Genomic DNA, 71,822 nt, shown 5'->3' on the forward strand with positions numbered 1-71,822 from the left:
TGGCTGGCTCCACTCCACGGCCAAGCTGTGGAGCCGCCAGCCAGCTCCGGCCGCCTGCAGCCGGACATCCAGCTGCTAGGCAGCCCTGCAGGGACGCAAATGGCGGCTGTCGTAGCCACCATTTGCATCCCTGTAGTGAGCCGTGATAGGCTACGTAAATATTTACATAGCCTATCACAGCAGGGGGAAAACCCCAGCATACACAAAGCGGTAGCTGCCGCCATTTGCGTAGGCTGGGTTTTTTTCCCCCTTGCCCTGATAGGCTACATAAATACTTACGTAGTCTATCACGGCAGGGGGGAAAAAAACCCAGTGTACGCAAATGGCGGTAGCTGCCGCCATTTGCATACGCTGGGGTTCCCCCCCCCCTGCCGTGATAGGCTACGTAAATTCTTATGTAGCCTATCACGGCTGAAGAGGAAGAAGCGAATGGCGGCTGCAGGACGGCCGCCATTCGCACAGCAGCATGGACGGGAGCAGGTACGTGCTCCGTTTCACACGCCTTTCATGGGGTGGGGGCAGTGGGCACTTCATCCCGTGCACCTTTCATGGGTTGGGGGGGCGGGGGCTTCGTTCTGCGACACTTTTCGGGGGGCCGAATGCACTGGCATTTGGCCTCACCGAGATCCGTTGCGGAATTCTCTGACACACCTATGAGAAAGCAATCTCAATCACAGGATAAAAGCCCCTTGTGAAGAACCCCAGAGTCTTTTCAGTGGTGGCAATCTGGTTGTGGATTGCCCACCCCAGAAAGGCTTGCCTGGAGGCCACAATGTGATCTTTTCAGCATCAGGTTAAGACCTTTTTTTTTCATTTTCCCAAGCTTTTTATCACTTTAATTCTGAAAAATCATGTTCATGCATTTTTAGATGTTTGCACTGCTACTGGCTATAAACTTGGTTCCTGCTTTGTTTTTGTTTTCCTGTTTTAAATTTCTAGTTTTAAACGTCTGAAGCACCAGATTCAGGGTGGGGGAGGGAAATGGGCTAGGGATAGGTCATCCCCTCCCTGCCCATTAGCACACCTCATTTTATCCCTATACGAGCTCACATTTGCGAGGTCAAAGCAGCAGCCAGTATAGTTCCCTCCGCTCTGACTATGAGAGAGCAGGGGAAGGGGCAGGGGAGCAGGCGTGGTGTGTCCTGTCTTGCCTCTGAGGTTGGAGCCCTGTTTCTGACATTGGAGCCAGGAAACTGAACAATCCTATGTCCCCCAGATGCTGTCTAGGGGCCATTGGATTACTTTCTAAATAGATGTAGCAATATACAAACACTTTATCTTAAAACTTCAATTCATAGTCCTAAAACAAATTTTTCATAATCCAATTTTTAATCCCCCATCCCCACATTTCAGGAAAAACAACAACAAAAGACCTGGGGGAAGGGGAGTGGGAGAGAGATTCATTTTTTTCTTTCAAATCTGTCTGTTTTTTGCTTGTTTATTTCTTTCAGATCTTCACATCTCCAGCCTGACCTCTGCCCAATTTCCTTGTTATGCTGTTGCAGATATGCATTGTCAGCATTTAAAATACTATTATAAGAATCAGATGTCATCTTTAGATTTTGTTGTTAGATGTTCCTTCGTATTCAGATCAGGTCTCAGTACAATGATGTAGCACTTGGGAAGAAAGATGCAGACCAACAGCCCAGCACTGGAGGCCAAGATTGAGAAGACCTGCACAGCCACCATGTATTTCCCCTTGGTGCTCAGGTAGGTGGGCACAAAGGACAGCCAAACACTGCAGAAGACCAGCATGCTGAAAGTGATCAGTTTGGCTTCATTGAAGGCCCCAGGCAGCTTCCTTGCTAGGAAAGCCACTGTGAAGCAGATGGCAGCCAGGAAGCCCATGTAGCCAAGGGCACTATAGAACATAGTGACAGACCCTTCATTGCATTGCAGTATGATCTGTCCAGGCTGAGAATTCATGTCAGAGACTGGGAACGGGGGAGAGTTCCCCAGCCAAAGGGTGCAAATGAGAACTTGGATGCTGGAACAAGAAATGACAATGGAGTTGGCTAAACTCTTCCCCAGCCATCTCCGCACCCTGTTCCCTGGCTTTGTGGCCAGGAAGGCCAGCACTACAGTGATTGTTTTTGCCAACACAGAAGAGACAGCAACGGAAAAGATGATACTGAAGGCCATTTGTCGGAGAAGGCAGGTTGCTTTCCGTGGCTGCCCAATGAACAAGAAGGAGGACAAGAAGGAAAGCAGGAGTGAGATGAGGAGAATGTAGGAGAGGTCTCGGTTATTGGCTTTGACTATTGGGGTTTCTAGGAATTTAATGAAGACTCCTAATACAAACCCTGTGATTATGGACAGGAATAGGGCAAAGAAAGCAAGGATGATCCCCAAATATTCTCCATAGAAGAGGAAAGTTATATCCTTGGGGATGCATTGATCTCGGTCCTTGTTTGGATGCTGACTTTCTGGACATCTGGTGCAATGGTCTGCATCTGAGGAGGAGGAGGAGGAGGAGAAGGAGAAGGAGAAGGAGAAGGAGAAGGAGAAGGAGAAGGAGAAGCAGAAGGAGAAGCAGAAGCAGAAGGAGAAGCAGAAGGAGAAGGAGAAGCAGAAGGAGAAGGAGAAGAAGAAGAAGCAGCTGCATCAGCAGCAGAAGCAGAAGCAGAAGAGTAAATTGATATCAACAATATCTATCTGTTTTTGTCTATGTTCTAGTTTGAAATGAAATTAAATAAATTATATTTAAAAATGCCTTTAAATAAGACCCTAAGTGAAAAGGTTGCCATGAACCTTTGCCTTGTTCCCCAAAGGCTTCCTTTTCCTCTGGAGCCCCTTACCTTCCTCAGTGGAGATTGTCCCTTCTGCACATGGAGCACAAGCATAACAGCAACTTGGCTTTCCTTCCTGAACCACCTTGACAAATCCAGGCAAACAGTTTTGGGTGCACCTTGAACGAGGCAGATTCTATCCAGAAAGACAAGGAACATTGAAGAAAAAGTGTTAGTGGGATATTTGGAAGCTCCAGCAGCACTTACAACCTAAAGCAATTGAAGGGCTCCAAAGGAGGCTTTTCCAGGAAGCATTCCTTAACTAACCAGCCACAGTTTTGTTGGCATTCTGTTCTTAAAGAACAATTTTAATAATGGTGCTTTAATTCTTTTTATCTTTTTATTTTTTTACTTCTCATGTTCACTGCTCCAGAATCTGTTGTAGGTGTGGAGTGGTATACAAATGCTATAACAAATGAACAAACAAACAAACAAATAAATAAACAAACCAGTCCACACTTATCCACAAATGCAGTTCAATGTATGCTTGTATAAAGTGATATATTCTGGAGCCCAAAACTTCCAACTTCAGGTATATGCTGATGGGAGATAAGCTAGCAGTGACTGACCAAGATGTTGTAGGTGTGGTGGACAGTTCAATGAAAATGTTGACTGAATGTGCAGTTGCTTTTAAAAAAGGCAAATTCCATATTAGGCATAATTAGGAAAGGAATCAATAACTGAACCACCAAGACCATAGTCCCCTTATACAAATTTATAGTGCAACCACACTTGGAATACTGTGTAAAGTTCTGGTCACCACCCCTAAAAAAGGATATTGTAGACCTGGAAAATGTACAGAAAAGGGCAACTAAAATGATCAAGGGGTTGGAACATCTTCCCTACGAGAGAAGGTTATAACAGCTGGGATTGTTTAGCTTGGAAAAAGGGGAAGGTAAGGGGAGACATGATAGAGGTCTACAAAATTATGCATGGTGTGGAGAATGTGGATAGGGAGACATTCCCCCACCCCCTCAAAATACTAGAACCTGGGGTTATCCTTCAAAGTTGTTTGGTGGGAGATTCAGGACAAATAAAAGGAAGGACTTCATCACACAGCACATAGTCAAACTATGGAAGTTGCTACCACAGGATGTAGTGATGGCCACCAATTTGGATGGCTTTAAAGGGGGGTTGGACAAATTCCTGGAGGAAAAGGCTATCAATGGCTACTAGTCTTGATGGCTATATGCTACCTCCAGTACCAGAGGCAGTGAGCCTATGTACACCAGTTGCTGGGGAATATGGGCAGGAGGGTGAAGTTGGAAAAAGTATAGAGAAGGACAACTAAAATTATCAAGGGGAAATGGGAGAAATGCGCAAAATCTGGGTAACCACCAAAGACTTGGCAGTTGTGGGAAATGGGTTGTGGTCAGGGGATGGAAGCACTGCCATCTGGGGAACCACAGCTGGCTGGATTTGGACCCCAGGTGGGGCAGCTTTTCCTTATGGGCCTGAGGTACAACAACCCTGGTTACACAGTTCTAGAAAGTACTGGCCTAAACTGATTATTGGATGAATTCAGCAGAAGCCAGCTTTCCCTATCTAATGATCTGCTGAGTTGTCACAATACAGCTCCCAACATCCCCCTCCAGCAAGCCCATTAGAATTCAAAAGATCCCTACCCTATTTGGATGTAGAATTTGAGAAAGTGCTGTGTGTACCACCACAAAATGGCTTCCACAGAAGATGTATCTAGTCATATCATGGCTGCCATGGGGGCCTGGCTGTAGCAGCCATATCGGGGGTCAGACTAAGTAGCCTCATGCAGTCTCATGCTTCATGTTCTTGCTGAGCTCTTGCTCTCTGAAATATATGTTTGTAAGCTGACGAGACACAGGAATTTCTTATCTTGTCAACAAAGGCTAAGGTCATAGAATTGTATATCTTGTTCTCTGCTGTTCTCTTCTGTTCTCTGCTTATCATGGCTACCCTATAACCCATTTCTTGTATTATAAACAATGGTGCTAGGAGAAGAAATGTTGAGGACTGCAACCCCACACGGGAGGGAGAGGAGGAGCCGTTTCCTATGTGTCACAATGTCTATAAAAAAAATTTGCTGATGTAAATCGGAGCTTTTGGCTCTTTGGAAATGATTCCAGCCTTAAGCCCGCGCGTTAAATAAAGAAACTCTTTTTCCTTCACTCCGTGGTCTCTCTGACTCTGAGTTCTGCAACATAAATGGTGCCGTGACTCGGATGTGGCAGGCTCTGAGACAGAGATGTGGCAGTTGCCTGCTCTTAATCGCCGCACCAGGAGGGAGGGCTCGGCGCATGCCTCCCTTTCTTGGCACCACGGACCTTTTTGTCAGGTGAACGGGAGAAAGTCTGCGCCGGGATCACCCAAACGGCAGTGAGCAGCAAGAGAACCTTGGGAAGTGGAGGAAGGAACTTGAGCCCTGCCTGTATCGCAGCTGCAATTGAGCTGAAACCCACATTGGAAGCCTTTGGGAGAAAGGCAAGTATAAGGAGTAAAAAGAGGGCCCCGCCTTTGGGAGAAAGGCCACTGGGCAGAAAAAAAGAGGGCCCCACCTTATGAAGAAGGTCAGTGTTAGTATATGTATACAAAAGGTGACCCACCCGATTGGGGGTGGAGGGGGGACTTGATCACTCCCCCGAGCAGGCACTAATACTCAGCAAGGCGCTGAGGAAACTGCTTTGCTCTAGTGGAAAAGTGGGAAAGTGGGTGGCAGGGACATATGAATGAAGTGGTGAAATTGATGATTGTGTGAGTGGCTACTGCGGTTTCTGTTGCATACCGTCGACCGTCCGGGTGCCCAGGCCAGTAGCAAAGTGCGTGGTGTGAAATTCCTTTTGTGTCGGCCAGTGAGACCCCTTACTCGCTGACCAATCCCCTTTCCCTCCTTGTGTCTGTCTTCATCTTAGGAGGGAGGCTATGGGAGGTGGGGGAAGCAAGACTTGCACCCCCTTGAGATGTATGTTAAAAAAAAGAAGGAAAAAGATTTTTTTTTTTTAAAGGATTCAGAATAGAGAAAGGAAACAGCAAAAAGCTCAAGGTCGAGCTGAGAGAAAAAAACGAACAAGATCTGAGGCTGTTAATTAGAAAAATGTTGCAAGACAGCCTGGCTTTTAACGAAGCGTGGGAGTGTGAGGCCGAAGAAGTAGCTGTTAGCCTAGCGCACCGAGAGGGGGGGCAGGAAAATTGCCCACAACGTTCTGAGTTGTGCAACATCATCACCTCGCCTGATTGAAATGAAATCCCTAAGAAATAGAAACTGAAAATGAAGACCCAGAAGATGAAGGCGCAAAATGGGGAATAAAAGTGAAGAATCAGCCCCCAGGGTACAGGCTAGACCCCTTTTCGAGTGGAAAGTGTGCCATAAGACTGTCCCAAGGCAGAATGAAGCAGAAAGACCACGATGAAGATCTCTGTCAAGGTAGCCATGTTTAGCTTTGAACTGTCCTAGAATTTCATAGAGCCTGTAGACCATCAGCTATATGATTTCTGAAGAGCGTAACCATTAAGCTTTTGTCGTGGGATTCCCTGCAATGAAGAAATCTCACTAATTTGAGTGTCCAGTGTTAGACTGCCTGAGTGTGTGTGCTGAAGAGACCGAGAAACCAGACAGCATGTTCCTGGCCAAGCCAAAATCATGCTACTACCATGCTCCTGGAAGCTGCAATAAACTGTGTAAGCTGAGAGACCCAACCTGATTGAGAAGAAAACAAGATATTGGAGTAACTGTCTTTAAAAAAACAGTGAAATCTGTGTAGCTGGCTAGCTGACGCTGTCAGTGATGTTACAACTTTAAATTAAGGCTGTTTTCCTGTTTGAGACCCCAGTGAAGAAAGCTGACCTGAGTTATTTGTTGCCCGTGCCAAAGCAAAAATTTAGCTGCCCTGTACCTCATCGTGTCCTGTTTTAGGCTTGGGATTTACAAATACAAACAAACTGAGAAGCTTGCCTTTGAAGTCCTGCAAATCACCCCACCGCCTCCCCGAAGAAGATTAATGGCTGCCTGAAAAATGCAAGTATAAGGCGATGCCCATCACCCCCCAGCATCCTGAGTTTCGGCACTTTGCTTTCGTGTACCAAGTTGAAGGGGAAGAGAAGAAAAGAGGTTGTGTGTGTGTGTGTGTAATACTGTAAATCCCTGGCTAGCTTGTCTAGTGATAGATAGCCCCAAGAGCTTCCCCCCCCCCCCATTGCTGGATCTGCTCCATCATGCCTTACCATGCAAAAAGTGTTTTCCATTCATTGTGTTAAATTGCAGAAACAGTTTGTTGTGTATATTTTATGATTTCTTAGATATCATAAAATATATGTGATATTTGCAGATTAGTGTTAGTTGCAACTCCAAATGATACTGAGTGTGGTTCCCAATGAATGACAAGAGAAAAGACAAAAACAAGTAGAGAAAGACAGAGACAAGTAGAAAAAGACAGAGAAATAGAGAAAGTGGCAGACAGATAGAGAAGGGGGGGGAAGAAGAAAGAGAAGGCAGGAGGCAAAGAGAAAGAACATTTGTAGAGAAGAAGCATGGCCATAGTTGCCCCCAGGGTGAATTAGAAGCAGCTGATTATGCCTGGAGCTTATTACCTGGGGTAAAGTAGCCACAATAATGTAATAGTTCTTTAAGATGAAGAAAATGTAACTAGAAGGAGAAGAAGAGCCTATCCCAAATGTGCATCATTGGGACTAGTGTAAGGCAGAAAGGTTTAAGTAAGTGAGTTTAACTTGAAAAAAGACAAATAAAGAGACAAGGCTGGTGCATAGAGAGGAAAGTTTTATATAAAAAGTTTGAAACATGATCTGCAATACAGGCAGATCAGCAAGAAAAAGAAAGCAAAAGAAAGAGAGAGAAATTTCTCTTCCCATACTAATGAATGAAAGTGTTATCAAGCACTTTGCTTGGGAAGTGAAGTTTGTTTACAGAAAGCTGTGCCTGAGAACCAAACACTTCTAGCCTATGCTAAAAATGCTTGCTAGTGTTGTGCTGCCTCATGGGTAACATGTATGGTATAAAACCCATTTAGCCCAATAGCTCGTGGTTCAGAGAAGCTGTCTGATCCAACCATTAGGTATGCCTGTGTGCTATAAGTTACCCAATAAAGTCTCCTTGTAAGTAACCCCCCCCCCCCGCTGGAATCCCAAAACACAAGCGGGGCTAGAGCGCCTCACCCAGTATCAAACCCTGCTGTTAGAAGCCATGAGCGCAGGTATGAAGAAGTCAGCTAATATGACCAAAGTGTCTAAAGTGCTGCAAGGTGCCACCGAGGCCCCAGAGTGTACTTAGAGCATCTTTTAGATGCCTATCACCAGTATACCCCCCCCCTCGACCCAGAGGCCCAAGAAGACATGGACAAAAAAATAGAAGACCCAGCAGAGGCAGAGGATTCTTAAGAAAGAACCAGTGTGCCCAGTGTGGACAAGATAGACATTGGTGGCATGAATGCCCAAATAAAATGAATCAAATACACAAAGGAGAAAACCAAAGGAGCCAGAATGGGCGAGAGAGAAGACAGCTTGAGAGGGGCCGTGACATTGAGTGTGAGGGGCCGTGACATTGACTTCATGACTGACACTGGAGCGGCATCAAGAGCAAGCAAACGTTAGCCTTAAACAAGAAGTCCAAACACTGGGCAAAGTTCTTCAAGCCCAGCGTCGCTTTGTCTTAGAAAATTAGCCCCCAATTCCCTACCCCAAAGAACAGTGGCTACCCCAAAGAACAATGATTCACCCAAGAAACAGGAGAAGTAGAGGAAGGTCAATCCTTATATTTGAGCCAAAAAATACCCATTTAATGTTGCAATCTTATGCATGCTTACATGGAACTCAGTCAGAATTACTTCTGGGTAAGTCTACAAAGATTGCTCTGCTCATCCTAAAGGGTTGAGGGAGAGAAATAGCAAGGCTAGAGGCTGGGAATGGAGTGAGAGAGAGCAGGAAAGGGGAAAGGTCTGTGTCAGTGGAAGAAGATCAAGCGGGGCCTGGAAGTCAGTCTTTCCTTCTTCTCCCACCTGCCAAACAGCTGATCAGCAACAGGTTCGGGAGCAAGAAGGAGAACCTAGCACCCTAACCATCTTCATTAAAAATGTAGGAAGAGGGCAAGGAGTGAAGGTGTTCATGGAAGCCACTGAACTTCCATGTTGGAGGCCCTTGTCTTGAAGGTTTTGAAATGGAAGAAGTGGGTTTTCTCACATGGTTATGCCACACAGTGGGATCATCATCAAGATGGAACCAATGGTCCATAGATGCCCATCTCTCCAGACTCCCAATTTTCACTGTAACAACAGAGGCATTGGACAGCACCATCCAGTTCAACAAAATATTGAAGTTGGCTGTCACTTCCCCATCTCCATCCAGATACATTCCATCCATTGAAGTATTGGAAAACCCAAAGTTTCTCAGAAAAGGATGAAGCTGGAAAGACAGAGAAAAGCAGAAACTAGGTTATCTCAGCACTGTCCACTTGAGATCTAGTGTCTGTTGATTCCAGACTGGAGCGCATGCCTCCTAAAGCTTTAATGTCTGTATAATAATATATATATATAATTTTGGTTCAAATACAGAAAAACTAACAAACACACAACAACAAAACTGAACTCCATTCCTGAGTCCCTTATTTATTTATTTATGTATTTATTTCATTTCTATACTGCCCATTAGCCGAAGCTCTCTGGGTGGTTCACAAAAATTAAAACCAAACAACACACAATAAAACAATTTAAAATATATAGAACATTAAAACGACAATATAACAATACAACCACAATAAAAGCTAGCAGCAGTGCGGGAGTTTAAAATACAGATTTAAAACACCACAGCTAAAAATTTAGAAAGCTAAAATGCTAAAATGCCTGAGAAAATTAAGAGGTCTTCACCTGGCGCTGAAAGGAATACAATGTAGATGCCAGGCAAACCTCTCTAGGGAGCTCATTCCAGAGCCGGGGTGCCACAGCAGAAAAAGCTGTCCTCCTAGTAGCCACCTGCCTCACTTCCTTTGGCAGGGGCTCACGGAGAAGGGCTGCTGACGATGATCTTAAGGTCTGGGCAGGCACATATGGGAGGAGGCGATCCTTCAGGTAACCCGGCCTCAAGCCGTTAAGGGCTTTGAATGTTGACACCAGCATTTGGAATCGGGCCCGGAAATGGACTGGCAGCCAGTGCAGCTGGAAAAGTACTGGCGTAATATAAGCTTCCAGGCCAGCCCCTCTTAACAAACTTGCTGCCCTGTTTTGGACCAGCTGAAGTTTCCAGACCATTTTCAAAGGCAGCCCCACGTTTAACGCATTGCAGTAATCCAGATGAGAAGTTATCAGAGCATGGATAACTGTAGCTAGGCTATCTCTGTCCAGATAAGGGCGTAGCTGGTATACCAGCCTAAGCTGATAAAAAGTGTTCCATGCCACTGAGTTCACCTGTGCCTCAAATGACAGTTCTGGATACAAGAGCACCCCCAACCTATGAACCTGATCCTTTAGGGGGAGTGCCCAGAATGTAACGGGCCGTGAACCACTCAGAAAATCTCCGCTGGATGACACTGAGAAGATGCAATGCTGGTTGAAAAGAACTGTCTCTTTTCCACCCTCACCACCACAGAGTAGGCTTGATAGTGGGCTCTTACCTGTGTTCGGTCAGACTCAGCATGAGTTTTCCTCCACCTGCATTCTAGCCATCTCCCCTCTTGCTCCCCCCTTCCCCTTCATGGATCACTGCCTTGTTGTGGCAAAGCGGCTTGCGTAACTCAGTGAAGCCATAAGCTATGCCGTGCAGGGCCACCCAAGATGGACAGGTCATGGCAGAGAGTTCTGACAAAATGTGGTCCACTGGAGAAGGAAATGGCAACCCACTCCAGTATTCTTGCCAAGAAAACCCCATGGAATGTACCACAAGGCTAAAAGATATGACGCCGGAAGATGAGCCCCTCAGGTCGGAAGGTGTCCAATATACTACTGGGGAAGAGTAGAGGGTATTTCCAAGTAGCGCCAGAAAGAGTGAAGCGGCTGGGCCAAAGCCGAAAGGACACTCAGCTGTGGATATGTCTGATGGTGAAAAGAAAATCCGATGCTGTAAAGAACAATATTGTTTAGGAACCTGGAATGTCAGATCAATGAATCAAGGTAAGCTGGAGGTGGTCAAACATGAGATGGCAAGATTGAACATCGACATCTTGGGAATCAGCGAATTAAAATGGACAGACATGGGCGAATTTAATTCAGGTGACCATCATATCTACTACTGTGGGCAAGAATCCCTTAGAAGAAATGGAGTAGCACTCAGAGTCAACAAAAGGATGGGAAAAACAGTACTGGGGTACAATCTCAAAAACAATAGATTGATCTCAGTACGAATCCAAGGCAAACCATTCAACAGCACAGTAATTCAAGTCTATGCCCAACCACTGATGCCGAAGAAGCTAAGGCTGACCGGTTCTATGAAGACCTACAACACCTTCTCGAACTAACACCAAAAAAAGATGTCCTCTTCATCATAGGGGATTGGAATGCTAAAGTAGGAAGTCAAGAAATCACTGGGATAACAGGCAGGCATGCCCTGGCTGTACAAAATGAAGCAGGACAAAAGCTAATAGAGTTTTGCCAAGAGAACACGCTGATCATACCAAACACTCTTTTCCAACAGCACAAGAGACGACTCTACACATGGACATCACCAGATGGTCAATATCAAAATCAGATTGATTATGTCCATTGCAGCCAAAGAGGGAGAAGCTCTATACAGTCAGTAAAAACAAGACCTGGAGCTGACTGTGGCTCAGATCATGAGCTGCTTCTTGCAAAATTTCAGCTGAAATTGAAGAACGTAGGGAAAACCACTAAAACATTCAGGTTTGACCTAAATCATATCCCTTATGAATATACAGTGGAGGTGAGGAATAGATTTCAGGGATTAGACCTGATAGACAGAGTGCCTGAGGAACTATGGACGGAGGTCCGTAACATTGTTCAGGGCAGCAACTCAATCCATCCCAAAGAAAAACAAATGCAAGAAAGCCAAGTGGCTGTCTGATGAGGCTTTACAAGTAGCTGAGGAAAGAAGGGAAGCGAAAAGCAAGGGAGAAAGGGGAAGATATATCCAACTGAATGCAGAGTTCCAGAGAATAGCAAGGAGAAACAAGAAGGCCTTCTTAAATGAACAATGCAAAGAACTTGAGAAAAACAACAGAATGGGAAAGACAAGAGATCTCTTCAATAAAATTGGAGATCTCAAGGGAACGTTTTGTGCAAAGATGGGCATGATAAAGGACAAAGAAGGCAGGGACCTTAAAGAAGCAGATGAGATGAAGAAGAGGTGGCAAGAATACACAGAAGAACTATACAGGAAAGATCTGAATGTCCCTGATAGCCATGATAGTCACTGAACTTGAGCCAGACATCCTCGAGAGTGAAGTCAAGTGGGCCTTAGGAAGCATTCCTAACAACAAACCTAGCGGAGATGACAGTATTCCAGCTGAGCTATTCAAAATCCTAAAGGATGATGCTGTTAAAGTGCTGCACGCAATATGCCAACAAATTTGGAACACTCAACAGTGGACACAAGACTGGAAAAGTTCAGTTTACATTCCAATTCCAAAGAAGGGCAACAACAAAGAGTGTTCAAACTACCATACAATTGCGCTCATTTCACATGCCAGCAAGGTTGTGCTCAAAAGCCTACAAGCTAGGCTTCAGCAGTATGCGAACCGAGAACTACCGGAAGTACAAGCTTGGTTTCAAAGAGGCAGAGGAACTAGAGATCAAATTGCCAACTTTTGCTGGATCATGGAGAAAGCAAGAGAATTCCAGAAAAATGTCTGTTTCTGCTTCATTGACTACGCTAAAGCCTTTGATTGTGTGGATCACAACAAACTGTGGCAAATTCTGAAAGAGATGGGAGTACCAGACCACCTTACCTGTCTCCTGAGAAACCTGTACGAGGGTCAAGAAGCAACAGTAAGAACCGGACATGGAACAACTGATTGGTTCCAAATTGGGAAAGGAGTACGACAAGGCTGCATATTGTCACCCTGCTTATTTAACTAATATGCAGAGTACATCATGAGAAATGCCAGGTTGGATGAATCAGAGGTCGGAATTAAGATTGCCGGGAGAATTATCAACAACCTCCGATATGCAGACAATACCACCCTAATGGCAGAAAGCAAAGAGGATCTACAGAACCTCTTGTTGAGGATGAAAGAGGAGAGTGCAATAGCTGGTTTGAAACTCAACATTAAAAAAACACAGATCCTTGCATCTGGTCCCATCACTTCCTGGCATATAGAAGGGGAAGAAATGGAAGCTGTGACAGATTTTATTTTCTTGGGCTCCAAGATCACCGCAGACGGTGACTGTAGCCATGAAATTAAATGTTTCATGCTCCTTGGGAGGAAAGCTTTGGCAAACCTAGACAGCATAGTAAGAAGCAGAGACATCACCTTGCCGACAAAGGTCCGTCTAATCAAAGCTATGTTTTTTCCAGTAGTAATGTATGGCTGTGAGAGCTGAACTATAAGGAAGGCTGAGTACCGAAGAATTGATGCTTTCGAACTGTGGTGCTGGAGAAGACGCTTACGAGTCCTCTGGACTGCAAGGAGGCCAAATCAGTCAATCCTAAAGGAAATCAACCCTGAGTGCTCATTGGAAGGACAGATTCTGAAGCTGAAGCTCAAATATTTTGGCCACCTAATGTGAAGAGAAAACTCTCTAGAAAAGACCCTGATGCTGGGAAAGACTGAAGGCAAAAGGAGAAGGGGGCGGCAGAGGATGAGATGGCTAGATAGCATCACCGATGCAATGAATATGAATTTGAGCACGCTCCAGGTGAGAGTGCAGGACAGGAAGGCCTGGTGTGCTATGGTCCATGGGGTCACGAAGAGTCGGACACGACTGAAAGACTGAACAACAACAACCTGTGTTCAGTCAGACTCAGCACGAGTTTTCTTCCACCTGCATTCTAGCCTTCTCCCCTCTTGCTTCATTGCCCTCAGCTCAGGTCTATACCAAGGAGCTGGCCGGGCTCTGCTCAGAGGGAGAGGGCGCTTGGGCGCGATTGTGTCAACTGCCCGAGTCATCTCTGCATTCCACAGAGCGACCTGGGCTTCAACAGGATCACCAGCCATACCAGCAGGAAAATCCCCCAGAGCCCTCTGGAATCCATCGGAATCCATTAGCCTCCGGGGGCAGACCATTTTAATAGGTCCCCCACCCTTGCAGAGGGGGAAGGCTGCCAGGAGTCTAAACCTCAGCAGGAAGTGATCTGTCCATGACAAAGGGACAGATGTTAATTCCCCCACTTTCAGATCACCATCCTCCTGCCCAGTCGAGAAAACCAGATCAAGAGTGTGTCCTTTTATAGGCGTTGGACCGATGACATGTTGGGACAGCCCCATGGTTGTCATGGCGGCCATGAAGTCCTGAGCCACCCCAGATACAGTGGCCTTGGCATGCTTTCTGTTTTGGCATTTTGGGACAGGCTAACATTGAAGCCATTCGATAATCTGGGGAGAAGTTAACAGGCTCCCCCAGTCCACCTCCCTTTTGCAGACAGTGATTTCAGGGGACTCAGTCACCCTTTGCAGGACAGGGTGCCATTGCAATACTGCTCCCTGGAGCAGCTCCTCAAGGCTGCTATCTGGTGAGCAAATCTGCCCCAGGAACTCCATCATGTAGTGGTGGTGGTCACACAATGGAGGCTCCTCCTCTTACCCCATCCCTGCTGACAAAAAGGGAGTGCTGTTCCATCTGGCCAAGGGAGCCTGCACGCCTGTGGCATCCCCTTTCAAAAGAATCCTATCTTTTGAACAGCAGCCATCTAAAGCAATGTGATGCTGCCTTTGGGAGACACAGCCAATGAGTGGACAGGAGCAACATAAAAACTGCCTCTTCACCATTCCTATGCAGGGAAAAGGGAGTACCTGCCATGGCTGTAGACTTGGAAGTTCCAACCTTTCTCTGCCTACCATCATCCTATGCTTAGGTCTGGAAGAGGAGGCCACATGTAAGGCTTGTGCCACCATCCGGACACTGTTGTAAGCATTGTAGTTGTCTTGGGACAGACTTTGTTCAAGCACATCTAGGGGTAACTCCTCTCTTTGTTCACATCTACTCCTCCCTTTCACGGACAATCCATATTTTGAATAGAAACAATGAAATGCTTTTTCCAAGTAAAGACGGATGTGATCAAGATTGGCATGTTTTGGCCTGTTCTTTGTCTGGACCGAGAAGGAAAAGTACCAATGCCTGTGCTGAAAACGTAACCACCTGTCAGACACTGTCGAGGTGAGGTCCCACAAAGCTGTTGTGATCCAGACTCTCCCTTCTGTGGGTTTCACCAATGTTTCAAGCATTCGCTTTAGAAAGAACAGTCCATCATAGAAAGAGCGAGTCTCTGCATAGAAAACAAATACCTTGACTTGTCTCCATATGAGGGCAGAACCAATGATAATGTCCATTTGATATTGAATTAGTTCTGGAATTCTTTGTGAGATGGCAACACAGATGCCATGCCTGGTGAGCAAAGGTGTCAGCACCTGCATGAACCTTTCTCCGTTGTCATTGTCTGGAGCAAAGAGACCGATCCAATCCCATCTGAAATGTAGGAGCAATTTGACCATCCCCAGGTACAGGTCTCTGTCCTTGGGGACAAACCGGTAGAAAAAAGGGAACTGGATTTTATCTTTAAGGTCATGGGAAGCAAAACCATAGCTGACCTGGTAAGGAATAAAAGTGATTACTGTTGTTGTCATTATTGCTGTTGTTTGGTGGGAGTCAAAGCTCACCTATTAGAAAGGAACATAATATAGGTCCTGCAATCCTCTGCAAAGGAGCTACCATTCATTGGAGGTCCACAAGACTGCCTAGTCCAGCTTCTTGTTTCCCAGGAAGTCCACAAGTAGGCCATGAGGCAACTGCATCCTTCTGCTCCTGCTCTCCAGCAACATGTATTCAGAGGCATACTGCCTCTTCTTTTGAAGGTAGGGTTTACTGATGACTAGTTGTGATGGATGATCATCTCCTCCACCTTCAGTGTGGATGGAGCTGAGACCAGAGAGCATTTCATCCTTCTCCAATCAACCCCTTGGACTGGCCATGCCTTCCTTCATGGTGCTCCAGAAGATCTCTTTTGGCAGCTGCTTTCCTCACCATCATCAGGTGGAGAGCTTTGCTCCCTGCTGTTTGCCATCAGGGCCAGAGGGAGTTTCCTCCTGTACCTGCCATCACCTGGGATTAGGGATATCAGAGAATTTTGCCATGAATCTCGGGGAGGCCGAATGCCAGTGCATTTGGCCCCCCAAAATCGGTGGCGAAACAGTCTGCCCCCCCGCCCCCCCTGGGACGGGACTTACCTTGGGCAAATCTTCCTGGCGGCGGTAGCTCTGGCGGCGGTTTGGCGGCGGTGTGGTGGCGGCAGCTGCGGCAGCCGGTCTTCCGACTGGCTGCCGCCGCTGCCATTTCCAATAATAAAAAAAAAAAACGTGATAGGCTACGTAAAGATTTATGTAGCCTATCACGGCTAGATTTTTAAAAAATACCATGATAGGCTTCGAAAATCTTCTCTTTTAAAGAAAGAAATTCTCTTTCTTTAAAAGAGAAAGAAAAAAACACATGTACGCAAATGGCGGCGCCCATGGGTGCCACCATTTGCGTTCCTTATTTTGACATGTCTTAGTCTACGTAAACATTTACGTAGACTAAGATGGCGAAAATAAGGAGAACGCAAATACCGTAGCAGCTACGCTATTTGCATTCCCCTTATTTTTGCCGTCTTAGTCTACGTAAATGTTTACGTAGACTAAAAAAAAAGGTAAAGGTCTCCCCAACCAGTCGTGTCCGACTCTAGGGTGCGGTGCTCATCCCCGTTTCTAAGCCGAAGAGCCAGCGCTGTCCAAAGACGCTTCCGTGGTCATGTGGCCGGCATGACTGAACACCGAGGTGCACAGAACGCTGTTACCTTTCCTGCTGAAGCGGTACCTATTTATCTACTTGCAATTTCTTGCTTTCAAACTGCTAGGTTGGCAGGAGCTGGGAGTGAAGATGGGAGCTGACTCCATCATGCAGCACTTGGGTCTCGAACTGCTGTCCTGCCGACCTTCCAGTCTGCAGTTCAGCGTCTTAACCACTAAGCCACCGTGGCCCTAAGACGTGTCAAAATAAGGAACCCAAATGGCGGCACCCATGGGCGCCGCCATTTGCGTACATGCATTTTTTTCCTTAAAAATCAGCCATGATAGACTACATAAACATTTACGTAGCCTATCACGGCTGACTGCAGGGACACAAACGGCGTTGGCTACGGCCGCCGCCATTTGCGGACCCAGCCGGCCAGGATTCGGGGGGGGAGGGACGGAGTGCCTCCCCCCCCAGCCAGAATTTCAGGGGGAGGGACGGAGCGCCTCCCCCCCACCGCGAATCAATTTCGTTAAAAGGTAAGTGACTTTCCTACTGCCCTACCTGGGATTGACAGCTGGCCCTGTTTCCTTCAGAATTTCTTTAAAAGGCCATACTCCACTGTCGTATGCTGACTAGGGATGGACGAAAGTCACTTACCTGTCCTCGAAGCTTGTTCGTGGTGGGGGGGAGGTGCTTCGCTGCTCCCCCCGCGAAGTTCAGGCCGGGGGGGGGAGGCTTCCCGCCTCGCCCGGCCGAAATTCAGGCCGGGGAGGAGGCACCTCGCCTCGCCCGGCCGCGAACTCAAAAGTTTTTTTTTTAAATGCCCCCGTGATAGGCTACGTGACAATTAACGTAGCCTATCACGGCTAGATCTGCAAAGTCAGCCATGATAGGCTACGTTAATCGTCACGTAGCCTATCACGGGTGACTTTAAAAAAAAAAAGGGCATACACAAATTCCGGTCCCCATAGGGAGCCGCCATTCGGGTTCCTTATTTAGTCGCTGTAGTCTACGTAAATCTTTACGTAGACTACGGCGAAAATAAGGGCAACGCCAATAGCGTTGCCCTTATTTTCGCCGTAGTCTACGTAAAGATTTTCGTAGACTACAGCGACCAAATAAGGAACGGGAATGGCGGCTCCCTATGGGGGCCGCCATTATCCGTACGCGCTTTTTTTTTTTTTAAAGTCACCCGTGATAGGCTACGTGACAATTTACGTAGCCTATCATGGCTGACTTTGCAAATCTAGCCATGATAGGCTACGTTAATCATCACGTAGCCTATCACGGGGGCATTTTTTTTTTCCTTTGATTGGAATGGTGGCGGCGGCAGCTGGTTGAAAGACCGGCTGCCGCTCCTGCCCCGGACGAACACCCGCCGAACCGCCGGCCAGACCCGTCGCCGGGAGGGACAATCGGCGAAGGTAAGTCCCGTCCCGGGGGGGGTGCGGGGGGTGGGGGGGTGCGGAGAATTTCTCCCTGAAACTTGTTTGGGGGGCTGAACACGTTGGCGCTCGGCCCCCCGAAGTTTCGGGGAGAAATTCTCCGCCATCCCTGATGCTGACCTTTCAGGGTCACAGGGCATTTTACTCCCCTGTCGTGAGCTTAACTAGCAAGGTCACAGGGTGTTTTACATTGGTGTTGGGTTGTCATAGTGAATTATTTGTTTTTATATGGATGTTTTTATTACGTACATGCTATGAAATAGTACTTTTCTTTAATGTGTATGTGTATGGTTTTTGTTCTTTTTCATAATGCTTGTTGTTGTGAACCACTTTGAGCAGACTGAGTGGGAAAGTGCTATATAAATAAATTTGTTGATGGATTGATTGATATTTGTCTTATGTTTTTTGAGAGCCATCTATACTGCTGGCTGCAAAATCCACAACCTAATGACATACTGTGCAAAGAAATACTTCTTGTTATATTGTGTTGCCCTCAGGAGCATAACCAAGTCATTTGTAGTGTTAGAGGAAGGGATGTATGAAAGTCACTTATCTTTTCGAAGGGTGACATTCGTGGTGGGGGGGGGAGGCGCTCCATCCCTCCCCCCCAATTCTCTCTGGCTGGCTTCACTCCATGGAGATTCCACGGAGCTGCCAGCCAGGGCCATCCGTAGCTGGACATCTGGCCGCTGGGCAGCCTGCAGGGACGCAAATGGCAGCTGCCATAGCCACCGCCATTTGCATCCCTGTATTTTGCCATGATAGGCTATATAAATATTTACGTAGCCTATCACGGCAAAAAAACCCCAAAAAACAGCGAACGCAAATGGTGGTGGCTACGGTGGCCACCATTTGCGTTCCCCCCCCTTTTTTTTTTTGGCTGTTTTAGCCTATGTAAGTATTTATGTAGCCTATCACGGCTATATGGATGAAGTGAATGGCGGCCGCAGATGCGGCCGCCATTTGCAAGTCAGCGTGGACGGCAGCAGGTAGGTGCTCCATTCCAGGCTCATTTTGCCGGGGGGGGGCGGGGGGCTTCATTCCACCATGGATTTCGGGGGGCCGAATGCACTGGCATTCAGCCTCACCGAGATCTGTGGCAGAAGTCTCTGACATCCCTAGTTAGAGGGGCCTAGAGATCCATAATGCTTGCTTAAGTTCATTATTGGTGCAAATCCTTTGCTAGTAAGCCTCTGAGCATGTTCAGATGAGCCAAAGGCTGATACATTCCACACGAATGAGCCAGACGGCCTTATCAAGATGTGCCTGAGAAGCAAAGTTTGTTTAGGCTGTGTTGAGAACTGAGCCCTGCTAGTCTATGCTGGAAATGAACACTAGGGGGCGCTTGCTGCTATTATGCTGCCTCAATGCTAGCATGTATGCTATAAAATCCATTGTACCTCATGGCTCTGGGTTCACAGAAGCTGTCTGATCCAACCATTGGTTATACCTGTGTGCTGTAAGTTACTCAATAAAGTACCCCTTGTAAGTAAACCTGGGTCTGATTTATCACTATCTTGGCACTTCTAAATTAAGAGGTCGAAGCCCATGGCCGGGGCAATACATACATGGCCTGAATATCCCAGTATTCAGTTTCATTGAATGACACCATTGCATTCAAGTATTATGACAGAGGGAGAAAAACTCCTCTCTGTCGGCATTCTGCACATCATCCATGATTTTATAAACTGCCTTGTGAGAAAAGATGTCAGTATCTGCATGAGCCTCTCTCCAGTGTCATTAATGACTTGGCCTTTTTCTAAACTAAAATGCCTCCAAACATTCTCATCTTTCCGCATTCAATGGATGGCATACAGAATTATATATTTGCCAAAATTCAATGATTTCTGTTCTCCCCTCTACCTGCTCCAATAAACAGTATTAAGTTCCTGGGTATGTATGAGAGTACAGCCTGACAGACAGACAGACAGACAGACAGACAGACAGACAGACAGCTATGATCACACCTTCTCAATTGCAAAGGAATTTTGGTGATAAATCAAAAGAGGTGTGTTAATTTAGCATCACCAGTTTACATATTGAAGCCATGGATACAATATACAGCCCCCAGACATCTTACATGGGCAAGACAGTGGCCATCTTCTTTCCACCCTGGTTCCCAGGGGACGTAAATATAAAAGGTAATGTATAAGCTGATAATAATCATCATAATAATGCTTATTATTATTATTATTATTATTATTACTGGAAATATGCTCAAAGGTCATATAAAGCTAGAGACAAAGCATAGCTTCCTCCCCCACCTCCTGAAGCAGCAGAAGTTGCTTTAAAGCAAAGCATAGCTAGGAAACATTCCCTCTATTCCTACCTGTGGGATTTTGTAGATGCCCAACATGGCTGAAATGTGGATGGAAATTTCAGGGTCAGCGCCTTCCACTGCAGCCAACAGATTATTCCTTCTTCCGCAGCTGTAGTTTGGAATGTTCTTCTGCCCAGGAGACAGCAGGTCTAGCATGGCGTCATACGTGATTCTTGCATTGTAATAGTTCTCATAGATGTTGTAGCCCAGGGTGGTGTTGGGTAAGAGGTTGGGATTCTGGTTGATCTCATGGACGGCAAACAAGAAGGCCAGGTCATGGAAATAAATTATGTCTGCTATTCTGTAGCAAAATATATGTATCACATTGTCACCTTCTGTTTAATAAAACATGGCAGATTCCTCATTATGTACCTTCCTTGAAAGGCATATTCAGGCAATATTACGTCATATTATGTTGCGTTCTGTGACACGGGCTAGAGCTGTATTTTCAGCCTATCATGTGGCGGTAAGGGCAGCAAAAAAGGAATATTATGCTGCCTCTATTGCGTCTGCAGAGTGCTGTCCCAGGAGGCTGTTCCAAGTGGTCCGGAGCCCGGTTGGTCCTGTGGCTCCGGAACCACTGGAGCATTCTAAGGCCTCCTGTGAGGCCTTGGCAAGGCACTTTGCAGATAAAATTGATCAGATTAGGAGTGTTACTCCGCATGCTGTGGATACAGTTAGTGAGCAAGACGCAGCCTGTGGCACACCGGTTTTGTGGGATCGGTTCCATCTTCTTCCTCCTGATGAAGTGGACAAGGTGCTTTCATCTGTACGGCCGACCACCTGCTTACTTGATCCTTGCCCATCTTGGCTCATTATGGGCTGCAGAGAGAGACTGGGTGAGGGGATCAGGGCGGTGGTGAATGCCTCCCTCGAGGAGGGAGTGATGCCATCAGCCCTCAAGGAGGCAGTGATAAGACCGCTCTTAAAGAAGCTCTCCTTGGATTCTCAAGTTCTGAGCAACTTTCGCCCAGTCTCAAATCTGCCATATTGGGGCAAGGTGATTGAGCAGGTGGTGGCGGTGCAGTTGAAGGCACACTTGGAAGAAACTGATTATCTAGACCCATTTCAGTCGGTCTTCAGGCTTGGGCATGGGACAGAAACAGCCTTGGTCGCCTTTGTAGATGATATGAGGAGGGCTCTGGATAGGGGTGAATGCTCCTTCCTTGTTCTCCTCGACCTCTCAGCGGCTTTTGATACCGTTGACCATGGTATCCTCCTGGACCGCCTGGAAGGGTTGGGCATTGGAGACACCGTATTGCGGTGGTTCCGGTCCTTCCTCTCTGGCAGGTACCAGAGGGTAGCACTGGGAGAGGAGGTTTCGGACCCGTGGCCACTTACTTGTGGGGTGCCACAGGGTTCTATCCTTTCCCTGATGCTATTTAACATCTATGTGAAGCTGCTGGGGACTATCATCAGGAGGTTGGGGGTGCAGTGTCATCAACATGCGGATGACACGCAGCTCTACCTCTCATTCAAATCTTCACCAAGGTTGGCCATAGAATCCCTGTCCAAATGTCTGGAGACGGTGAGTGGCTGGATGGGGAGGAATAAGCTGAAGCTGAACCCTGACAAGACCGAGGTACTTTTGGTGGGGATGTTGACCTGGTGTTGACCTGGTGTTGAATGGGGTACGGCTACCCTTGAAAGACCAGGTCCACAGCCTGGGGGTCATTTTGGACTCCCAGCTGTCCATGGAGGCTCAGGTGTCAGCTGTGAGTCAGACAGTGCTGTATCAACTCCATCTGATACGGTGGCTGCGCCCCTTCCTTCCCGACCATCTGCTCCCATCGGTAGTACATGCCCTGGTCTCCTCTCATTTAGACTACTGTAATGTGCTCTATGTGGGGTTACCCTTGAAGATGGTTCAGAAACTGCAGCTGGTACAGAACGCGGCGGCTCGCCTGATTAAAGGCAGCCACCGGCGAGATCACATCACTCCAGTGCTGAAGGAGTTGCACTGGTTACCAGTTGTTTTCCGGGCCAAATTCAAGGTGTTGGTTTTGACCTTTAAAACCCTATATGGTTCCGGCCCAGCCTATCTTAAGGAGCGCCTCCAGCAACACCAGACAGGCCGCTTAACAAGATCAGCCTCGGATGGCCTTGTCTCTGTCCCATCAGCCAGGACAGCTAGACTGGTGGGGACAAGGGAGAGGGCCTTTTCTGTGGTGGCCCCCACTCTGTGGAACTCCCTCCCTAGGGAACTCCATCATGCCCCCTCTTTAATGAGCTTCCATTGTGCATTAAAAACGTGGTTGTTCAGGCAGGCATTTGGGGTGGGTTAGGGTATTTTAGAAAATGTTTTTATTGTAGAATTTTATTGTTTTAAACTGTTTTTATTGTATGTTGTACATGGCCCAGAGTGGCTGGGTGACCAGCCAGATGGGCGATTAATAAATTTAATAATAAATTTAATAATAATAAACCACATTGTTGCATTGTATGACTTCCCTGATTGCTGGTGCCTCCCTAATCTCTGCGGAAGCATCTGGAAAAGGCCTTCCAACTCTGACCTTTAGTTAAGATCACCAAGGCTTGAGCCCTCGGTGATCAGAAGTCCCCAAACTCAGAGGCATCCAATCATCCAATGCAGTGCAGGAGGACTAGTCTAGCAAGGGTGCTTTGGAGCGGGAGGAAAGAGGTTGGAGCAGACTCAGGAAAACTCACACCCTGGCCTCTCCTGTCTCCTCCCCTCCCCTCCCCACCCACCAGAATACCCCCTTTCCTCCTCCTCTAAGGTCGCTTTTCTGACCCTGGAGGGCAGCCAGTGTGGATCTTTCTGTGCCAGCTGCAAGGGAGGTGGGATGGATCTCTGTCTCCATAGGATTGCTGTTTCGATACACAGGCAGGTCCATGCAGGAGAAGGCAGCCCTTGAGATACCCGAGTCCCAAATGCATGGTCCCCCCCCCCTGCCCAGGACACGATAGGCCACCATGGTTAGCAAAAAAAAGCGCCTAACCATCATAGCTTACTGTTACATGTGAACAGGGCCACTGACAAAGCACAACCATTACAACTCTGAAAATGTGAGGTCTGTATAAAATGGAAGAGAAAGGGAGTATTATTAACATGTTCCAATAAAGAGAGGGTGCATATTTAAAGAGACGTCTGCCATAAACCAACCATAAATATGTGAACACTTTCCTTGCCTCTCTCTCTGTCAATTTCAGCCTCTAGCCTCCCTGCTGACTTAGTCAAAAGCACTACAAAAGAAGAGTAGCTTTTCGAAATCTGATCCAGGAAGGGGCTTCCTATCTGGATGCCCAAACAGGTTTCTGGAAACAGCAGAAACCTATTTATGCCTGGGATCAGAAACCGCAAGCTCATGCTGAAGAGATAGGGGTGTACGAAACCCCACTTACCTGGCTCCGCTGGGGTCCACAGGTGGGGGGAGGTGATCCGTTCCTCCCCTCGGAATCCTCAATGGGGGGGGAGGCGATCCATTCCTCCCCCCCCCCCGGAATCTTGCCCGGCCAGCTCCGCTCCTCAGCCAGTCTGCAGAGCCGCCAGCCTGGCCAACCCACAGTGGGGCCTCCACCCGCAGGCTGCTGCAGCCGCAAATGGCGTCCTGCATAGGGGATTCCATTTGCATCCCTAAGCTAGCCCATAATAGGCTACATAAATATTTATGTAGCCTATCAAGGCTAAAGGGGGAACGCAAATGGCAAAAGGGACACCATTCGCGTCCCTGCTTTAGCTGTGATAGGCTACGTAAATATATACATAGCCTATCACGGGCTAGTGTAGGGATGCAAATGGCGGCCACTATGACGGCCGCCATTTGCGGCCGCAGCAGCCTGGCAGCAACCGGAGCCGCCGCCGCCACCGCTGCCTCCACCGCCGCTTCATCCGCCACCGGAGCCACTGCTGCCGCATCCACCACCAGGTAGGGCCGTCCTGGGGGGATTCTGTGGGGTGCGGGGGAGGCCGTTCCACCATGGACTCCGGGGGGGGGCAGATTCTAAAGAATCTGGCCTCACTGGAGTCCGTGGCGGAATTCCTCGTCATCCCTATGAAGAGATGGGCCCAAGATCAAAAGTCAAAGCCCTTTGAATTGGCCAGATACATCCTAAAGAGGACATGGATGTGTATAGATGGCTCAGGTGAAATATTTTGTGATGGGAGGAACAGCTTTTCCCTTAGCTAAACAGTCCCAGAGGTTGTAACCTTCCTTCATAGGGGAGTTGCTCTATCTCCTGGATCATTTTAGTTGCCCTTTTCTGCACCTTTCCCAACTCTGCAATATCCTTTTTAGGTGTGATGACCAGAATTATATACAGTATTCCCAGTGTGCTCACACCATAGGTTTGTGTAAGGGAAGTATGATCTTGCACTTCTATTTTCAATTCCTTTTTGAATTATGCCTAACACTGAATTAGACTTTTTCACAACACCCACACTCTGGGTCAACATTTTCATCACTAGAGACCCAAGATCTATTCCTTAGTCTGACACTGCTAGCTGATATCCCATCAGTGTACATGTGAAGTTAGAATTTTTTGCCCCAACATGCATAACTTTACACAATGAACCACTTTGACCATTGTGATTCTCCTTCTCCCATTTTGGAGAGTTCCTTTTGGAGCACTTTGCAATCTCTTCCTCTTCCTCTTCTACTTCTTCTTCTCCACCCAAAATAATTTGGTGTCACCAGCAAACTTGCCCACTTCATGTCTCACTCTCAATTCCAGATAATTTTTGAATAAGTGGAAAAGCCTTGGTCCCAATACAGATCCCTGTGGGACCCTACTGTTTACATCCCTCCACTGAGAGAATTTAGCATTAATTCCTACTTTCTGCTTTCTGTTCCTTAACCAGTTACTCATCCATGAGAGGAACTCTCATCTTATTCCATGACTGCTATGTTTGGTCAAGAGTTTGCTCAGAGACTTCATCAAAGGTCTTAAGGATGTCCAAGTCAATAATGTCAACAAGATCACTGCTGTCCACATATTTAGTGACACTCTCAAAGAACTCTAAATGATTAGGCAGACATGACTTACCTTTGTGGAAGCCAGGTTGATGTTTTTTCTATGTGTTTACTAATCATATCTTTAATCATGCTTTCCACCAATTTACCAAAACAAATCTTAAGCTTTGTGTTCAGTAATTTCCTGGAATCCTCCTGGATCCCTTTTGTAAAAATGGTGTTGCATTGGCCATTCTCCAGTCCAGTCCAGTTGCTGATCTTAAGGACATGTTACATATTTGTGTTGGAAGCTCAGCAATTTCACATTTGAGTTTTTTAAGAACTCTAGGATGGATACCATCTGTGCCCAGTGGTTTCTTAGCTTTCAATTTGTCAGTAAGGTTGAGAACTTCACCTTTTTGTGTCAGTTCCTTGGACTCTACCCTACGAACATCAGTTCAGGCACAGGTATCTATCCTACATCTTTTACAGTTAAGACAGATGAAAAGAATTCATTTGTCCTCTGAATTGCCCTTATCCTCCTTTAGTGCTCTTTTAAGTAAGTTGTCCTCTAAAAGTCCAACTGCATCCCAGCTGTTATCTGCTTCTGATGTTCTTTGTTGTTGGCCTTGAAGTTGTTAGCAATCTACTCCTCAAAATGCCTTTTTGCATCACTTATGGTCTGCTTGCATTTCCTTTGTGTGAATTCATGTTCATGTTTGTTTTCTTGGTTTGGACAATATTTCCATTTTTTGAAGGAAGCCTTCTTTCTCTCACAGCTTCCTTGACACTGCATGCTACCCATGCTTGTGACCTCACATCTCACTCTGGGTCCTGGATAGTGCCACTTAGGAATCAATCCAGGGTCAGTCACCTCCCCTTCGGTCACTTCCATGTTCTAGGGCACAGTTGTTTAGGACACCAATAAATTTAACCCCTTCATCATGACTGCAACATGCATTTATCCAGTCAACATGTCTGAGTGTCTTTCCAGCACATTGAAAGATGGGGAACATATGGGAATCTGCCTTTGTTTCCACATAGCGCTATGTTATGTCTAAATAACTCCTACGCCACATCGATGGCCAACTTCATTACTTTAAAAACTCTTCTGCCTTTGTTTCTGCATTTGCACCATGTTATGTCTTAAACTCCTATGCTCCATGGATAGCCAACTTTGATGCCTTAAAAGCTCCTCTGCCTTTGTTGCCCTGGCATAAAGTTTACCCCTTGGCTCTGCATTGGGTGACCTCTTGGCTCTGCCTGTGTTGACCATGTGGTTCCATCTCTGCTCACCCAACATCCACCCCACCAGCCATACTGGATACCAGCTGCCACTGAGTGTTTGTATGTGTTGAGGTGGATGAGGGGTAACATTGCTACAAATCAAGTAACCGTTTGCCTCTGAAAAACAAAAGTAAGGCAGATGTGTGTACTCCCATGCTGGAGAAGTGTACAACCTTCAAAGGATTCAATCAGACTCAAACTATTGTTTGTGAAACAGAGAAGGCATTGCTGCAAGGGGACCTGGGGAAGCTTTCTTTACTGTATCTTTTTATTTATTGTTATTACATTTCTATACTGACCCATAGCTGAAGCTCTCTTGTTGTCTGATACTTTTAAGATACCTTCTCAGTAAGGTGTGGAAGGAAGGGAACCCTCCCTGCAGAGCTTCTGACATGTAATGAGCTAGTGCATGCCACATTATTTTGTACAACATTTATATTAACCTGCCTGCCTGCCTGCCTGCCCCCCCCTCTCTCTTTCTCTCTCTGTCATCTATGAATGATAGAAAGACTAACAGCAGAGTATTAAAGACAATATTTTGAGCTAAAGCTTTGACTTCTGCCTTCATCAGTAGCTGTGTTGTTAAAAAGGTATCAGGAGTGGCAGTTTGGAATGCGTGGAGATGAATGTTCCTTAGGATAAAAAAATAAAACAAAACAAAATAGAGGTATGAGTGGTATAATGCCTACGAATTGTCCTCTAGATTAAGGCCATTGGGTTTAAGAGTTCTGAGTTTGTAGATCCAAAAATGTTCCCTTTTTTCAAGCATGTTAGGATCTTCTGTCTGTTCTATTGGAACCAAGTGTAAATCCAAGAGACTATGTGCAGGAGAGTGGAAATGTCTTGCAACAGGCTGCCCCTGTGTTTTGGTAGGAATCACAGATTTGTGGTTATGGAATAGCATTCTAAGGTCCATTGTAGTTTTCCCTATATATTGCATAAAGTGAGAACCTAGAAAAATGTAGGGAAAACTATGATGGACCTAAGAACATGATTCATAAACACAGCTGCTATAAACTATAATCCTCATAGTCTGAAGGCACATGAGGCAGCCACCTCGCTGAAGCTAAGCAGGTCTGGGTCTGGTCAGTGCTTGGAAGGGAGACCACCTGGGAACCACACGTAGCCACCTTGAGTTCCACCATGTAAGAAAGGTGGGATAGAAATGTAAGAAAGAAATAAAATAAATGGGTATGGTGGAGCCACCTCCCATCACAGGTTTTCTTAGCTGTATGTTGGATTTTGTTTCATGGGACTTGTTGTTGTTGTTGTTGTTGTTCAGTCGTTCAGTCGTGTCCGACTCTTCGTGACCCCATGGACCATAGCACGCCAGGCCTTCCTGTCCTGCGCTCTCTCCCGGAGCGTGCTCAAGTTCATATTCATTGCATCCGTGATGCCATCTAGCCATCTCATCCTCTGCCGTCCCCTTCTCCTTTTGCCTTCAGTCTTTCCCAGCATCAGGGTCTTTTCCAGGGAGTTTTCTCTTCGCATTAGGTGGCCAAAATATTGGAGCTTCAGCTTCATTATCTGTCCTTCCAATGAGCACTCAGGGTTGATTTCCTTTAGGATGGACTGATTTGACCTCCTTGCAGTCCAGGGGACTCGTAAGAGTCTTCTCCAGCACCACAGTTCGAAAGCATCAATTCTTCGGCGCTCAGCCTTCCTTATAGTCCAGCTCTCACAGCCATACATTACTACTGGGAAAACCATAGCTTTGATTAGACGGACCTTTGTCGGCAAGGTGATGTCTCTGCTTCTTACTATGCTGTCTAGGTTGACCATAGCTTTCCTCCCAAGGAGCAAGCGTCTTTTAATTTCATGGCTACAGTCACCGTCTGCGGTGATCTTGGAACCCAAGAAAGTAAAATCTGTCACTGCTTCCATTTCTTCCCCTTCCATATGCCAGGAAGTGATGGGGCCAGATGCCATGATCTTCGTTTTTTTAATGTTGAGTTTCAAACCAGCTTTTGCACTCTCTTCTTTCACCCTCAACAAGAGGCTCTTTAGATCCTCTTCGCTTTCTGCCATTAGGGTGGTATCGTCTGCATATCGGAGGTTGTTGATAATTCTCCCGGCAATCTTAATTCCGACCTCTGATTCATCCAACCCGGCATTTCTCATGATGTACTCTGCATATAAGTTAAATAAGCAGGGTGACAATATGCAGCCTTGTCGTACTCCTTTCCCAATTTTGAACCAATCGGTTGTTCCATCTCTGGTTCTTACTGTTGCTTCTTGACCCTCGTACAGGTTTCTCAGGAGACAGGTAAGGTGGTCTGGTACTCCCATCACTTTAAGAATTTGCCACAGTTTGTTGTGATCCACACAATCAAAGGCTTTAGCGTAGTCAATGAAGCAGAAATAGATGTTTTTCTGGAATTCTCTTGCTTTCTCCATGATCCAGAAAAGTTGGCGATTTGATCTCTAGTTCCTCTGCCTCTTCGAAACCCAGCTTGTACTTCCGGTAATTCTCGGTTCGCATACTGCTGAAGCCTAGCTTGTAGGATTTTGAGCATCACCTTGCTGGCATGTGAAATGAGCGCAATTGTGCGGTAGTTTGAACACTCTTTGGCGTTGCCCTTCTTTGGAATTGGAATGTAAACTGACCTTTTCCAGTCTTGTGGCCACTGTTGAGTGTTCCAGATTTGTTGGCATATTGAATGCAGCACTTTAACAGCATCATCTTTTAGGATTTTAAATAGCTCGGCTGGAATACTGTCATCTCCGCTAGCTTTGTTGTTACTAATGCTTCCTAAGGCCCACTTGACTTCACTCTCTAGGATGTCCGGCTCAAGTTCAATGACCGCACTATCATGGCTATCAGGGACATTCAGCTCTTTCCTGTATAGTTCTTCTGTGTATTCTTGCCACCTCTTCTTAATCTCATCTGCTTCTGTTAGGTCCCTGCCTTCTTTGCCCTTTATCATGCCCGTCTTTGCACAAAACGTTCCCTTGAGATCTCCAATTTTCTTGAAGAGATCTCTAGTCTTTCCCATTCTGTTGTTTTCCTCGATTTCTTTGCATTGTTCATTTAAGAAGGCCTTCTTGTCTCTCCTTGCTATTCTCTGGAACTCTGCATTCAGTTGGGTATATCTTCCCCTTTCTCCCTTGCTTTTCGCTTCCCTTCTTTCGTGAGCTACTTGTAAAGCCTCATCAGACAGCCACTTTGCTTTCTTGCATTTCTTTTTCTTTGGGATGGATTTCGTTGCTGCCTCCTGAACAATGTTACGGACCTCCGTCCATAGTTCCTCAGGCACTCTGTCTATCAGGTCTAATCCCTGAAATCTATTCCTCACCTCCACTGTATATTCATCAGGGATATGATTTAGGTCATACCTGAACGGTTTAGTGGTTTTCCCGACGTTCTTCAATTTAAGCCGAAATTTTGCAAGAAGCAGCTCATGATCTGAGCCACAGTCAGCTCCAGGTCTTGTTTTTACTGACTGTATGGAGCTTCTCCATCTTTGGCTGCAAAGGACATAATCATGGGACTTACTGTCCAATTAATGGAGAATTTCAGCCTTCATTTGGAAGCCACACACTTCATTATAAATTTGCAAAGGGGGTTGCAAACAGCTCTAGACCCTCCTTTTGTATTAGAGCTCAGCAAAAAGAAGCATTCTGGGTATCTCAAAAGCTGACTCCCTATACTGTGACTTTCGGTTACTCCTAATAGAAGAATCACCCTACCATTATACTTGCATTCTGTTCTAATTAGCAAACAGGGTCACCTACATTTCATGTTTGTTTGAAGTCGAATATGCCAAGTCTTCAGAGTCAGTGTTCCTTACACACTGTTCATTCTGGGGAGTACAGAGACTGCCCAGACATTGTGGGACGGTGAGAAGTCCAGTCTGTTCACACTGAAAAGTCTTGATGGGTGACCAGCGGTAACAGAGCCAACACACCCTTTACCACAGATCCTTACAGGCACAAACACTTGTACGATACTGATGCAATAGCATTGTGGGAATTTTTATGAGGTTGTTTTAAACATTTGAACAGCTATAGACCTCATTGGTTTGATTATGGATGCCAAGTTTCATGCTATTAGCTAAACAGGTGTCATTATTATAAGCAGTAGAATTAGGAAACTTATACTTAGGGAAACTTTTTTTTGTTTGTTTTCTAATTCACTATAACTGAAATGTGTGTTTTTTTCTAACTCACCATAACTTTGATTTCAAGTTAACGTTTAAGTGATGGATCCCATGTAGTTATTTGGAGTATAACATACCAGTAGCTTCATAACACATATGTTGCATGTTATAAGGAGCTGAAACTTCCTTTGAAACCAACGATTTGACATGCACTACAGCTGTCTTTGTTTTCCAAAATACAAGTTAAGTTAAGAGATGTGAAATTAACTTGTTTGATATTCAAGACTCTGTTTCAACTGTATTAGAAACATCTATTCCAGAAGTTGTCAAGAAAAATTTCATGAGCTGGAAGGACTTTTGAGTCAACACTTCTTTTTTAAAATGTTGTTAGTTGTTGAAAGACCCAACACAATCTGTGATACAAGAAGTTGTGAGTATTTAATATAATATTTGGAGTGTGTATTTATTTTGGTCATGGTAATCTTCTTTACTTAATAAATATGTTTTTGTGATATAAAAATACAAATAATTCTGATTTTATGTTATTCAACATTTTAAAAAAGATACCTGAAAGGATAATAATGACTTCCTTTCTTTTTTTTGAATATCTCTTGTATGAAAAGTAGATAAAATATTAAAGAAATTATCACGTTGCTTAAAATTGAGAAGAAACAGAGAAGATGAATTGTTCAGTATAGTATTCACCTCTTCTAACCAATCAAATATTGAATTGTTGATTGAAATATGAACATATTTGGGTCCCTACTTCTCTCGTAAGCTATACATTTCATAAAAGAGCATAGAAATAATGAGATACATGGATGCATTGGATAAGATGGAACCAGACTGATGCTAATAAATGCTCTCGTAATAGCTGGGTATCATAGAGGGGAACAGTCAGTTTTTAATGAGTGCTGATCTTGAGTTCTGTTCTTTTTCAAGTATTACATAATGAGATAAAGGAAGTCATCTCATTATAGAAGGAGAGCTGGGAAAAGTCAGGACCTGTTCTTACCTTGACTTCTCTTCTCCTTTTGCTCCAGCTCAGAAATGTCCTAAGGATAAGACATTTCACTCTTTTTAAAGGAAAGGCATGGTCCTGAAACATTATTTATTTTTTATAAAAGTGTCTTGAAATGCGTTTGCTTGTAACATCAACTCTGTGTTTTTGTATGTGGTTAGGCTCTTATATCATATTTTGCAATCATGTAAAATTGCTTGAGATGTTGAAGTAAAAGATGAAAACGCAAGCCAGATCTCAGAGCCTGCATAAAAGAATTCCTGCTGCCAATACCAGAACTCAGTGAACTTGCATATTGTTGATACCACTTTGTTCTTGAATGGAAGTGGTTTCCTGGTGATGTAGGAAGGACGCATTCATCAGAGGAGATCATGTGTTTATCTGAGAAGGAACTTACTTAGCCAATATCCAGTCACATTGTTTAAAAGGCGAGGAAGTGTTTGCTCTTTTGTGTTAAAACCACGCTAGAAAAAAAACCCAACCTTCACTCTTCTACTCACACTGGAATTCTACTCACACTCTTCTACTCACACTTCTACCCACACTGGAGGCCTTCAAGATGAGGCTGGACAGCCACCTGTCAGGGATGCTCTGACTTGGATTCCTGCACTGAGCAGGGGGTTGGACTCGTTGGCCTTGTAGGCCCCTTCCAACCCTACTATTCTATGATTCTATGATTCTGTACTCACTGATATCCTAAGTCAGTCACTGTTCAAACTTAACATCAGCAGTTACAAAGAGTGAAAATAGCAGAATGTGCATACTGGTGGGTTTGCCTTTCAACCACCAGAGATAGAGGCAGGGACATAATTATTGTCTCCTTCCAATAGAGCTAAGAAATCAAATCTGGGCGGAGGAGCATAAAAGACATCACTGTGTCATTACTTACATTTTAACGGAGATAGAAGGAGGCTGGAAGAATGATCTTAGTTGTACTACTGCATTTAGTGAAGGTAAAATCCCACTAATGAGGTGCTGTCCTCGTCTGTAAAGATTCCAAGGATTATACTGATCTCTCCTTAAATTCATGTGGCATTTTGACGTCAGCATCCCCTGGGCTGCAGAGTGCAGCCTCAGAAACAGGAACAGCTGGAGCAATATCATCTTGGCGTTCCTGCCGCAGTTCTCTCCCCTGTGGCTGTCCCCTTAGAAGAACCCCAAGCCCTCTCACAAGACCAAGACTGCAGCCAGTGTCTTCGCTAACACAGAGGAAGCCCAGCCAGGGCTTCTGATCCACAGGGAGTGATGTTAACTGTCATTCAAGCAGCATCCCTGACTGCCCTGAACCACAGCCCAAGCTCTCAGTGGTGTGCAATGTATTTATGCATCACAAATTTTAACCTTGGGGCAAGAAATTGCCCCTTATTTTGCCTGATCCTGATGTTTATGTTATTGGCCTCAAAGGCAATCTTTGGGAGAAATCCCTGGTGTGTTGGCAAGAAGAAGAAGAGGAAAACACCATGTTGTTAATAATTATGAAGGGAAGAAAGACCTCCACCACATCCTGAACTCTCTGTGTGCAGGTGTGTGGCTGGACAAAAAACATGTTTGCAAGAATGTACCAAACGGATTTTGTTGAATTTTGTTTTGGCAACTTGGGAAGATTCTTTGATGGGCAGGATATACATTTGGAAAAATAAAATCACAACACATAAATAAATAAGAGCATAGTAGAGTTTACATATTTTTTCCAGAGAGTTGTAGATGCCTTGAGAGAGGTCCCAGTCCCACTGTTCGCCCCATCCAGGATATAGATATGTTTTAAACCGTTATTTGTTCCTTAAAATCCTGAGCCAGGTGAACCTGATGGTTGCAGATGAAGGGTGCTGTTACAAATGAACCCTAAATGCTGCAATTTCATGGAAGCTCAGCTGCATTTGGAAAAAGAGGAGCAACCCACCCATTCTGCAGTCCCCTCTGATACAAGGTCCTCTCTGGTGGGCCCTTTGTCTTCTTATCTCCTCTTCCCCTCCCTGTTAATGCTTGCGCAGCTTGCCTTGGGGCAACAACTAGAGGGGCTTTTTCACACGGAGCATTTATCCTACTATTGAGACTGGTCACTCATGGAGGTTTGTGGGTCCTTTAGATGATGTCATCAACCAACCTCCAGGACATCTCCCGCACTAAATTTATTCCATTTTTTAAAAAAAGATAGGAGATAATGAGGTATGAAATTACTGTGCTTGAGTTCCCTCATGAAAAGAAGAAAACCTGCAAGAAAAGGTGCTAGACCACAGCACCATCTAGAGGCTGTCTAATGAAACACATGGAAGACTCAGATAAGGGGGGAGGGGGGAAATGGGGGAGGAAGCTCTTGTAAAGGGAGTCTGTCATGATCCCGCATTTAAAATGGAAGCAGAAAGCCCTGTTTTAAATGTGAGATTTTAGGCTGGTGTAGAGATGCTCAAGGTGTACACAGAATATAATATTTCAGTTTTGATTTTTAGCCATTCTGTTTCAGCCTGATGAAAAGTAAAACAATGTCAGCCAGTTTTACTCTCTTTCACCTCTTTCGCCTTTGTAACCCACTTGTTCAAGCCTTCAAACCCCAATATTTTACCTGAAGGTAATTGGGAGGAAAGGCAGTTCCATCAATGTCATTTAATTTATTTACTTATTGCATTTCTATACCACCCAATAGCTCTGGGTGGTTCACAATGAAGGAAGAGGAATCCTTGCTCTTTTCACCAATCGGTGATCAGAGGTCCTTCCAGTTCATTACTCATGAATTTAATGAAGCACTTCCCACATTTTGAAGGGCTTCTTCACACAGAGCTTTTATCCTGCTATTGGCAGTGGTTACTCATGCACGTTTGCGGGCCCTTTAGATGACATTGTCAACCTCCAGGGTGTCTCCCATAGTAAATGACCTTTATTCCATTTTTTTAAAAAAGATCAGAGATAAGGTGCTAGCAAATTACCACACCTGAGTTCTGCTTCAGTTCCCTTGTGAATAAGGGAGCAATCCTATGGCCGCTAGTCAGCAGCTCGACAGCCATAGGTTATCTGGTTTTCTGGGAAATGACCTTTTCCCCCTTCTCCATGCTGCCTAACAGGCAATGTGGAACAGCCCCGTACCCCACACTTGGAAGAGGAGTGCAGAGCAGCCCAAAATAAAGCATTCCGGGGGTGTTCTGGGGCAGGGAAGGCGGAAATGCTGGTACGACACATCCTATGTGTCATCCGGCAGCCTCCTCCTCTGCTCCGCCTTCCCATGGCTAGATGCAAATGCAGGGTAAGAGAAGCACAGAGGGAACGGTGCCGTCCATGCTTCTCCTGTCCTGCATTGGATAGGCGGTCGCCTCCAAGTCTGGAGGCGGCCGCCTATCCCCATAGGATTGCGCCCTAAAAGGAGCTGGATTGCAGTGCCATCTAGCAGCTGTATAATGAAACATATGGAAGACTCAGATAAGGGGGGGGATCAGGGGGGAGTGTGTGTGTGTGGGGAAGCAAGTATAAAGGGAGTCTGTCATGACCCTGCATTTAAAACTGAAGCAGAAAGGCTCCTTTCAAATGTGGGATTTTAGGGGGGTGTAGGGATGCTCGAAGTATGGTAAATCTGGGATATTAGGAGATGACTGCTTTTTAAAACCAGCCAGGAATCCTCCTAAGGACAACCATTAGGGGCTGCATTAAAATGGGAATGAGTGTTAGATGGCATCATTCCTTGAGAAGAGCCCTCCTGAACCTGGTGCCCTCCAGGTGAGTTGGGCTGGAACTGCCAGAATGAGAACCAGTGTGGTGCAGTGGCTAGAGTGTCGGGCTGGGAGTCAGGAGATCCATGTTCTAGTTCCCACTTGGTCATGGAAGCTCACTGGGTGACTTTGCACCAGTCACAGACGCTCAGCCCAAGCCCACCTCACAGGGTTGTTGTTCCGAGGATAAAATAGAGAAGGAGGAGTATGGACTCCACCTTGGGTTCCTTAAGGAAGAAAAAAAGGCAGGATGTAAATGTAATGAACAAACAAACAAATAAATAAATTCCCAGCCAGCATGGCCAACTGCCATGCTAGGTGGGGATGATGGTGGTCGTACTCCAAAATATCTGTAGGGCACCAAGTTGGGGAAGGCTGATCTATGAGGTCTAAAGTGTACCTTTTAAGCATCCAGTTCAAGTGGTTGTCAGGGACTGCTACACTGCAGAATCTGCCCAAATTGCTTTACGTGTGGCTCTTGTCTGGAAGTTCCTGTGCATGGCTGCAAGTAGGAGGCTGCCTTCAATTCAACCTGGAAGAAAGATGAACATCTAGTGTTATTGGTTTTTTAGGGGAATGGGGCTCAGCTTAGGATACAATAGAGAGGGACTCCTCACTGGTGGCCCTCCACTTATGGAATACACTGCCCTAAGAGATTTGCCTGGCACCTATGTTGTTATCGTTTCAGCACCAAAGAGCTTTCTTCCCTCCCAGACATTTTAGAGACCAAGATCTAGTTTATTACACTTGTGTTATTGATTCACACACTATTGTTTTGCATTATATTGGGCGGTACCCGATATGGCACTGCTGCTAATGCAAATTACATTGCGCGAGCATAAGCAACCTCTTGCGCAATGCCAACTGCAGCTACTCGTGCAACAGGTATGCTTGGAAAACCTGTTGCACCAACAAATGCTACTGACCTCATAGATCAGCCTTCCCTAACCTGGTGACCTGGAAATATAGTGGACTACAACCTCCATCATTCTCAGCCAGCATAGCAGTTGGCCAATGACATTGCATGAGAGGTTGCTTATGCTATTTTATTTATTTTATTTATTTGTTTCATTTCTATACCGCCCAATAGCTGAAGCTCTCTGGGCGGTTCACAAAAATTAAAACCAAAGAGCACGCAATAAAACAATATAAAATATATAAAACATTAAAACCGCAGTATAACAGTACAACCTGACTACGGCCATTATGCTGGCACAATGCAATGTGTGAGCGGTACTGCTGTATTGAATACTGCCCATTGTATTTTATTCTTTTAAATATGTGTATTTGTTGTTTATTCGGTCAGTCACTTCATTTATATTTTGAACTGTGTTTAAAATGGAATTTTAGTTTTTAACTGGTTGCAATCCTCCCAGAGAACATTAGTTATTGGGAAGATATGAAATGTACTAAATCAAGCAATCAGTCAATAGTGGTAGATTGATTGTGGTAGATTGAATAGTGGTAGATTGATAGCTGTTTCACATGTAGAAGGTGCCAGGTTGAATCCTTGGCATCTCCAGGTAAGCTTATGCTTGTCAGTGTAGACTGTTGGTAAGCAACCTGGTGTCCCCTAAATGTTTTGGACTACAGCTCCCATGAACACTGACAAATAGCTAACTCAAGCTTATGGGCCTTGTACCAGGTTGTCTCCTTGTGGTGTCAACCATATTGAGCTAGGTGGGCTGACACTACCAGAGAGTTTTCAGGACCATCAACCATGGTATCCTTCAGGATAGGCTATCTGGGCTGGGAGCTGGAGACACTGCACTGCAGTGGTTCTGCTCCTGCTTGGATGGTGGATTCCAGATGGTGGTGCTGGCGGATTATTGTTCTGTCCCTTGGCAAGTATGCCACAGGGTGCCATAGGGTTCTATTTTATCCCACATCCAGTTCAACATCTAAATGAAACTGCTGGGGGAGGTTATCCAGAGATATGGACTGAGGTGCCATCAATATGCGGATGACACCCAACTCTACCTCTCTTTTTCATCAAATCCATGTGTGGCAGTGGCTGTTCTGAATCAGTGTCTGGGCATGATAATGGACTAGATGAAGGCCAACAAACTGAAACTCAATCCAGACAAGACAGAGGTACTGTTAGCGGGTGGTTCATCTGCCCACCTAGGTCATGTTCAACTTGTTCTGGAGGGGGTTTCACTCCACTTAAAAATCAGGTTCATAGCTTGGGGGTGCTTTCAGACCCAGAGCTGTCATTGGAGGGACTGGTGGCCCTGGTGGCACAGAGCACATTTTATCAGCTTACACTCATAGAGGAACTTCGATCTATCTGGTCAGAGATAGCCTAGCTACAGTTTTCCATGCTCTGTGAAGCTCTTGCTTAGATTGCTGCCTTCCAGTCATAATAACATAAGAAGAGCCATGCTGGATCAGACCAAGGGTCCATCTAATCTAGTACTCTGTTCATGGGCCAGCCAGCTGCCACAAAAAGGACATGGGTGCAAAGGTCCATTACCAAGCCCAGGCACTGAATAAGAACAACCACTGCCTCATCTGGATTTGATGAAAAGGAGAGATAAAGCTGGGTTTCATCCACATATTGGTGACATTTTAGTCCCCACAGCTGGATGAACTCCCCTAGCAGTTTCATGTCGATCTTTAGCATTATGGGGGATAGAACAGAGCCTTGTGAAACCCCATAGCATAGCTACCATGGTACAGAGCAATAATCCCCCAGGACCACCTTGTGGAGTCAGCCATCCAAGTAGGAGCGGAACTACTGCAGTGCAGTGCCTCCAACTCCCAATCAAGACAACCTATCCAGAAGGATACCATGGTCGATGGTATTGAAAGCCGCTGAGAGGTCCAGAAGAACCAACATAGTCTCACTCTCCCTGTCCCTCTCTCAGCAAAGCTCATCCCAAGGGGTGACCAATGCAATTTCTGTTCCAAAACTAGGCCTTTGAAAACACTCTAGAAACTTCAGCTGATCCAAAACAGGGCAGCAAGGTTGTTAGTGGGGACCAGGTGCTGTTCCCTTATTATGCCAGTGATTAAAAGATTTCGGAGCATTGAACAGCAAAGATAAAAGAATAAAACACCACGTTACGCTAATGAAAACATTTTAAAAGAAGCAAGTTCTGATAAGACCGAATTTAATAAACCCTGACTGGTCACTCAAGGAAGGCGTCACGAAATAACAATGTTTCCAGGAGGTGCTGGAAGCAACACAACGTCAGCGCCTGCCTGACCTCCGAAGGCAGGGAGTTCCACAGGAAGAGGGCCACTACACTGAAGGCTTTTTTCTTGGTAGACTCTAGCTGGTCCATGGGTACATGGGGAACTATGAGAAACATGATCTGTGATGACCTCAGTGACCCAGGAAGTTGGTAAGGAAGAAGGAGCTTTCTCAGGTATCCTGGTCCGAAGTTGTTTATTCATTTATTTATTACATTTCTATTCCACCTTTTTTCCACCTTAAGGAACTCAAGGTGGTGCACATAATCCTCCTTCTCCTCCATTTTATCCTCACAACAACAACCCTGTGAGGTGGGTTGGGCTGGGAGCTTGTGACTGGCCCAAAGTCACCCAGTGAATTCCCATGGCCAAGTGGGGACTAGAACGCGGATCTCCCGACTCCCAGTCCCACACTGTATCCACTACACCACACTAGCTCTCAAGGGCTTTGTACACTAGTACTAATACCATAAACCTGGCCCAGTTGTGAATATGGTTCCTATTTCTGGTCCCAGTTAACCTACAAAGCCCAACATGGCTTGGGTCCAGGGTACCTGAAGGATCATCTCCTTCTGTAAATACTTGCTCAGACCCTAAGATCATCCTCAGAGGCCCTTCTCCAGAGGCCCCTGTTGAATGTGGTAAGGAGGGTGGCTACTAAAGACAGAATTTTTTCAGTGGTGGAACTCTGGTTGTAGATTGCCCACCACAGAGAGGCTTGCCTGGAGGCCACAATGTGATCTTTTCACCAAGTCTTTTCAGCCCTTCAGTTGTAAAAATTGTGTCACTGCATTTCTAGAACTTTGCACTGCTACTGGCTCTTGATTCCTACTTTGTTTTCCCCTGTTTTAAACTTACACTTTTTATTTTATGTTTAACAATGTTATTATATTGTATGGTTTCAGATTTCTTTTGTGAACCACCCAGAGAGCTTCAGCTAATGGGTGGTACTGTTTATGTAACCAACAAACAAATAAATAAATGAAACCCAGAAGAAGCCCAGGAACACTTTGTATGACTGTATGAAACTGTCAAGAATAAAGATTTTCTTGACTGTAGTCACATGCTGGGAAACTGAGCATGACTTTGAACATCCTGAAATGTTTGTCAGTAAAAAGTACATTAGAGCAATAATTTTTAGTAAGGAATGGCAGAAAAAACCATGCAGGGATCGTAAGAGAGAGAAGTTTTTGGTTTGTTTGTTTTTTAAAAATCCCAGATGGCTTCAAATTTCCAGAAATGTAACATAATATAAAAAACTCTGTGTTTCACAATGAAAAAAAGCAATTTAGGGTGCAATCCTAACTATTGCGATAGCCAGCAGCCCCCAAAGTTGATTAGATGGCCAGTTTTGGCTGTCTATTTGTGACTTGGGGGAAGGGGAGGAAAGCAGACTGTGTGGTGCATAGGAAACCTCATAACATGGCTCCCGTGGTCTCCTCCCCTCCCCATCACTGGAACCACCCCCTTTTCAACATCTCCATGTTCGGTTTCTGAGCCCAGAGAAGTAGAGCCCAGAGAACCATACTGGCTACAAGGGGGCAAGGAGGGAGTGGAGAGTGCAGTTTATGGAAACTGTTGTCAGAACCCTGGCTCCAAATTCACTTCCAAAAAAACTGAAAAATCCTATAGCCCTCTAAACAGTGTCTAGGGGCCACAGGATTGCTCACATACAAAACATCTAAAAAAGCAGTTCACATTTTTAGAGATCATTTTGGAGGAGAAAAGGCAAAGAAGCAACATAGGAACACCTCATCGTTAATTTTTAATTCATCATTCGAAAACAAAATATTTTGTAATCTCAAAATATAAATAAAGATTTACGTAGCCTATCACGGCTAGATTTTAAAAAAAACACCATGATAGGCTACGTAAATGTTTACGTAGCCTATCACGGCTGATTAAAAAAAAAAAATGCGCATACGTGCCAAAATAAGCAATAAGATGTGACAAAATAAGACGTGCCAAAATAAGGAGCACAAATGGCGGCGCCCATGGGCGCCACCATTTGCGTACACACGTTTTTTTGTTTTTTGTTTTAATCAGCCATGATAGGCTATGTAAACATTTACGTAGCCTATCATGGCTGACTGCAGGGATGCAAACGGCGGTGGCTACAGCCACCGCCATTTGCATCCCTGCTAGCCAGCGGCCGGATGTCTGGCTACTGGCGGAGCCGGCCGGCAGCTCCGCAGAATTGCTGCGGAGCACAGCCGCCCGGCCAGGATTCCGGGGGGGGGGAGGAATGGAGCACCTCCCCCCTGGCGAAGATTCCAGGGGGAGGGACGGAACATCTCCCCCCGCACCATCAGCATAAGCCCTGAAAAGTAAGTGATTTTCGTACATCCCTAGAAGATTCCTAGCACAAACCCTGTGGTTAAGGGCAAGAACAGTGAGATGGTAGCCAGGATGACCCCCAAATATTCTTCATAGGAGAGGAAGGTTATTTCTAGGCATGCAGGAGAATTCCACCACGGATCTCGGTGAGGCCGAATGCCAGTGCATTCTGCCCCCTGAAATCTATGATGGAATGAAGCCCCCCCGCCCCCCACCCCATGAAATGGGCCCAGAACGGAGCACCTACCTGCTGCTGTCCATGCTGCATAGCGAATGGCGTCCGCGTCTGCCATTCGCTTTGTCCATATAGCCATGATAGGCTATGTAAATACTTCCGTAGCCTATCACGGCTAACACAGGGATGCCATTTGCATCCCTGCAGAAGCCGTGATAGGCTACGGAAGTATTTACATAGCCTATCACGGCAAAACTAAGGGAACACAAATGGTGGCAGCTATGGCGGCCGCCATTTACATTCCTTTTTTTTCCCACCGTGATAGGCTATGTAAATATTTACGTATCCTCTCACAGCAAAACAGAGGGGTGCAAATGGCATAGTGGCCACCATTTGCACCCCTCTATTTTGCCGCGAGAGGCTAAGTAAATATTTACGTAGCCTATCATGGTAGAAAAAATAGGGAACGCAAATGGCAGCAGCTGTAGCCACTGCCATTTGCGTTCGCTGTTTTTTCTTTTTTTTCATGTGAGGCTACGTAAATATTTACGTAGCGTATCACAGGCCAGTGTAGGGATGCAAATGGTGTCCCCTACACAGGACGCCATTTGTGTCTGCACCAGCCTGGTGGTGGCTGGAGGCACCGCTGCTGGTTGGCCCGGCCAGCGGCTCCGTGGCCTGGCCGCGGAGCGGAGCCAGCTGGGCAGGATTCTGGGGGGAGGAATGGATCACCTCCCCCCCTGTCGAGGATTCCAGGGGGAGGAACAGATCGCCTCCCCCCACCTGCAGAACCCGGCGGAGCCAGTCAAGCAGGGTTTCGTACACCCCTAGTTATTTCCTTGTGGACACATTGATCTTGTTCCTTGTTTGGATGCTGACCTTCTGGACATCTGGCGCAATGGTCTGCATCTGAGGAGGAGGAGGAGGAGGAGGAGAAGAAGGGTGATTTGATATCAAAAATATCTATCTATATTTGTGTTCTAATTTGAAATGAAAAGAAATAAATTGCATTTTAACTTGTCTGTAAAGAAGACCCTAAGTGAAAAGTTTGCAATGAACCTTTGCCCTGTTCTTCAAGGGCTTCCTTTTCCTCAGGAACTCTTTACCTTCCTGACTGGAGATGGTCCCTTCCGCCATGGAGCACAAGCATAGCAGCAAATGGGCTTTCCTTCCTGAATCACCTTGACAAATCCAGGGAAGCAGTTATTTGTACAACTTGAATGAGGCAAAGTCTACACAGAAAGACAAGGAGCACTGAGGAAAAACTATTAGTGGCGTATTTGGAAGCTCTGACAGTCATTAAAACCAAGAGGAATGCAATGTGCTTCAGAAGGATTCGTCCACAATGGGAGAATACACTTTAAAATGGGAAATGCAGTTCAGTGTAAGCAAGTCTAAGCTGTTTCATACTGTGGCCAAAAATCCCACTTTCACTTATACAGGTTGATGGGGTCTGAGCTACCTATTATTGACTAGAAATGGTATCTAAGGCATAATTAGCAAAAGAAATGATCATAGAACTGCCAAGAACATACTCTCCTTATACAAATCTATGGTGCAACCACACATAGAATATTGTGTGCAGTTCTGGTCACCACACTTTAAAAAAAAGACATTGTAGAGCTGGGAAATGTGAAGAAAAGGGAAATTAAAATGATTGAGGGGGAATTTATTTTATTTATTTACAATATTTGTATATAGCTCCACATCAAAAGATTTTAGAGTGGTGAAAAGCAAAAATAAATGAATAAAACACAATGTTAAAACAGTTACAACGTTTTAAAAAAGACAGGTCACAATAAGGCCAGATTTAATAAACCACAGCTGGTCACTCAAGGAAGGCCTCCGCAAGAACAATGTCTTCAGGAGGCACTAGAAGGAAGACAAGGTTGGTGCCTGCCTGTCCTCCAATGGCAGGGCGTTCCACAAGAATGAGGCTATCACACTGAAGGCTGTTTTCCAGGTGGATCCAGTCGGGCTATGGATCCCTGTGGAACCACAAGGGACATGCACTCTGATGACTAGTTCCCCTCTACTCAGCACTGGTTAGGCCTCATCTGGAGTACTGTGTCCAGTTCTGGGAACCGCACTTTAAGAAGGATGCAGACAATCTGGAGAGGGTTCAGAGGAGGGCAACAAAGATGATCAGGGGACTGGAAACAAAGCCCTATGAAGAGAGACTGAAAGAACTGGGCACGTTGAGCCTTGAGAAGAGAAGACTGAGGGGAGATATGATAGTGCTCATCAAGTGCTTGGAAGGTTGTCACAGAGAGGAAGGCCAGGATCTCTTCTCGATCATCCCAGAGTGCAGGACCCAGAAGAATGGGCTCAATTTACAGGAAGCCAGATTCCAGCTGAACATCAGGAAAAACTTCCTGACTGTTAGAGCAATACGACAATGGAACCAATTACCTGGGGAGGTGGTGGGCTCTCCCACACTGGAGGCATTCATGATGAGGCTGGACAGCCACCTATGAGGGATGCTGTGACTTGGATTCCTGCACTAAGCAGGGAGTTGGACTCGATGGCCTTGTAAGCCCCTTCCAACCCTACCCTTCTTTGATTCTATGATTCTATGACCTCAGTGACTGGCCTGGTTGGTAAAGAAGGAGGCTCTGTGTGAAGAAGCCCTTGGTATCTACTTCCATAATGGTGCTGAAATCAGCAGCACCATCTAATAGCTGTAAAATTAAACACATAACTTTCCAGGAATTTATCAAGAGACACAAACAAGGACAAGTGGCCTGTGTCAGCCTGTATGAGGAGCCAGTCATGATCTCAAGAAGAATCAGGAAGCGGAAGCCCCGATAATCTGTGCGATAAAGAGTCTGGTGTGGTGAACCTTAGAGAGTGAGATTGCAAGGGGGAAAAGTTTGTGTGGGCAGAAGAAGATGGAGTGGGGCCAGGAAGCAACTCTTCCCTTCCTTTCTGCCCTGCAAACACCTGATGACCACCGAGATTGGAAAAAGGAGAATCTGGCGCCTTAACATTTTTCCAGTTTTTTTTTAAATTAAAAATGAATTTAAAATATTCCAGCAAATGTTGGCGATTTAATCTCTAGTTCCTCTGCCTCTTCGAAACCCAGCTTGTACCTCCGGTAGTTCTCTGTTTGCGTACTGCTGAAGCCTAGCTTGTAGGATTTTGAGTATAACCTTGCTGGCATGTGAAATGAGCGCAATGGTGCGGTAGTTTGAACACTCTTTGGCGTTGCCCTTCTTTGGAATTGGAATGTAAACTGAACTTTTTGAGTCTTGTGGCCACTGTTGAGTGTTCCAGATTTGTTGGCATATTGCGTGCAGCACTTTAACAGCATCATCCTTTAGGATTTTGAATAGCTCAGCTGGAATACTGTCATCTCCGCTAGGTTTGTTGTTAGGAATGCTTCCAAAGGCCCACTTGACTTCACTCTCGAGGATGTCTGGCTCAAGTTCCGTGACTATCATGGCTATCAGGGACATTCAGATCTTTCCTGTATAGTTCTTCTGTGTATTCTTGCCACCTCTTCTTAATCTCATCTGCTTCTGTGAGGTCCCTGCCTTATTTGTCCTTTATCATGCCCGTCTTTGCACAAAACGTTCCCTTGAAATCTCTGATTTTCTTGAAGAGATCTCTAGTCTTTCCCATTCTATTTTTTTCCTCGATTTCTTTGCATTGTTCATTTAAGAAGGCCTTCTTGTTTCTCCTTGCTATTCTCTGGAACTCTGCATTCACTTGGATATATCTTCCCCTTTCTCCCTTGCTTTTCATTTCCCTTCTTTCCTCAGCTACTTGGAAAGCCTCATCAGACAGCCACTGTGCTTTCTTGCATTTCTTTTTCTTTGGGATGGATTTCGTTGCTGCCTCCTGAACAATGTTACGGACCTCCGTCCATAGTTCCTCAGGCACTCTGTCTATCAGGTCTAATCCCTGAAATCTATTCCTCACCTCCACTGTATATTCATAAGGGATATGATTGAGGTCATACCTGAATGGTTTAGTGGTTTCCCCTACGTTCTTCAAGTTAAGCCGAAATTTTGCAAGAAGCAGCTCATGATCTGAGCCACAGTCAGCTGCAGGTCTTGTTTTGACTGACAGTATAGAGCTTCTCCATCTTTGGCTGCAAAGGACATGATCAATCCGATTTCGATATTGACCATCTGGTGATGTCCATATGTGGAGTCACCTCTTGTGCTGTTAGAAAAGCGTGTTTTCTATGATCAGCATGTTCTCTTGGAAAAACTCTATTAGCTTTTGTCCTGCTTCATTTTGTACACCAAGGCCATGCCTGCCTGTTATCCCAGTGATTTCTTGACTTCCTACTTTCGCATTCCAATCCCCTATGATGAAGAGGACATCTTTTTTTGGTGTTAGTTCTAGAAGGTGTTGTAGGTCTTCATAGAACCGATCAACCTCAGCTTCTTCGGCCTCAGTGGATGGGGCATAGACTTGAATTACTGTGATGTTGAATGGTTTGCCTTGGATTCGTACTGAGATCATTCTATCGTTTTTAAGATTGTACCCCAGTACTGCTTTTCCCACCCTTTTGTTGACTATGAGTGCTACTCCATTTCTTCTAAGGGATTCTTGCCCAGAGTAGTAGATATGATGGTCACCTGAATTAAATTCACCCATGCTTGTCCATTTTAGTTCGCTGATTCCCAAGATGTCGATGTTCAATCTTGCCATCTCATGTTTGACCACCTCCAGCTTACCTTGATACATTGACCTTACATTCCAGGTTCCTAAACAATATTCTTTACAGCATCAGACTTTCTTTTCACCCCCAGACACATCCACAGCTGAGTGTCCTTTCAGCTTTGGCCCAGCCATTTCACTCTTTCTGGCGCTACTTGGAAATTCCCTCTGTTCTTCCCCAGTAGTATATTGGACACCTTCCGACCTGAGGGGCTCATCTTCCGGTGTCATATCTTTTAGCCTTGTGATACGTTCCATGGGGTTTTCTTGGCAAGAATACTGGAGTGCGTTGCCATTTCTTTCTCCAGTGGACCACATTTTGTCAGAACTCTCTGCCATGACCTGTCCATCTTGGGTGGCCCTGCATGGCATAGCTTATGGCTTCACTGAGTTACGCAAGCCCCTTCACCACAACAAGGCAGTGATCCATGAATGGGTCTTCCAACCCTACTATTCTATGATTCTTCTAATGTTCTTAAGTTGATTCCTGTAACATATTCATTGTTAAGTAAAACCCTCCAAATTGGTGACCATCACCACATCCTGTGGTAGTGAATTCCATAGTTTATCTACATGCTGTGTAAAGACGTCCTTCCTTTGTCCTGAATCTCCCACTGATCGACTTCGTGGGATGACCCTGAGTTCTTTTATTTTATGAGAGGAAGAAAGATCCATCCTGTCATCTCCAGGGCATCCCCTCCACCCCACCAAATGCCCATGTGAGGCAAGTAAGGAGGCACTGAGCATCTCAATGGCTCCTGTCCCAGACATTCAGGCCTTGATATTTGGTTGACCTCTGGGGCAGCAGCAGGATAATCATTGCTTGGGGGGGGGGAGTTATTTCCTCTGGTTTGTTACGGGGTGTGTGTGTTGTAACATATGTCTGTTATACTGATGCATGTGTTTGCATTGTGAGATGTGACCCAGGTAAGGTAGGGTTACTAGAGTGTTAGAGAGTGAGTGAAAGGTGGGAGGGGTTTGTGTGTGTGTGTGAGGATCCTGGGCTTATATAAAGGGTGAGCTGACAGAAGTCAGATAGGCCTTAGGGACTGAAGAAGCTACATCTAGTAAGTGGGGTCTTGGAACCAGGATTCAGAAGGGGCAGAGAAGCTAGATTAGGACCCAGCACTGATTGAGTAATAACAAATTGTAACTCTTCTTGTATTAAATAAAATGTTATGTGTTTGTTTTTAATACAAAATCCCATGTGTTTGTCTGGCTTATTTGCAGTCTGGTCTCGTGTGTGTGTGGTTTTTTTTAACATAGATGTGATAGGCTACGTAAAGACTTACGTAGCCTATCACATCTGGATGCAAAAAACAACAACAACGCGTACACAAATGGCGGCGGCTATGGCCGCCACCATTTGCATTCCTTATTTTTGGCCGTCTTAGTCTACGTAAATATTTACATAGACTAAGACAGCGAAAATAAAGGGGAATGCAAATAGCATAGTGGGCACTATTTGCGTTCCTTTTTGACTCGCCGTTTTAGCCTATGTAAATATTTACGTAGGCTAAAACGGCGAATCAAAAGGAACGCAAATATAGCCTACTACGCTATTTGTGTTCCCCTTTATTTTTGCCATCTTATTCTACATAAATATTTACGTAGACTAAGATGGCCAAAAATAAGGTAGCCGCCGCCATTTGCGTACGCTGTTTCCCCCCCCCCCCCCGCTGTGATAGTCTACGTAAATACTTACGTAGCCTATCATGGCTAAATACAGGGACGTAAATGGTGGCTATGGCAGCCGCCATTTGCGTCCCTAGAGGCTGCTCAGCGGTCGGATGTCCGGTTGCAGGTGGCTGGAGTCGGCCGGCGGCTCCGCGGCTTGGCCGCGGAATGGAGCCGGCTGGGCAGGATTCCGGGGGGGAGGGATGGAGCACCTCCCCCCCCAGCGGAAACACAACAGAATGGAAGGTAAGTGCTCCATCCATCCCTAGTTTCAACAGATGGAAGCTGAAGAAGGTATAACCCAGGGCAGGAATGTCACAATTCCACTGTAAGTTGATAGACTGCTAATCAAAATTGTGCTATGGTCCATGGGGTCACAAAGAGTCAGACACGACTTAATGACTGAACAACAACAACAACAACAACTTCTTGAGTAGCAGAAAATCAGATGATTCAGTGGAATGACATTGAAAGATTCAACTCCGTTTACTTTTAGTCCCTGACTGCTAGAGCACTTGATTTTTATGCAAAAGGTCTTGGGTTGAACCTCAACCAGCAGGGGTATTGTTTGTGGGATGGGGTTTTGGGGCACAGAAATGGGCCTCCACCTCAGTAGCCCCAGTGGACTCACTACATCTGCTGTTCATGGTTGAAAGAACACAAGGTTGCTTCCAAGGAGAAAATAGATTTAGTTCCAATTCTCATCTCAGCTGAAGTTCTTTAGGGAGCTGCCGGTCCTTTCTCTGAACCCACCAAATCAGAGCATAGGAGACCTATTTTGTTTACCACTGCTGTCTGCTTGATCCCCTCCCCCCTCTCTTGGGCACTCTGAGTAGAGTCTGTCTCACCTCTGTCTTCCGCACACTCTATTTTATTTGTTTTCCACACTGTCGTTCTTAAAGACATACTTCCACATGGGAGAGCAATTTAAATAGGGATTAAAATGGGAAGGTAAAAATTAAAAGCTGCTGAAATCATTTACCTGCTGACATTTCTAGGGCTGTCATCTAGACCCAGAGAGGGATTATGGACACATGTGACATAAACATTTCTGGTGATGGCCAGGACTGTTTCTTTTTTTTAAGATTTATTTATATGTTTGTTTGTTTGTAAAAATTATTGGCTGCCTTTTAGGGCAGAAGCCCTCCCAAGGCAGCTCACAGCAATAAAATACATAAAAACAGTATGAAATGAAGGCCCTTTTCCCATGCACAGACTACCACATAACAAAGAGCAAAATATTGTGTTGTTTGGTAACAAAATCCAATTTATTCTCTAATTTTCATCATGAGATGCTCCTTCGTATTCAGATCAGGCTTCAATATAATGATGTAACACTTGGGAAAAAAGATGCAGACCTGTAGCCCAGCACTAGAAGCCAATATAGAGAAGACCTGCACGGCCACCATGTATTTGCCCTTGGTGCTAAGGTAGGTGGGTACAAAGGACACCCAAACGCTGCAGAAGACCAGCATGCTGAAGGTGATCAGCTTGGCTTCATTGAAGGCCCCAGGCAGCCTTCTGGCTAGGAAAGCCACCGTGAAGCAGATGGAGGCCAGGAAGCCCATGTAGCCAAGGGCAGTATAGAACATGGCAACAGACCCTTCGTTGCATTGGAGTAGGATGTGTCCAGGTTGGGAGTGCATGTCAGAGTCAGGGAAGGGTGGAGAGATCCCCAGCCAGATGGTGCAGATTATAACTTGGACACCAGAACATGAAATGACAATGGAGTTGGCCAAACTCTTCCCCAGCCATCCCTTCACCCTGTTCCCTGGCTTTGTGGCCAAGAAGGCCAGCACCACAGTGATTGTTTTGGCCAAGACGGAAGAGATGGCCAAAGAGAAGATGATGCTAAAGGCTGTTTGTCGGAGAAGGCAGGTCACTTTCCTTGGCTGACCAATGAACAGGAAGGAAGATAAGAAGGAAAGCAGGAGGGAGATGAGGAGAATGTAGGAGAGGTCTCGGTTGTTGGCTTTGACTATTGGTGTTTCTAGGAACTTCAGGAAGGTTCCTAACACAAAGGCTGTGATTAAACACAAGAGTAGGGCAAAGGAAGCCAGGATGATCCCCAAAGGTTCTGCATAAGTCAGGAAGGTTTTCAGCTTGGGGATACATTGATCTTGGTCCGCATTTGGATGCTGATCATCTGGACACTGTGTGCAATGGTCTGAATCTGGAAAAAAGAAGAGCAACATATCCTTTACATCCTTGCCAATCTCTGCTCTTTTACATTACATTAAAGTTTTTTTTTTCCCCCTGTCTGATCAGGTACCCAGACTCCTCCTGTCCTGTCTTCCTGCTATTACTGCTTGTGTGTGTGTATGTTGGGAGGGAGTGAATTTCCATCTAAATATGACACAGAGAGAGTTCAACCATTCTATAGCCCCAATGGATGCCATATTATAACGGGACCCAGGCCTTTTAAGAAGAAAGGAAAACAGAAAGGAGAATGCACAGAAGCTTGAACCTGCAATCCGGTCAGAGGCAGCAGATAGCAGAAATGTCTTAGAGAAGCAGCGGAGAGCAGCGGCAGCAATTTCAGACCCACGGTGCTCAAGACTATGTTTTAAAGGCAGGGGGCCAGTGGAGTGAGGGGGGCAATCAGACAACCAGGCTCCACCCTGGAACCCACAGGGTGCCTCTGCTTCTTGCTGAGGTCATTCAGTCTGGGCAGAGCTGGGTGGGAGCTTGTCTGTCTTTCCAAAATGAGTCCCCCAGCTCTTCTTTAACCCAGCTGTATTGTTGTAAGATTAGAGGTTGGATAGGTGAACACCTTTTTAGTTTTCAGAAAGATGCCACAGATCACCTTTCTTGTTAGGAACGTTAGAGTTCCATGGCCCAGAATTCCTTATTCCCACACCCCTACAGCTTAAGGGAAGGGTAGACCACAACTTGACTGTGATGGACAAAGAGACACAAAAAGCTGGACTTGAGCTCTGCATGCACCTTTCTCTCTTGGGGGATCTGATGTTGGGAGAGGTGAACAAACACTCCCATCATCCACATCCAACACTTTTTTTAAGATGTGCCTCCACCTCTGCTCAACTGGGGATGATCTTATGAAGCTGTATGGTGGGAGATGCAAGGTCCAAGGTCATTTCTTTGGACCCACTGTGCAAAATAACTTATGGATATTGCAGAAAATGATCTAAGTTTGGAAACACTTTTTGGAATACTATCAGATGAACCTTTGCCCTCCTCCCTGTGGGCTGCATTTTCCTCTGCAGTCACCCACCTTCCTGGGTGGAGATGGTCCCTTCTGCGCAAGGAGGACAGCCATAGCAGCAAACCGGCTTTCCTTCCTGAACCACCTTGACGAATCCAGGGTGACAGCTTTCCACGCACCTAGAATGAGGCAGGGTCTAAGCACAGGAACAAGGACCATCAAGGAAAATTTGTTAGGTCCAATTTAAATACAGGAAGGGGAGACAGAGTTGAAAGGACCCAACAGACTTCTCAGATGGAACATGAAGCCCATAACTAAGCCTAAGCATATGCAGCTGAAACACCTGCATGTTTCTGCCCAGTTTGCTCCCCCTATGGCTTTTCCTCCCCTTCCTCTCTTGTTTCTGTTGTATCCAGTTTTAAGGGATCTGCCCTCTGGTAGTCCATAAAGTGCCATATAGATGGGTGCTATATAAATGGACCAATAGTTTAAGTCCCAAGGAACCTTCACCCTGTGTTTGAAGGCAATCCACCTGAATTAGGGAAGGCTGACCTGGAACCTGATACATTGTCCCCACCTGGTTGAGCCATTTGTTCCACACAATGGCATCCTGGTCAATGGTGAACTTGAGGCCTGGGGACCCCCGTCTTTCCATACTCCCAAATTTCACTCTCAGAACAGAGTGATTGGGAAACTTCACCCAGTTCACAATGTCAAAGTCGGCCGCCAGGTCTCCGTTCTGGTCCAAATATATTCCATCCATAGAAGTATTATAAAATTTGGGGTTTCTGAGGAAAGGGTGAAGCTAGAATGGTAGAGAAAACACAAGCATTGAGGAAACTAGAAGCCACACTCAACATCTCAGTTCTGCCCATTTCACGTTCAAATATCCTATGGCTCAGGTCTGGTTCCAGGCTCAAGTGAATGTCATCATTTTGGCACCAGTTTAAGAATTTCCAGGCATATGAAATTTCTACTTTTGATCTTCTTTATTGTTTTCATGTAAACAGTTATATATCTTTTATACTATATTTTAAAGGTTTAATCTTTTGTTTATACTGCTCAGAGAGCTTTAGTCATTGGGTGGTACAGAAATGTATAAATAATGTTCTCAGCTCTTCAGTCCAAATCCTGAATTTTGAAGTGAACTGGGATGGTTTGGACCACTTTGGTCCAAATCTAAAGTGGGTCTGGAGTGGTCCAAAGCAGGTCATAGAGATCTGAAACACTTCAGAAAGCTTCAGACAATTCTGAAGTCCAGACAGGCTGTCTGAGCAAATGGAAGAACTTGCTAGAGAAGGGATGTTGGAGAGGAGAAGACAACTGAGCCTTAAAATTGACATCTCTAGATTCAGCTAGGGCTGAATTTTTAACCCAGCAGTTTGTTTCCTGCTTGTACTTTGGCTCCCCCCTTCTCAATTACTGTTCCTTCCTTTCCCATTTTTCAACTCTCACTATTCTTATATAAAAAAACCAAAGTATACCCCCCCCCAAAACACCCTTTTCTCTTCTGCTACATAGGCTTTAGTGTTGTTTCTGTTCTCCTCACCCCTTAGCTTGCAGGTAGTTTGTTTGTTTGTTTTCTTTATTTCTGTATCTGCTCTTCTTTTGGTCGTGTGTATGTGTGTGTGTGTGCAGTGTGAGCGCACCATAAGCATCATTGTGCACAAGCAAACTGTGTGTGGCCACACTGTGGGGCAAAAGAACTACAGAATACACATAATATGAAGCTCACTTCTGTTGCTCTTCCAAGACATACTATAAGAAGAATATGATCAGGCTAGGCAATATCTATTTTTTAAAAAATGTTTGCTTCATCTTACCCTTGGGGAAAGGGTTGCCAAAATGACCAGGGGGCTGGAACAAGTCCTCTATAAAAATAATTTAAGTGTTTGGGCTTTTAATTTAGAAGAAAGGCAAATAAGGCGGGAGGTTTCTTAAATTATATGGAGTAGAGAAAGTGCATCAGTGCAATTAATAAATAAGCCCCACTAAGCTCAGTCAGAGTGACCTTTCCAGGTAATGGGTATCACAATTTGCAGCCAAATTGATATCCAACATTTCTTTCTTCCCTTAATGACAGCCTCAGGTCAGTGGCAGATTCAGGACAGGCAAAAGGAAAGTACCTTTGCACTTAAAAAACAACAACAACAAACAACAACAGCAGCAACAAACCCTACACCAGAGATTAGGGGCAATGACCACCTAATTATCACCTTAAACACCTTCTGATTATGATTTCTAATACCCTGTGTGGCTCACACCTTTAGCCTTTTGCATTAGTTTCAGAGAAAGGGTTATTTTATGGATGACTAGCCAAAAACTGCTGGACCAAACTGTCTGAGGTTTGGCAGGTTCAATCACGTCCATCGGGGCTGTGAGGTCCCAATATCATAAAAACTGAAAAAGTTATGAACATTTCTGTTTTTCAATGCAAGTCAAAGGGAAAATGTTGTGAAATCCGAATAATTCAGGTATCTGAATCTCAATTTGGATACAAATGTGAAGTGAATCAGATGAGGTCTGAATAAGTCCAAAGTGAATCAGGGCTGATTTAGAAGATCTGAGTAAACCTCTGAAGTGAATCCGGGGGTATATGCACAGCCCCAATAAATAATAATAAAGTAATAAATAATTAGACGTAAACCTGTTCTACAGTCTGAGCCTGGTCTTACCCAGTACGCTATGTTTTTGCTTTATGTAATCTGGTGGAGGATGTAGAATGGGCCAGTGAGGACACAGAAGAGTTGAACACATGATGGGGTAATGACCAGATGGGTTGAGTCTGCAGAGGCTGATGTAAAGGGGGCAAAAAGGGGAGCAGCACAGTAAGTTTTGCATCTGGTTTTGGTATCTAAATATCCAACATTTCACCACATTTTCTCATATTCTCCAATTCTAAATCCAACACAGTCATACTGGAATTCTGCAATCGATCGTCATGTTCAACACAGGTATCTGTGATGGGAAAGGGAATACCTGCCATGGCTGTACCCTTTCAACATCCAGCCTGCCTCCACCCTCCTGCATCATCCTCTTGGATCTGGATGAATAAGCCGCATCTATGGCATGGGCCACAGCCTGGACAGTGTTGTAAATGATGTAGCTGTCTGCAGACAAGATTCTCTCCATGTCCTCTTGGGGCAGGGGCTCCAGTTCCTCAATCTCTGTGCACCTCATCCAGCCTTTCACAGACAATGCATGCTTTGAATATGAACAGCTAAAGGCCTTCTTCACAAACTGTTTGATAGAATTGTAAAAGTGTGAAAAATTGGTATAGACTGAGCTTTTGTTTGTTTTTATAAAAAAGGAAAATATACCATGAATATGCTGGACATACAGATCACTATACTTTAACTCTAAGGTGATATCCCACAAAGCTGTTACAATCCAGACTTGCCCCACTGTTGATTTTATCAAGTATACAATAATTCTTTGCATAATGTTTATGCCTTTTACGAAGGAAGAAGTCTCTGCACAGTAAACGAAGACATTGACTTGTCTCCACTTGTCCAATGAAAACTGACCAAAAGCCTCTTGGTCTGCATTCAGTCCTGAGATGTGTTGTGAGAAAGCAATACAAACACCATTCCTAATGAGATCATGTGTCAGGGTCCTCATGAATCTCTCTCCATTGTCGTTGTCTGCAGCAATGAGACCAACCCATGTCCATCTGAAATGCAGGAGCAGTTTGACAATCCCCTGGTACTGGGTTCCTTCTTTGGGGACAGTTTGGTAGAAAAAAGGGAAAAGAGTTTTGTCACTCAGAACATGAGAAACAAAAGCATAAGTGACCTGCCAAGGAGAAGAAGAGACTGGTGGTTAGTGTTGTTTCGGAACTAAATTTCATTCTTTCATTTGTTATTTCAGAATCCTGACCAGATAATGGCTACTAAATTGGAAATATCTGTGTCATTCTTCAAATCAATTGAACAAATAATTTTAATTTTATGGCAAATGAAGAAGAAGAGGAAGAAGAAGAAGAGGAAGAAGAAGAAGAAGAAGAAGAAGAAGAAGAGGTTTCCCAAGTTTAAGGTCTTCTCCTGAGTCTTCATGAAGGAAGGAAGTCCTCAACAGTTCATCCCACTTTCCCAGCAGTATTTAATGTGGGCAGGGACTATTTTCATGAGTGATTTGTTGTGGACTGGGACCACTTTGAGGTCCTTTGTGGTAGATGACATTGTGCCCAGTCTACAGCCATCCCAGAGTTTTCCTGAGGGGAAGCCACATTTTTGCAGAGTACTTTTATTCTATAGTTGTTGTTGTTTTTCTTTGATTCAGCTCCCCTGAAGTTCAGCTGCTGTGAGCCCATTCCTCCACTGTAAATTTGGTATGATCGGGGCTCACCTCCTGGCCATGCCCTCGGTAACCTAGGGAACTAGAGTAACTCACTTTCCTTTCTAAGACATCAAAGCCTTACACAAATACCTCTGAGACAGTTTGCTGGAATGCGGCAAAATTGGGGTGGTGGGGTACACCCTTAAGGAGCCTTCAGATGCTGCACTGGATAATCAGGGATTTGGGCTCTTTTGTACAGAAGTGTGCACACTGGGGAAAAGGGGGGTGCTCTAACTCTCTGACAATTTGCTGGAATGAAATTGTGAATGAGTTACTCACCATTCATAATAACATAGTAGCAGGGGGGGAGCCTGGACAGGCAGGGAGAAGCAAGCCTCTCTCATTGGTTGAGAAGCCCGGGCCTGGTTGATGATGTTCAGTTCTACCCCCCGCATCCCATCCAGAAGTATGTTCCTTTCAAGCACTGTGTGGCCCATGAAAACTGGACTTTAAATGTATGGTACACTCGGCTTTTCTTGCTTTGTGTGTCCCTGACCTACCAAAGCTGATTCCATCAAAATCTGGACAGTTGTTGTCAACTGTCAATTGTTGACAGTTGATCTGTTGTCGTGAAGATCCCCACCCCCACCCCAAGAAACATAATCCAGAATAGAAGCACACTTGATTCTTAGGGAGGATCGACAACCAGGTAGTTCCCCTCCTCGCTCATGGGTATCTCTATGTCCCCATTGCTTTCTGAGCTGTATTCATATGAATGCAGAGCAGAGCATACATGATGTTAATAATCATATGATTTCCATTTGAGTGCAGGGTTTTTCTCCCAGAAATACCCAGTATGCCCCCTCAATACAGGTTGCAACCTTTAACATATGCAGCCCAATGTGGATCCAGATCACCTACCTTCATGGTGGGAGTGTAGCTCCCATTCAAGTTCTCCAGAGAAAGTTTTCCTTTGTTTGGGAAGGACCCCATGTAGAGTGCAACTCAGCCTGCACAAACCTCCCCAACCCACACACACACCTGTAGGATTTTGTAGATGCCCATCATGGCTGAAATCTGGATGGAGATGTCAGAGTTGGTCCCTTCCAGAACAGCCAACAAGTGATTCTTTCTTCCACATTTGTAGTTGGGGACATTTGCCTGCCGAGGAGAGAGGAGGTCTAGCAAGGCATCTGAAGTCAGTCTCATATCGATATAGTTGTCATGGATACTGTAGCCCAGGGTGATGTTGGGTAAGATTCTGGGATTCTGGTTGATCTCCTGAATGGCAAAGAAAAAGGACAGGATCTTCCAATATTCTGTGTCTCCTTTCCTGTAAAAAAGGCACATTGTCATCCTGCCTGCAATGAAACTGAAATAAGTTGTTGCTTCTTTGATGTCCTGAGCCTTTTGTGTGTGTGTGTGTGTGTGTGTGTGTGTATGCCTGAAATACATTTCTTGAACTTCCCTCATGGGAAGAGTGGTCCTGATCTGAACCCAGACACACAGCACTCAATCCCCAGTTAATGCTTTGCTTGTGTTGAAGCATCCATGAAATATTTCCACAGGGTCAATAACCATGATCCATTCTAATGCAAACCCTGTTCATACGTATGTTCCAGTGCTGGAATTTGGTATGTGCAACCCTTCACACTGAGGGAGAAATAGTGACTCAACAATCGGTTAGGATTACAGTTCATAAATAAGAACATAAGAAGAGCCCTGCTGGGTCAGACCAAGGGTCGATCCAATCCAGCATTCCTTTCACACAGTGGCCAAAGTGTTGCCCATGGGAAACCCACAAGCAGAACATGATTACAACAGCAACATCCTGGCCATGTTCCCCAGCATACTGCCCCTGAGACTGGAGGTAGCATATAGTCATCAGGACTAGTAACCATTGATAACCTTCTCCTTGAGGAATTTGTCTAATCCCCTTTTAAAGCCATCCAAATTGGTGGCCATCATCATATCTTGCAGCATTGAATTCCATAGTTTGACTATGTACTGTGTCTTTTAAAAAGTTATATAAATTTAAACAAGGAGAAATTATAATAGGGGGAGATCTGAACTGGACTCATACAGACCCTTTGCACAAAAGAAATACTATACTACAGTGGCCCAAAAGTAGGTATACAGTTGTTTAGAATGTTGATGGGAGGGGGAGAGAATTTTCAGTCTTCAATACTGCTTTAGAATCCACTTTCTGTGTTCCTGACTCAAGTTTGCTGCCATCATTCATAATATCAGTAAAAAATAACAACAAAACAACTAAACAACTGTATACCTACTTAAGGGCCTCACTCCCCTCACTCTCTACACTTAACTGATTTACCTGTCACTCATTCTTCCCAACTGTCATTCTGACTCTACCCACACATCTTCTACTTACACATTCTCTCCTCCTCCCATCATCATTCTAAACAACTGTATACCTACTTTTGGGCCACGCTGTATACTATACTATTACTATTACTATTACTATTACTATTACTATTACTATTACTATTACTATTACTATATATAAATATTAAATCCAAAGAGTAACATGAAATACAAAGCCATTTGGGCATTCCAACCTGGCATAAATCCCTTAAATTCCTCGAAGAAAGTATACCAAAAATCTAAATACACTCCAGCAATTAAATTTATACCCAGTGATTAGGCAAATAAAAAAGGATATAAAGGGGTGGTCCCAGGTACATTTAACAATTGTGGGTAGGATTAATGCTATAAATGGTAGCAATGCCAACACTAAATTATTATTATTATTTTTTCAAATGCTGCCCATTATCATTGATTCGAAAGATTTGGCACAATCATGAATATATATATATATATATATATATATATATATATATATTTGTAAACTTTCTTTATCAAGAGAAAAGACCAAGACTTGCCAAAAACCTGAGGCAAAGGCAATTCAACCAAGGGGTATGGGGAAAGCCAAGTACTCACAAATATTGATGAAGAACAGTGGGGTCATAGCTAGAGGAAGCATCAAAGAAGCTGTTGGTAGGTATGGAAGCAGTGGGGAAAGATTTATCACTGATAGAACAAATTTTGTTTGGAGGGAAAAATATAAAAGATTTAAAATAGGTCAATGGAAAAATAAATGAATCCTGGAAATGTAGGGGTGCACGAAAGTCACTTACCTGGTCTCGCAGCTTTTCGCGGTGGGAGGGAGGCACTTCGCTGCTCTCCCCCCGAAGTTCAGGCCGGGGAGGGGAGGCTTCCCACCTCGCCCAGCTGAAATTCAGGCCGGGGGGGAGGCTTCCCGCCTCGCCCGGCCGAAAGTCAGGCCTGGGAGGAGGCACCTCGCCTCACCCGGCCCCGAACTAAAAAGTTAAAAAAAAAAAAAACGCCCCCGTGATAGGCTACGTGACAATTGACGTAGCCTATCACGGCTGACTTTGCAAATCTAGCCATGATAGGCTACATTAATCGTCACGTAGCCTATCACGGGGGCTTTTCTTGTTTGTTTGTTTTATTGGAATGGCGGCGGCGGCAGCCGGTCGAAAGATCGGCTGCCGCCCCCGCCCCTGACGAAGACCCGATGAACCGCCGCCGGGACCCGCCGCCGGGAGGGACATTCGTGAAAGGTAAGTCCCATCCCAGGGGGGGTGCGGGGGGCGGGGGGGTGCAGAGAATTTCTCCTCGAAACTTCTTTGGGGGGCCGAACACGTTGGTCCTCGGCCCCCCGAAGTTTCGGGGAGAAATTATCCGCCAACCTTATGGAAATGTCCCCATTGCTTCCATTCTTGTTGCATCCAAATTTTACTTTTATAGAGAACCAAGAGCAATAGGCAAAATGGAAACAAAATGAATTGTACAGAATGAGTGATTTCTATGAAAATAAAATCCCTCTTACTGTAGTAAAACTAGAAGAAAAGCAAAAGAAGATATTGGGATTGTTACAGAGATTGTATATCATGCCAGTACATCTGGCCAGAATAATCAACACAAACAACACAAATGTTGGAGAAACTGCGATCAGCAAGGTTTATACATCCATCTGTGCAGGACATGTCCTATTCTGTCACAATGTGGGAACAGAGAGCTTTGGTTATTGGGCGGTATAGAAATGAAATAAATAAATAAATAAATAAATAAATAAATAATATTTTTTGAAATGGCAAATATTACACATCAAACCATACACACAACCAAAATATGGGAAGAACAAAATGGAAACGTGACATCAAAGGATTTAATTGAGTTCATGCTGATAGCAGCCCAAAGAGTCATAGCTAAAAGCTGGAAACCTGTAGAACTTTTAACACTGCAACCGTGGTATAGAGAATTATGTCAAATAGCCATGGCAGAAAAATTGGCATATCAATTCAAATTAGCACAAGGCAAAGGCAAAATATCCAACTTGTATAAAATACAGCAGGATTTTGTGAACTGCCCAGAGAGCTTCGACTATAAGGCAGTATAGAAATATAATAAATGAAATTAAAATGAAATTTTATGCTATATTCTGATCAAGGTCATACACAGCAGAATTTATCAAAGCCTTTCCTCAGATTATGGAAAAGAGATTAGATATAAACTTGATATATTGAAGAATTATAATTAAAACTTTTATGCAGCCTATGGATTGCACTTACATCGTGATCTGTAAAGTGAAGTGGAAATATACGAATAGATGTTAAACGCACTGTTCCCTGTCAATACTTAGATTTAAGATTAATATATTTATTGTTGTCTATTAACTTCCTTTTCCTTTTCTTTTTCTTGATTTTTTTTTTGGTGTGTGTGGGGGGGTATATTTTGTTTTGGAAAACTTTGTTCAGTCATTCAGTCGTGTCCGACTCTTCTGACCCCATGGACCATAGCACGCCAGGCCTTCCTGTCCTCCGCTCTCTCCCGGAGTGTGCTCAAGTTCATATTCATTGCATCAGTGATGCTATCTAGCCATCTCATCTTCTGCCATCCCCTTCTCCTTTTGCCTTCAATCTTTCCCAGCATCAGGGTCTTTTCCAGAGAGTTTTCTCTTCGCATTAGGTGGCCAAAGTATTTGAGCTTCAGCTTCAGTATCTGTCCTTCCAATGAGCACTCAGGGTTGATTGCCTAATAACATCTTAAAAACAACCACAACCATAACTGTCTGTGTGCTGTGTGAAGAAGTCCTTCCCTTTACCTGTCTTGAATCTCCCACCAATCCACTTCAAGGGATGACCCCATTGGGCCCTAGTATCATGAGAGAGGGAGAAAAGCCTGCTGCCCTCCTCTTGCTTTTGGACTACAACTCCTCCCAACATTCCTGACCATTGGCTGTGGCTGATAGGAGTTGCAGTCCAAAACATCTGAAAGGCACCAGGTTGTAGAAGGCTGTGCTATATGCCATGGCAGCTTTGGTCATATTTGCTACCTAACTGAATGTGAGATGGCCAGATGCACTCCTGGTAGAATAAAACAATCAGCTTCTAAATTAGAAAGTAAATACCTGCAGCAATCTTTTCTGTCTCTATCTATGCGTGTATGACAGAGGGAGGGGAATTGTCATGGCCTCACTTGAGTTGCAGGCTCTTGCAGCTGTTGCTCTGTTAATTTGCTCTGCACATCTTCTGAAATTTCTGCTGTGTGGTTTCTGTTTCGGGCTACATTCCAGGGGGGTTTAAGTCATGTTGTCTCAGTTTTAGCTAGGGATGTCAGAGAATTCCGCCACGGATCTCGGTGAGGCCGAATGCCAGTGCATTTGGCCTCCTGAAATCCATGGCGGAATGAAGCCCCTGCCCCCCCAACCCACGAAAGGCACACGGGACAGAGCCCCCAACCCCCGAAAGGCACGCGAAATGGAGCACTTACCTGCTGCCATCCGTGCTGATTTAGGAATGGCGGCCACCCTGTGGCCGCCATTCACTTTTTCATCCTAGCCATGATAGGCTACGTAAATACTTACATAGCCTATCATGGCTAATGCAGGGATGCCTTTTGCCTCCCTGCGGAGGCCGTGATAGGTTACATAAGTATTTACGTAGTCTATCACGGCAAGCAAAAAAAAAAAGTGTAAGCAAATGGCAGCAGCTACGGCGGCCGCCATTTGCATTCCTTTTTTCACAGTTTTAGCTTACATAAATATTTATGTAAGCTATGACAGAGAAAAAAAATGGGGAACGCAAATAGCATAGTGGGTGCTATTTGCGTTCCTTTATTTTTCGCCTTAATAGCCTACGTAAAAATTATTCACAACTTTGAAGCTTTGAAGATCATACCTGAACTAGGAAAAAAAAAAACATCGTGGAGAAGCCCCGATTCTGCGAGGATAACACCTTATTTTTTTAAAAAAAAAAAACAACCATCCTGAGCGGAGGATAGGAGGGGGTAAAACTTAGTCTCATTTGAAGGGATAGAACAACCCCCTGCTCAGTGCAGGAAGCCTGATTCCCAGGCAGTCGCTCATCCAACTAGTGACCGGGGCTTACCCCGCTTAGCATCTGAGATCAGACAAGTGCGTGCATGAAAACAGCAGGAATACAGCACAGCACTTGAGTGTGAACCGAGCTCGCACATTCGATGAAGCACTGTAACGGGGAAAATGGGTGAGTGTGAATAATCACGTCTTAATGTGAGAGCATGTAACCCAACGGGACACCGAATTCATTGCAATGGTGGGCACAATGTAGATCGGCCCTAAGATTGGCCTCTGTACTAAAGGACTGGAGAGTGGCCAATGAGGGATCCAGGGAGAATCCAGGAAATCACAGACCATCTTAGTGTATTATCTATTCCAGGGAAATTGATGGTTAGTGTTGTTAAGGCTAAAAATATAAGGCATATAGGGTCTCTGAATTAGAACCTGTGCTTTTCTCCTTGTGCATAAACTGTCTGGAATTAGGAATGAGCAGCGAGGTAGCCAGGTTTTCAGACACCACCAGATTATTTAGGGTAATTTTAATAATAATAATAATAATAGAATAGTGAAGTTTAAAATCATACATGATGGGGGGGCACCTAACTGTGAAAATGTTGGTCTTTCCCGTCACTGCTGTGAAAAAGTCAAATTCCATGTTGGAGATTTCTAGGAAAGGATTGTAGTGTTTTATGCTTGGATGGGATCTTGGAGAAAATCGAATCCAACCCAATGCAGGATTTGCAGTGAAGGACACAACAACAGTATCCCTGACAGGTGACCATCCAGCCTCTGCTGAAATACCTCAAGGGAGAGATATCCCACCACTTCCTGAGGTAGCCAAATCCACTGCTGAACAGCTTGTTCCATGAGGAAGTTTTGGACTTCAACTCCCACCAGCCTCAGCCAGCACAAGCAATGGTCAGGAATGCTGAGAGTTGTAGTCCAAATCATCTAGACAGAGCCCGGTTGTGGATGTCCTCCTAGTGTTTAGCCCAAATCTGCTTCCTTGCCATTTCCACCTGTTGGGTCTGTTCCCACCCATGGGAGCAACAGACACCAAGTCTGCCCCATCTTCTGCATGGCAGCTCTACAGAGATTAAAAGGCTCTTTCATGTCTCCCTTTCTTCTTCCCATCTACAGGCTAAATATCCCCAGCAATTTCAACTGTTCCTCAGAGGACTTGGTTTCCAGACTAGCATTTGCAATCTTAATATGCAGTTATGGGGCAGGGGGTGGAGAGAGAGATGGAGGAGCAGTACTCTGCCTTTTTAGCCACAGCCTGTGTCTGTTAACATATTCATAAGCTAAAAAGCAAAAACTTACAAAGAGCGCTTAGTTCTACAACATCCTTTACAGTTCAAATGGCTGGTTGCAGTTTCAACTTCTGGAACATTGACTGTGCTCTGGTCAAATTCTCCTAATTGCCCTAGATCGCATTGTCCTACAATATGTTCCTTCCTTTACATTTAAAAATGAACTGGCACGCTATGCACTGCATTCTCTCTTGATGTTGATGGATCCTCAAAGGTGAAATTCAACAGCAAGTTACCAGGTAGCAGATAAGGGGGACAGTAACTGGTATGGATAATCGGACCTGATAAAATTAGGAGCGAGTGGAGCAGCAATAGCTCCATAACACATAGAAAAGAATGACTTACTCAAAAAGTCTGGTAGTGGGAGCCTTGTTGAAAGCGTATGGTTGAAAGGTTGCATATGTAGCAGAGATGACACCACTAATGAGGAGGTCACCCATCCTGTAATGATTCAATGGGCCTTCTGTCTCCCTTTCCAAAGTCAAGGGGCATTTGGCCGGGAGCATCCCACAGGTTGCCTGGGGCAGCAGCAGCAGCACCAGCAGATTCATTCTGGATACGCCTGGCACAGCCTCCATCTTACTCCTCTCAACCAGTTGGGAGAATGAGAAGAAGACAAAGACCCCTTGCAAGACAAAGTCTTCAGTGAGTTTCCCAATACTCATGGAGCCCAACCAGCCAAGGTTTCTGAACATCTGAAGAGAATGATAGCAGGTAGATCTCACACCCGCGCAGTCATCCCCAGCTGCCCTAAACCTCCTCCCAAGCTCTCCATGGCTCAGGAGGCATTTATGTACCAGTTCCTTTGCACCTGGTTGCAAGACATCAGCCCATGTTACTCTTGAATCTGCTGCTTATGTCAGTGGACTCCAAGGGTTGATCTGGAAAAATCCCTTCAGGTTTGGGAGAAGAAGAATAAATGACTATGATTGTGATAATTGCATGTGGAAGAAGTTGCATCACTTCTTCAACTTTCTCCATTCAGCTGGAGAAAAACATATTTGTGAGAACTTACCGCTGCAGCTCCACACGCATGCCATAGGCCAGTTGGGCAGTGGGGAAGGGTGGGGAGGTTGGACAGGTGAGCTTGGCTTGACCTTTACCTATGAAACACCTTCATGTGAACCATACTATCAAGACAGTCCTTTCGGATATAGGCTTTGCCCATGTGCCCCCCTACTTTTCTCAGAGGGACCCTCCCAGGCGGGTGCCCATCTGCCATGCCCAATCTCATCACCCAGGTGGAACAGCAGCACCAGACACAGGTGGGGGTAGCCCAGGGAAGCCCCATCAACTGTCCAGTTACCATTCCAGCTATTTCAAACAGGGTGGGGGTGGGGCCTCAGGGAAACTGAGCCAATGGGAAAAGGCCCCTGTGCTGACCAGGCTGTTGCTGGAAGAAAGAGACCCAGAGAACTAGGGCTGTGCACCACTTCGGCAAGGCAGAGGGCTGCACAACGCAGCCTGAAGCGAATCGGATCACTCCAAAAGTGCTTCAGTGCACTTGGGAGCAATCCGGAAGCCCAGCAGCCATGCTGCCGCCACTTCCACCGCCCAGCCCCCACCTCCTTTCCTGGGTCCTCTGGGCACGCGTCAGCAGCCATCTTGTTGTTACAGGGGGCGGGGGGAGCCTTTTTTAAACAAGAGCTGTTGTTGCTGGGGAAAAGAGACCCAGAAAATTGCCCAAGCAGGGGACAGAGGTGGTTTCAGCTCTAACTCAGACACAGGAGGGGGCCGAGGAGAGCAGGGAAGCCCCTTTGGCCTCCTGCTGCCATGGACATTTCAGCTCCCTCAAGGACAGATGTGGGACCTGCACAGTGGGGTTGTCCAGGCAGAGACTCCGGAGGCAGCAGCACAAGAGGGCCCTGCTGAGCCCAGTTCTGCCCCCAAAAGGGTGCACCACATCCCCCGGTGCCACATGTGAGTAGGGATGTCAGAGAATTTCTCCACGAATCTTGGGGAGGCCGAATGCCAGAGCATTTGGCCCCCCAAAATTGGTGGAGAAACGGTCTGGCCCCCCGCCCCCCCCGGGATGGGACTTACCTTGTGCGAATGTCCCTGGCAGCGGCGGCTGCGGCGGTGGTTCGGCAGCGGCAGCTGAGGCGGCTGCGGCGGCTGCAGCGGCCGGTCCTCCGACCAGCTGCCGCCGCCGCCATTTCTAAGTTAAAAAACAACAACAAACAAACATGATAGGCTACATAAAGATTTACGTAGCCTATCACGGCTAGATTTTTAAAAAACACTGTGATAGGCTACGGAAATGTTTATGTAGCCTATCACGGCTGAGTGGAAAAAAGAACAAAAACATGCATACGCAAATGGTGGCGCCGATGGGCGCCACCATTTGTGTTCCTTATTTTGGCACGTGTAGTCTACGTAAACATTTATGTAGACTACAGCGAAAATAAGGGGAACGCAAATAGCATTCCCCTTATTTTCGCCGTAGTCTACGTAAATGTTTACGTAGACTACACGTGCCAAAATAAGGAACGCAAATGGCGGCGCGTATGTGTGCCGCCATTTGCGTACACACGGGTTTTTTTTTTCTTTCACTCAGCCGTGATAGGCTACGTAAACATTTACGTAGCCTATCACGACGGACTGCAGGGATGCAAACGGCAGCGGCTACGGCCGCCACCATTTGCGTCCCGGCAGCACAGAAGGATTCACAGCCGGAGGGATGGGGCGCCTCCCCCCCGTCCAGAATTTCGGCGGGGAGGGATGGGGCACCTCCCCCCCACCGCGAATCAAGCTTCGGGATCAGGTAAGGGACTTTCGTACATCCCTACATGTGAGACTGGAAATGTGGGACACTCTGCTCAGTGGGCCCTAGACTTTTAGGCCTCTATGTGTGCTGGACATCAGGGGCAGTGGCACCATCCCCCAGGTTGAATAAAAAAGGGGAATAAAAAAGGAATGCAAATAGCACCCACTATGCTATTTGTGTTCCCCTTTTTTGTCGCCGTAATAGTCTACGTAAATATTTACGTAGACTAAAACGGCAAAAAATAAGGAACGCAAATGGCAGCCGCTGTAGCCGCCGCCATTTGCATATGCTGTTTTGTTTTGTTTTTTTGATTGGCTTGCCATGATGGGCTACGTAAAGACTTACGTAGACTTTCATGGCAAAGACCAGAATGCAAATGGCGGCGGCGGCAGCTGGTCAAAAGACCAGCCACCGCCGAAGCCGCCGCTGGAGCTGCCGCCATCTGGAACATCCGCCCCAGGTAAGTCTCATTCTGGGGTTCATTCACGGGGGGGCAGGGGGGGAGGCCGTTCCGCCACGGGTTTCAGGGGGCCAAATGCCAGTGCATTCGCCCTCACTGAAATCTGTGGCGGAATTCTCCCCCATCCCTACATGGAACACTTTTTATCAGCTTAGGCTGCTATACCAACTACGCCCTTATCTGGACAGAGATAGCCTAGATGCAGTTCTCCATGCTCTGATAGCTTCTCGTCTGGACTACTGCAATGTGTTATACATGGGGCTGCCTTTGAAAACAGTCCGGAAACTTCAGCTGGTCCAAAAAAGGGCAGCAAGATTGTTAACAGAGACTGGCCAGTGAGCTCATATTATGCCAGTGCTTCTCCAGCTGCACTGGCTGCCAGTTCATTTCTGGGCCCGATTCAGTGCTGGTATTAACATTCAAAGCTCTTAATGGCTTGGGATCGCCTCCTCCCACATGTGCCTGCCTGAACCTTAAGATCATCCTCAGTGGCCCCTCTGCATGACCCCTGTCAAAAGGAAATGAAGCAGGTAGCTACTAGGAGGAGGGCCTTTTCTGCTGTGGCACCCTGGCTGTGGAATGAGCTCCCTAGTGAGGTTGCCTGGCACCTACATTCCTACTGGTGCCAGGTGAAGACCTTTTTTATTTTCCCAGGCATTTTAGCATTTTAGCTTTCTTGTCTTTTAGCTTTGCTGTTTTGAATCTGTCTTTTAAATCTCTGCATTGCTGCTAGTTTTCATTCTTGTTGTATTCTGGTTGTATTGCTATACTGTGGTTTTAATGTTTTCTATATTTTATATTGTTTTACTGTGTGCTATTTGGCTTTGAAGGGGCCGCGGTGGCTTAGTGGTTAAGACGCTGAACTGCAGACTGGAAGGTCGGCAGGTCAGCAGTTCGAGACCCGAGTGCTGCGTGACAGAGTGAGCTCCCGTCTTCAGTCCCAGCTTCTGCCAACCTAGCAGTTCGAAAGCAAGAAATTGCAAGTAGATAAATAGGTACCGCCTAGGCGGGAAAGGTGACAGCGCTCCGTGCACCTCGGTGTTCAGTCACGCCGGCCACATGACCACGGAAGCATCTTCGGACAGCGCTGGCTCTTCGGCTTAGAAACGGGGATGAGCACCGCACCCTAGAGTCCGACACGACTGGTTGGGGACACCTTTACCTTTTTATTTGGCTTTGATTTTTGTGAACCGCCCAGAGGGCTTCGGCTATTGGGTGGGATAGAAATGAAATGAAATGAATGAATGAATGAATAAATGCTCATCCTTCTTAGCACATCCTTAGAAGCGCCTCAGGCCCCTTTCAGCAAAGGAGACCCAAAGTTTTGCATGCTCTTGTGAGGTTGATGGAGTCTGGATCTCCATCATCAAGGGGTCCCAGGCAGAATGGATACCCCCAGCTGGAGGTGGATGTAGGGGTGGATGCCACTAGGTGGACATAGCCAGAGGCTGCAACCTGCAATACTGGAAGGAGAGAGGAGGGGACTCTGGGTGATGCATGAAGCTGCAAACCCCCAATGGCCAAGGAAGGCTGAGACTTGACAATAAGGGGAGTCCCAGTCTGTCCTCTCCCCCAACACCTCCCTCTCTGCTACCCCCAATGCCAGGTCAGCAGACCTGCTGAGCACCTGAAAGCTCTCATTCCATGAGGGATAACAGACTAACAGTGTCTGACCACCACCACCCCAACATAAATCAGTGAATTGGAGGCTTCCTTTCTGGAAAATATGAATATCAGTGCCAGCTGAGCTGCAGTGTACCTACACTGTCAGGAGGAGGAACTGGAGTGAGGTGGGGAGGGAGAGACTTAATTCATTTCTCTCCCATTTCCCATGAAGACATCATCCTGGAAAGGTGATGGAAGGTCATTAGCCCCGTGTCAACCCTGACCAGTTCAGGGTCCAGGATATACCTACACCTCTCAAGGAATCCCATCTCCCATTCCCAAGGATGTTCTTGTGTGAGCCACATTCTGGAGGCATCCTTTGTTTACTGGGGATGGACAGGACAATATGGGGTATGTGGGTGAGACACACTCAATTTACCCTAGTCTTTGCCCCTAAAGGGGTTGTGGGGGGCAGGCAGTCTGGGGCAGGCTCAACCAGTGGAATTCCCCCCCCCCCCGTGCTGACTCGGTTGTTGCCATTTGAAAGAGCTCCAGTTTGCATCCCAAGGAGGAGACAGAAAGGGTTCCAACTCCCAACTCAGGTTCCCCAGGGGGAACTGCTGGCCATTCCTCTGATCCTGGCCAAAGTGAAGCAGGGGAGACCCACTCTGTTAACTCCTGATGTCTACTGGATCCCTTCCTTCTTCCTCTCTCTTTTGGACTCTGGACAGGGATTGCCTGACCTCTGTCTTCTGCACACTCTGTGTTTTGCACGCTGGGAGCCATAATGAAATATTTGAACCTTGATGAGCAACAAGGCTCCCCTGAGAGAAGGCCACTCTGCCCACACACCAACAAAGAGTCACAAGCAAGTGTGGCCTGGGGGGTCCCAAGGGCTCTTTCCATTGCTGACTCTTTTAGAGTCATACTCAGAATCTCTAGCCCTTCCCATGCAATGGCATCTGGATCTATCCCAAAGGGTTCCCATCCCAGGGAGAAAGCCTGAGGTGCAGCCTCAGAGTATAAGGAACTATTGTCTATTGTTGGGCTAACTTAGAGTGTCCAGGATCACAGGTCATGAAACAACCCAGGATAATGCTCTCCAGGGCATTCCTGTGTTGTGGATTAAAAGCAGAAAAAAATGAGTGCGCTGCCTGCGTGCTCTGCACTTCACCGCAAATCTTGGGTTAAACAACACCAAGGAATTGCCACTATGATAATAGAACCAGATCACAGGCTGCTTACAGTCAACAGAGTCCAAACTATTGGGCTGTAGGGATGTCGGAGAATTTCTCCATGAATCTCCGGGAGGCCGAATGCCAACGCATTTGGCCCCCCGAAATTGGTGGAGAAATGGTCTGCCCCCCCGTCCCCCCCTGGGATGGGACTTACCTTTGTCGAATGTCCCTGGTGGCGGCGGCTCCCGGCGGCTCCCGGTGGCATTGCGGCGGCAGCAGCTGGTCTTCCGACCGGCTGCCGCTGCCGCCATTTCCAAGTAAAAAAAAACCAAAACCAAACGTGATAGGCTACGTAAAGATTTACATAACCTATCATGGCTAGATTTTCAAAAAACACTGTGACAGGCTACGTAAATGTTTACATAGCCTATCACAGCTGACTTTGGAAAAAAAAAAAAGCGTGTACGCAAATGGCGGCGCCCATGGGCGCCACCATTTGCGTACGTACTTTTTTCCCCCAAAGTCAGCCATGATAGGCTACGTAAACATTTACGTAGCCTATCACGGCTGACTGCAGGGACGCAAACGGCGGTGGCTACGGCCGCCGCCATTTGCGTCCCAGCAGGAGACGAGATTCGTAGTGGTGAGAGTGACGGACTGGGAGCTGGGAGATCCAGGTTCTAGTCCCCACTTGGCCATGGAAGCTCACTGGGTGACTTTGGGCCAGTCACAGACTCTCAGCCCAACCTACCTCACAGGGTTGTTGTTGTGAGGATACAACGGAGAGGAGGAGGATAATGTAAGCCGCCTTGGGTTCCTTGCAAGAGGAAAAAAGGCGGGATATAAATGCAATAATAAATAAATAAATAAATACATAGGGACGGGGCACCTCCCCCCCGGCCAGAATTTCGGCCGGGACGGGGCGCCTCCCACCCGGCCAGAATTTTGGTGGGGAGGGATGGGGCGCCTCCCACCCTGCCCAGAATTTTGGGGGGAGGGACGGAGCGCCTCCCCCCCACCACGAAGCAAGCTGCGGGACCAGGTAAGGGACTTTTGTCCATCCCTAGTTGGGATGCTGCAGAAGTGCTGCAAATCTGAGCCTCAGTCTTAAAAATGCAAGCATGAGGGAGAGGAGAAGAATATAGGAGAAGTCCCGGTTGTTGGCTTTCACTACTCGAGTTTCTAAATATTTAATAAAGAGTACATGAAAGGTTGTCACAGAAAGGAAGGCCAGCATCTCTTCTCAATCATCCCAGAATGCAGGACCTGGAATAATGGACTCAAGTGACAGGAAGCCAGATTCTTGCTGAACATCAGGAAAAACTTCCTGACTGTTAGAGCAATACAACAATGGAACCAGTTACCTAGGGAGGTGGTGGGCCCTCCCACACTGGAGGCATTCAAGACGAGGCTGGACAGCCATCTGTCAGGGATGCTCTGACTTGGATTCCTGCATTGAGCAGGGGGTTGGACTCGATGGCCTTTAGGCTCCTTCCAACTCTACTATTCTATGATTCTATGATTCCATGAGTCCTATCACAAAACCTGTGGGGAAGGACAAGAACAGGGCAAAGGAAGCCAGGGTGATCCCCAGATAATCTTCATAGGACAGAAAGCTCCATTAGCAACCTCAAAGACAATAGAGACTATCCTTTAAATAATTTTTCAGCTGCAATACATCTGGAGTCATATATGCTGCTCAATGTCCATGCCCATTGCTGTGCATCAGTATGACCACCAGGAAATTCAGAATCAGGATAGGGGAACAGAACAGCTGCATCAGAATGAGAAAGGTGGGAAAACATTTACTTGAACCACAACATGATGTAAACTCATTAAAATTCTGGTGCATTGAAAAGGTATGAGGTGCAGGGAAGCAACAACTTATACAACTTGTGAACAGCCTAGATGGATTTACAAACTTTATACCATGGTACCCCAAGGACTCAATGAGGATATTGAATGGTTGTTTGTTCAGTAAAATGGATTTCTTGTCATGGTTATATAATATTATATGCATACGTTATACTGTTAAGCTTAAAAGTCAAGTGTAAGTTGACAAACTGCTTTGACAATAGCAGTTTGGATCCTGATTAACATCTTTATCATGTGCACAATATAGTAAGTTTTGATATACTACAAACTTTGCTTACTAGAATACCTGGAAACACACTTGGGTACACTGAAAGTAGAACATGCAATAGTAAGTGGATAGAATTTGGATATATTTTTTTTTAAAAAACCCTTGGTTAAAAAACAACAACAAGAACAAAACAGGGCACTTTCCCTCTATATACTATTTCTTAACAACCACTGCTGAAATTGCTACATGAAAAAAAATTGGATAGCTGGCTTTCATATTAAGAATGGGGATCACATTGAACAAATTTCAGGCTATAACTATTTGGGTATATTTGTTGTTGTTTATTTGGTCAGTCGCTTCCGTCTCTTCGTGACTTCTGTCAGCCGTCGCCACCCCCAGCTCCCCCAAGGTTGAGCCTGTCACCTCCAGAATATCATCCATCCATCTTGCCCTTGGTCAGCCCCTCTTCCTTTTGCCTTCCGCTTTCCCTAGCATCAGCATCTTCTCCAGGGTGTCCTGTCTTCTCATTATGTGGCCAAAGTACTTCAGTTTTGCCTTTCATATCATTCCCTCAAGTGAACAGTCTGGCTTTATTTACTGGGGTACAGACTGGTTTGTTCTTCTTACAGTCCAAGGTACTCTCAGAATTTTCCTCCAACTAGGGATGGCGGAGAAATCCGCCACAGCCCCTGAAGTCCGTGGCGGAATGGACTACTCTCCCCCCCACTGAAATCCTCCCAGGACAGACCCTACCTGCTGCCGGCCAGTCGGGGTCCTTCTGCTGCTGCCGTCCATCTGCTACCGCGGACTGCAGCCACAATTGAAATGGCGTCTGGCATAGGGGACGCCATTTGCATCCCTGCTCTTGTCAGTGATAGGCTACGTAGGGATGTATGAATTGTGTACCTTCAGTGCCACTTGACTTCCGCAGTTTGCAGCCAGCGCTCTGTTCCATCCTTAACAAGCCCCCGGAATTCTCCTCTTTTATTTCCACTCCGAAAATTACAAAGATAAATCTGTACCAACAACCCTAATTCCAGTGCCCAGTAGGAGAGCACGAAAGCCACTTACCTGGTCTCACAGCTTTTCACGGTGGGGGGGAGGCGCTTCGCTGCTCTCCCCCCGAA

At 45.7% G+C, this 71,822-nt stretch overlaps 2 protein-coding genes across 2 annotated transcripts; both read right to left on the reverse strand.

Annotated features, from left to right (window-relative positions):
* Nucleotides 1–1,542: 1,542 nt before the first annotated feature.
* Nucleotides 1,543–41,216, reverse strand: LOC146356414 (vomeronasal type-2 receptor 26-like). The gene is made up of 5 exons (XM_084830102.1): nucleotides 41,203–41,216; nucleotides 40,033–40,149; nucleotides 20,417–20,708; nucleotides 2,799–2,925; nucleotides 1,543–2,453 (listed from the first exon to the last, which is right to left on the reverse strand). The coding sequence occupies exons 1-5, from the start codon at nucleotides 41,214–41,216 to the stop codon at nucleotides 1,543–1,545; spliced, it is 1,461 nt and encodes a 486-aa protein (XP_084686228.1).
* A 7,533-nt stretch (nucleotides 41,217–48,749) lies between these two features.
* On the reverse strand, nucleotides 48,750–51,410 carry LOC146356415 (vomeronasal type-2 receptor 26-like). Its single transcript, XM_084830103.1, has 3 exons — nucleotides 51,225–51,410; nucleotides 50,717–50,843; nucleotides 48,750–49,654 (listed from the first exon to the last, which is right to left on the reverse strand). The coding sequence occupies exons 1-3, from the start codon at nucleotides 51,408–51,410 to the stop codon at nucleotides 48,750–48,752; spliced, it is 1,218 nt and encodes a 405-aa protein (XP_084686229.1).
* Between the last annotated feature and the right edge of the window lie 20,412 nt (nucleotides 51,411–71,822).

Source organism: Heloderma suspectum, chromosome 2 (assembly GCF_057233095.1).
Source record: "Heloderma suspectum isolate Gila_16-S chromosome 2, 16-S_ref, whole genome shotgun sequence".
NCBI lineage: Eukaryota > Metazoa > Chordata > Lepidosauria > Squamata > Helodermatidae > Heloderma > Heloderma suspectum.

Coding starts and splice junctions, on each gene's coding strand:
- LOC146356414 (XM_084830102.1), bottom strand. Junction 20,709..40,032: donor CACGGGAGCCATGTTATGAG/GTTTCCTATGCA, acceptor ATTTTGCTACAG/AATAGCAGACATAATTTATT. Junction 2,926..20,416: donor GCATCTACAAAATCCCACAG/GTAGGAATAGAG, acceptor CTTTCTGGATAG/AATCTGCCTCGTTCAAGGTG.
- LOC146356415 (XM_084830103.1), bottom strand. CDS start 51,410: ATGGATGGAATATATTTGGACCAGAACGGAGACCTGGCGGCCGACTTT. Junction 50,844..51,224: donor GGAACAAATGGCTCAACCAG/GTGGGGACAATG, acceptor TCCTGTGCTTAG/ACCCTGCCTCATTCTAGGTG. Junction 49,655..50,716: donor GACCATCTCCACCCAGGAAG/GTGGGTGACTGC, acceptor TCTTTTTTCCAG/ATTCAGACCATTGCACACAG.